General features: G+C 42.4%; 2 protein-coding genes, 1 long non-coding RNA gene and 1 pseudogene across 4 annotated transcripts in view; 2 read left to right on the plus strand and 2 right to left on the minus strand.

Annotated features, from left to right (window-relative positions):
• Window positions 1-8978: 8978 nt before the first annotated feature.
• Window positions 8979-40171, minus strand: LOC147334006 (uncharacterized). 2 transcript variants are annotated; one of them, XM_086286517.1, is made up of 3 exons: window positions 39918-40171; window positions 11733-11842; window positions 8979-11035 (listed from the first exon to the last, which is right to left on the minus strand). In XM_086286517.1, exons 2-3 carry the CDS (start codon window positions 11748-11750, stop codon window positions 9617-9619), a joined length of 1437 nt encoding a protein of 478 aa, XP_086142643.1. In that variant the 5' UTR covers window positions 11751-11842; window positions 39918-40171; the 3' UTR covers window positions 8979-9616. The 2 variants fall into 2 exon arrangements, 1 of the variants encoding a protein (XP_086142643.1); XR_015128404.1 differs by lacking the exons at window positions 8979-11035; window positions 11733-11842 and adding an exon at window positions 29008-29695.
• LOC147334007 (uncharacterized) lies at window positions 27735-28343 on the plus strand (annotated as a pseudogene).
• An 8475-nt stretch (window positions 40172-48646) lies between the features above and the next one.
• Window positions 48647-50055, plus strand: LOC147334008 (uncharacterized). Its single transcript, XR_015128473.1, has 3 exons — window positions 48647-48904; window positions 48980-49065; window positions 49649-50055. It is a non-coding gene; the product is annotated as an uncharacterized LOC147334008 (long non-coding RNA).
• A 14687-nt stretch (window positions 50056-64742) lies between these two features.
• Window positions 64743-72089, minus strand: part of LOC147334009 (uncharacterized) — a 16077-nt gene continuing 8730 nt past the window's right edge. The window contains exons 2-4 of the mRNA XM_086286655.1: window positions 68234-68343; window positions 66906-67535; window positions 64743-66821 (exon numbers count right to left, since the gene is read on the minus strand). Of these exons, the coding sequence (XP_086142781.1) occupies window positions 66639-66821; window positions 66906-67535; window positions 68234-68251 (831 nt within the window). The 5' untranslated portion in view covers window positions 68252-68343 and the 3' untranslated portion in view covers window positions 64743-66638. The remainder of the gene's footprint in view (window positions 66822-66905; window positions 67536-68233; window positions 68344-72089) is intronic.

A 72089-nucleotide genomic window follows, 5' to 3' on the forward strand; every position in this document is an offset into this window, starting at 1 on the left:
CAATACGTTCAACTGGCTGTAAGGTGCCCAGGGCCATCTTGCTTGTCAAGGTCATATCATGTTTGGTGTCATTACTTAGAGCAATGGTGATGTATGGGTTAGCTGGATTCTGTATTTCAACTAACCCCGTCAAGACATAGAACCGCTTTAGGGCCTGGTTGCCCTCATCATCCTCAAACAGCACTAAACAATCAAGCGGATTCATGGTTGATGGAACGGGGCACTTTAACCAGGTGACCTGTTCAGGAGGGATAATCACATCCCTTTCAACTGTTCTCAAGTACCCTTGTGTAATGTTTGGCTCTACTGTCTGAATGAAGCTTCTGACCACCTCACCATTCTCAGGGGGAAGACAGATGGCATTACACAGCAAGGTAACAAGAGTAGGTATCAACTGCTCTAGTTGCTCCTCAACGATCTGTTCCAAGACATTGAAACCGATCAATGGTTTGTCCACAGGCAAGGTACTGACGAGGACCGGAATACTGACGGAGAGGCTGGGGTCTTCACTCCCCGGTAAGTTGATCATGATGGGTACCCAGCCATCAAATGATATGGTTTCCCCGTTGACTGCGCAAACTTTCAACTCATCAATTTCCTTGATGATTTCAGATAGAGGTTGCATGACTAAGTCAGGCAAGTATCAGTCTTTCCAATGTTTACTTATGATGCAAACTTGAGCACATGTGTCAAGTACTGCTTTCACTGCTAAGCCATTCAAATTGCAATGTATGAGAGCTTTCTTACTGATTAGCTTAGCAACTGCCCCACATTTAGTGTGGGGTGCCATAACACCAGACGTAGCGAGTGCCTCACCCTGCTGCTGGTTAACTACTTCTGATGTGACTGGCAAGGGGAGACTTGGTTTGCTACTGTTAAGGTTAGGTTGGGTCCCATATGAAGAGGACCCACTGCTTCAACCCTGTCACCCGGTAGAGAAACTGCTGTGGTGTCTCACTTTCATCTTTTCTGGCACACATTAATTCTTGAAAGAGTTCTGTACTATTTTTCTCTCTCAGGTGGGCATGGAGAAACCCCTTCAGTTCAAGTACAGTCAAATCGTCTTTATTGATTAACATATCTTTAAAAGTTCCAGGCCTTAATATCCTGAGCACTCCACGAACTATCTCTGCATCAGGGAAGCCTTCTCTGCGTCGACCTCTTGCTGACCCAGGCCCGCTGGACCCACCGTCTTAGCAACCATGGATCAGTCTCGGCTCCAACTTTCAGCTCGCATCAGCCAAATATCCTTGGGCAAGATACTAACTCCATGTTTGCCTACTGGTGGTGGTCAGAGGGCCCGGTGGCGCCTGTGTCCGGCAGCCTCGCCTCTGTCAGTGCGCCCCAGGGCAGCTGTGGCTACAATGTAGCTTGCCATCGCCAGTGTGTGAATGTGTGTGTGAATGGGTGAATGACTGAATGTAGTGTAAAGCGCTTTGGGGTTCTATGGACTAGAAAAGCGCTATACAAATGCAGGCCATTTACCACTTTTGTACTCTTCCGGAATAGCCCAAGTATGGGGGTTAACTAATCAAAATGAAAACATAACCCTCCACACACACAAACATGCAATAACATTAAAGCACATCACAAACATATTCATATTTCCAACACGTACTATAAACAAACCAATAACATAAGCTTCACCCATTACTATATAAATTAAAACCCTCTTTATCCATACTCCCTAACCTGGCACACTGGTCTGCTCCAAGAGCCCTTAAACAGGTGATTAAGCTGCTTTCACTCTTATGCTCCACATCCTGCAAGAAGCAACCAGGACAGGTGAGTACCTTATTTAGGTTACTCACAAATGATTAACTGTAAACAGCTTTAACCTTGGCTCTTCTCTTACACAGGTAGGATGGCCAGTCCCACTGTCTCTTCACCTTTACAAGCTGTCATTTTAGTTGTATGTCACATAAACCCAATAAAAGACTCCATAAGAACTAAAGTGTTTTTTCTTTATTACACTATTTTAAATTCCCAATCCAACAATTAATCACTAACAATACCAACCAGATAATAGAACCCCTGGTCTCCATTAAAAGCAGCAAAACAGTAAATATATGACTAGGGATGGATACCGGTATCCGGTGGCATGATGGCACCGGTTCTGACATAAACGGTAGTAACCAGACAGAAAAGCAGCGCACATTTCGGTGCTTTATTTCGGTGCTTTTTTTTCCTGACCTGTGATACACTTTAGATTCTAACCAATCATTTTATGTTTCCGAGGATAGTAGGCGGGTCCAGGTACGTACGTTCTTTTAGATCAGAGCTACAGATTAAAAATGCCCAAGGCGAAGTGGTCAAAAGTCTGGCTGTACTTCACAGCAAAAGATGCAAACTCAGCAGCCTGCTACAAGTGCTTTAATCAGATACTGCAATACTGTCAAAGGAGGTAACACCTCAAATCTGATGAAACGCCTGGTGACGCATAGCGTTTTTTTTAAAGCCGAGAAATGCGCCGTATTTGATAGCTTGCTGAGACCTCACACCGTGTACATCTACTGCAGGTTTGGTGCCTGTTATCGGACCCGGAATTAGCAACATCCCCCAAAAACACGAAGAGTAGAGTCCTGGCCCCTAGCCCTGCCAGTGTAGCAGAAATGATGATGGACGAAGATGGCAGCAGCAGCCGTTCTTCTCTGCGTGAGTAGCTTAATGTTGTTCGTGTGTAATTCACGTTGAGTACGCTATCCATGTTATTACATTAATGCATGTAAGGTGAACTAGCAAACATCATCATCATCATGAGTATAATTCCCTCGAAGCACAGGCAGATGCAAGTGGTTTTCTGTCACTGGTTTATTTGAAGACTTCTCTCCAAAGCTACCGTGAAAACTATACAGCATTAACAAAATAAAACTCGGCGTAAGACACAGCACTAAAGATAACACTGTACAACAAACACGATTGTGAGGAGAAAGTTGTTGGAAGGCAAAGAAACTTACAACTCAGATATCTATTTTTTACATGCGCACGGGCGGTCACTGCTCAACCGATGTGACACAGAAAAACCGCCCAGGGCATTCAGAACATCCTTTATTTATACTTAAAGCAAGTTTCCACAGCAGTAGGAGTGGCATGTATGGAACTGATAATTTTTCCTTAGAAGGAGAAAACCTTTCGCTTATCTGCTGAAAAAGGAGGTAACTTTGTATGTATAGAAATTCAGACATTCCCATAAAAGGAGGGGGAGAGAGAGAGAGAGAGCCAGCTTGTCTGTTAAAACAGGAGGTATGGTATCGTATGTCACCGCATTCCTCTACACATATGGCTTCAATCTCTCTTCCTGTGTTGGTTCCAATTCACAAGCTCTTCTTCCTTTTAATGAAGCTACAACTAAGCATAATCACAAAACTAAAAAATCTCTCATCAACGATAAATCAATAAATACCTCGTTGGCTGCATGCTGCAAAAAGGGAATTAGCTGCCATTCTTCTGAGGTTTCCTTTAACCGTTTAACTGTGTGGTACCTCACAGGGGTACCACAACAACATCATCCAGGTAGAAAACAGCATATGCAATTTGAGGAAGCAGCTACCGCTCCATGAGGTGCTAAAAAATGGCAGAGGCTTCAAATAAGCCAAATGGAAGTGTGACGAATTGGTACGAACCATACAGAGTGGAGAAGGCCATTTTTGTCTTTGGACTCTGCAGACAAGGGAATCTGCCAGTAAGCGTTGGTTAAATCCAGCATCATAAAATAAGACAAGCAGTGCTTAACCAGTCCAGGTCAACTCAGGCATTGGACAAGCATCAAACCATGAGACCTTGTTCACTTTCTGATAATCATCACCAATGTTCCCTCTAAACTGCGTGTGTGCTCAATTGCGCACTGCTGGCACTCTGTGCAGAAAAAATCCGTGTTGCACATAAAATAAAATTCTAGTAAATAATAAAATTAAAGTAAATACGTTAACAATTCTGTTTTGCAGTGTTAGTCAGTAAGTGACTGGCTGCTCCAGTATGGGATTAGAACAATGGCACCTCATCCCATAGGCCAGCCAATCACGTGATTCAAATTCGTATATGCGCAGCTAATCAACGTCGTTGACAGGCTATGACAGCGTCCTTATGTGCCGAAACCGGTGTTTTAGCGAGCAAAGTGGTGTGACTAATGTGGAGTGAAGCCACGTTAATGACAACGTGTACAACCATTGGAGATGTGAGCAGGACAGATGGAACAAGTGACGTAAAAAGAGTGGACTTTATACCAGTTTTCAAATTGTGTTGATAGGCCACATAAAAAACAGAGTTGTGATTAAAAAAAAATCCAATGTTTGGTTTTCTTCCAGAATATTGTTGTTTATATTTACTGGGGCAAGGCAAGGCAAGGCAAGGCAAGTTTATTTGTATAGCACAATTCAACAACAAGGTGATTCAAAGTGCTTTACAGAGACATTAGAAACAAGAACAAATAAAAAGCATGATTTAAAATTGATTAAAACAAGCAAATAAACTAACTAACTAATTAACAAACAAACAAACAAACAAACAAACAAACAAACAAACAAAACAGTATATAAAATCAAAACAGATAAAATCAGAACAGTAGATAAAATCAGTAGTTAAATGTAAGTTTTGAAATTTAAGCTTAAAGTGTGGATTTGGTTCTTTATTCAAATGCAGCTGAGAACAGGTGAGTCTTCAACCTGGATTTAAATAAAGTGAGTGTTTCAGCTGATCTGAGGCTTTCTGGGAGTTTGTTCCAGATATAAGGAGCATAAAAGCTGAATGCAGCTTCTCCGTGTCTGGTTCTGACTCTGGGAACTGATAAAAGACCGGATCCAGATGACCTGAGGGATCTGGATGGTTCATACTGGGTCAGGAGGTCATTGATGTATTTTGGTCCTAAACCATTCAGAGCTTTATAGGCCAGCATCAGAACTTTAAAGTCTATCCTCTGACGGACAGGCAGCCAGTGTAAGGACCTCAGAGCTGGACTGATGTGGTCCACTTTTTTGGTCTTAGTGAGGACTCGAGCAGCAGAGTTCTGAATGAGCTGTAGTTGTCTGACTGATTATTTAGGTAGACCTGTAAAGATGCTGTTACAGTAATCAAGCCTACTAAAGATGAATGCATGGACTAGTTTTTCCAGGTCCTGTTGAGACATCAGATCTTTTATCCTTGATATATTCTTGAGGTGATAGTAAGCTGACTTTGTTATTGTCTTAATGTGTTTTTCTAAGTTTAGGTCTGCATCCATCACTACACCCAAATTTCTCGCCTGGTTTGTGGTTTTTAGATGTATAGATTGAAGTTCTCTGGTGACCTGTAATCGTTTTTCTTTGGCGCCAAAGACTATTACCTCAGTTTTGTTTTTGTTTAGCTGGAGAAAATTGTGGCACAACCAGTCATTGATTTCCTCAATGCATTTACCAAGAGCCTGTACAGGGCCTCGGTCTCCTGGTGACATTGTGATATATATTTGTGTGTCATCTGCATAGCTGTGATAGTTTATTTTGTTGTTGTTTATAATCTGTGCCAGTGGGAGCATGTAGATGTTAAACAGAAGGGGTCCCAAGATGGAACCTTGGGGAACTCCACATGTGATACTTGTCTGCTCAGATGTGAAGTTACCTATTGATACAAAGTATTTCCTGTTTTCTACGTATGTTTTGAACCAGTTTAGTACAGTTCCTGAAAGACCTGGCCAGTTCTCCAGTCGTTTGAGTAATATGTTGTGGTCAACTGTATCAAATGCTGCACTGAGATCCAGTAAAACTAGGACTGACATTTTTCCACTGTCTGTATTCAGACATATGTCATTAAACACTTTGGTCAGAGCGGTTTCAGTGCTGTGGTTCTGTCTAAAACCTGACTGGAAGGCATCGTAGCAATTATTCTGTTTTAAGAAGTAACTGAGCTGTTGAGAAACTGCTTTTTCAATGATCTTACTTAAAAACGGGAGATTTGAGATCGGCCTGTAGTTGTTCATTTGTGTCTTGTCAAGATTGTCCTTTTTCAGTATAGGTTTGATTACAGCAGTTTTTAGTGATTCTGGAAACACACCTGATAATAAAGAAAAGTTGACGATCTGTAACAGGTCTGACTCTAAAGTCTTTGAGACCTTTTTGAAAAAACTTGTTGGCAGGACATCTAAACAGCAGGAGGAGGAGTTCAGTTTACCTAAGATGTCCTCCAGGTCTTTGCTGTTAATAGGTTGAAACTGTTTCATGGTGTTTAAACAGTTTTTTGGTGGACACAGTACATATCCTGGATCTGCTGTTGATGTACCAATTGCTTGTCTAATTTTTTGGATTTTTTCAGTGAAGAATTTGGCAAAGTCATTGCAGGCCATGGTCGAATGAAGTTCAGCTGCCACTGACACAGGAGGGTTTGTTAGCCTGTCAACTGTAGAAAATAAGACCCGAGCATTATGGCTGTTTTTAGGGATGATGTCAGAGAAGTAGGACCTCCTTGCATTCCTCAGTTGTAAATTATAATTGTGAAGTTTCTCTTTATAAATGTCATAATGAACCTGGAGGTTTGTTTTTCTCCATCTGCGCTCAGCTTTCCTACACTCTCTTTTTTCTTTTTTCACCAGTGTGGAGTTTCTCCATGGAAACTTTTTCCTTCCAGAGATAACCTTCACCTTAATGGGAGCAATAGTGTCCATTACATTTAACATGTTAGCATTGAAGCTATTGACGAGCTCATTGACTGACCCTCTGGGCAGGTCAGGTGTTAATGGGAAGACCTGGTTAAAAATTGCACTACTGTGTTCAGTTATACGCCGTTTTGTGATCACTGTTGTTGATATATTTGTGTGGGCTGAGATTTTACAGAACAGGGGGAAGAAATGGTAAAAACTGCATTTTATAAAGAAAACGTTATAAAGCACTCTCCGCCTGTGAGCAAAGACAAAACCAAAACACCCCACCCTTTCCCATTGGTCAAAAAATGTACCATGCCGACCAATCAAAACATGGCATTTGGTTGTTAAGAAACGGAAGTTGTTAAGAAGAGGAAAATTTAGGAGTGACGGCAGTGTTTTGAGATGTGAGAGATTTGCAACGTTTAGCGCAAATCTTGTATAGTTAGTGTGTAGTGTAGTCAATAGTTTTGTTGTGTGTGTCAGAACAATGAGGCGGCTGCTAAATGTTACAGGAGTGATACATCTCCTGTTGTCAGGCCTGCAGGTATCAGGCTTTTGATGTTCTCCTTTATCTCATAGTGGACAGAAATTATTTTTTGGAGAGGCACAAATAATTTGTGTGGCATCAGATTTGATGCAGAACACCTGATTGTTCTGTAAATAGTTTGAAATGTTTGTTTAAAAAAAATCCCTTAGCAGCATTTTTAGGTAAACAGCTGCAAAAATCTTTGTTGTTTGCAATACTCAGTAACTTTTTTGAAGAAGTAACTATATAATTAATTGCCCAGCATTGGTCTTTATATATTGTATTTTGCAGAGAGAGTTACAAAGTTTCAAAGTGGTGCTCCATGAGAGTCCTGTAGACGAGCAGCAGCACGATCCTGCATTGCAACTGCAAACCGCTGTTGCAATGCAGGAACATCTGCTTTATTGGAATGTGTGAGATGTTAACCACAATGACTCTTAAAAACACTGTCTCAAAGCTTCATGCCAACAGCATGTTTTTAAGAAAAATCAAACATATTTTCTTTCAAGATAATTTTAGAGTTTTTAATGAGCTGCAGGATCCTTCTTCAGTGTGAGTTGAGAACAGCCAAGTCGCCTCCTGTGATAAACCTCCACATGTACCACTGAAAACAGTTAAATTAGTTTGAATCGAAAATAATGGGTCAAACTACTTGTTCTGAGACCATTTCTTTATTTTTCACACCAAACTGTTTAATAAGATAAACTCTACACAGACTTCATCAAATATAGCTAACACTTTAACATTAACAGGATTTCATAATACAAACTTCAAATCAACAAGAAAACAGCTGCAGAACATGTGGAAACCAGTTCAGCTTGAGTTTCTTTTTTTCTGGACATAAAGTCACAGCAGGTGTTGTTTCAAAGCTGGTGGACAGATTTAGTTCATTTTGGAGGTTTTAAGAGCAACTGCTGTGAAAATATTTGTAGTTTTGGGAGAAAATGATTTAAGAGAAGATTTTACAACAGCAAAAGGTTAAATATGAATGAAGAATTGAAATTTAACAGAGGTAACACATTAAATGAATACATTAAAAAAAAGTTAATTTTGGAAACACTAAGAAAGTTCAAATGAAAGAAATTGAAATATATATCCATATCTGCAATTCTGATACATTATTAGTTTGGTAAAAAAGACATTCCTATAACTTTAATAATACAGTAACAAGTACAACTACTAAACACTACTGTGTCCTAAGGGAACAAAGATTAAAATGTAACAGAGATAACATTTTAGAGAATTAAAATCCCTCAAAGGAAAAAAAAAGGAACTTGATATGCATATCTAGATATGCAGCTTCCTAAATGTAACATTCAGGATTATTCACTGCAGCTCCAGAAATCAGAGCTACCTCATCAGATCCAAGTGTGGCATCAGCTGACACTCTTTACAGGAGATTCCATCTGAACTCTGTGGAGCCTGATCTCAAGGTTTTTAAGTCTGACCCTGAAACCAGAAGAGGATCTTTCTCTCTCTTCAGATTCATTGTGATCCAGTGATTTCAGTCCTGCATGATCAGGCTGATGTTGGTAACAGTGAAACAGTTTATTTACAGTGTGGGATCGTTTGTGTTCGGAGTATGAACTGAGATTCCTGAAGCTCTTGTCACACTGGTCACAGCTGAAGTTCACTTCCATGTGTGTACGTTCATGTTTGTTACGATGACCTGATTGTGAGAAGCTGTTGTCACAGTGTCTGCACTTGTATGGTGTCCCTCCTGCAGTGGTGAAGGATGACCCACACTGGTCACAGATGTGCTTTTTGACCACACTGTGGAAGAGGTCATGTATTTTTAATGTACTTGGTGTGTGGAAGCCTCTCCCACATTCTTTGCAGTAGTTCATTTTGTCTCCAGTGTGGCTACGTTGATGTGGTTTTAGGTCCCGTTCGTGATTGGAGGTTTTTCCACAAAGGTTAAAGAGAAACGCTTTCCCACCACCACAGTGACGACAGGGTTGAGAAATGGATCAGTGTGCTTCGCTCCACTCCTAAACAAAGACATTGTATGTCAGGGAATTCCTTCAACGTTTTTATGCTGAACGTCGCCTGAAATAAAAAGCATCTCTGCCAACGTCCAATTACATTTTACTGTTTACACTATAAAACTCAGGTTACTTCTTCATTTTTCCAAACAGTTCATTCAGTATAACTCCATAAGTTTACTGATCAGACTTTTTCCAAACAATCAGGTTAAAATTACAAGATAAAAAAATCAATACATCCTCACAGTAACTGCACTTCTAGAGTTACTTTCTGGAGTGGATCTGTTGGTGTTTTTTCAGCTGATTTGGAGCTTTAAAAGTCTTCTCACACAGGTCACATTTATAAGGTCTCTCCTCAATGTGTTGTTGTAACTGTGCATCTGTTGCAAACAGTTTCCCACACTGATCACAGCAGGAAACATCAATTCCAGTGTGAATCCGTAGGTGAATATTTCGATACCGTTTGTCACTGAAACTTTTTCCAAAAAAAACGCAGCTCTACGCCTTAATTCCAGAGTGGGAAACTAGATGCCTGTGTAAGTCGCTATTTAGAGCAAAAGCCTTACCACACAACTCACAGTTGTGTGCTTTAAGTCCACTGTGGATGAGTTGGTGTTTTTTTAAGGTTCCAGCCTGGGTAAAAGACTTTCCACACAAGTCACAGCTGTAAGGTTTAACTCCACTGTGGATGACTTGGTGTTTTTTTAAGGTTCCAGACTGGGTAAAAGACTTTCCACACAACTCACAGCTGTAAGGTTTAACTCCACTGTGGATGAGTTGGTGTTTTTTCAAGTGTCCAGCCTGGGTAAAAGACTTTCCACACAAGTCACAGCTGTAAGGTTTAACTCCACTGTGGATGAGTTGGTGTTTTTTCAAGTGTCCAGCCTGGGTAAAAGACTTTCCACACAAGTCACAGCTGTAAGGTTTAAATCCACTGTGGATGAGTTGGTGTTTTTTCAAGTGTCCAGCCAGGGTAAAAGACTTTCCACACAAGTCACAGCTGTAAGGTTTAAATCCACTGTGGATGAGTTGGTGTCTTTTTAAGGTTCCAGCCTGGGTAAAAGACTTTCCACACAAGTCACAGCTGTAAGGTTTAACTCCACTGTGGATGAGTTGGTGTTTTTTCAAGTGTCCAGCCTGGGTAAAAGACTTTCCACACAAGTCACAGCTGTAAGGTTTAACTCCACTGTGGATGAGTTGGTGTTTTTTCAAGTCTCCAGCCTGGGTAAAAGACTTTCCACACAAGTCACAGCTGTAAGGTTTAACTCCACTGTGGATGACTTGGTGTTTTTTCAAGTCTCCAGCCTCGGTAAAAGACTTTCCACACAAGTCACAGCTGTAAGGTTTAACTCCACTGTGGATGAGTTGGTGTTTTTTCAAGCTTCCAGCCTCGGTAAAAGACTTTCCACACAAGTCACAGCTGTAAGGTTTAACTCCACTGTGGATGAGTTGGTGTGTTTTTAGGTTTCCAGCCAGGGTAAAAGACTTTCCACACAAGTCACAGCTGTAAGGTTTAAATCCACTGTGGATGAGTTGGTGTGTTTTTAGGCTTCCAGCCAGGGTAAAAGACTTTCCACACAAGTCACAGCTGTAAGGTTTAACTCCACTGTGGATGAGTTGGTGTGTTTTTAGGCTTCCACCCAGGGTAAAAGACTTTCCACACAAGTCACAGCTGTAAGGTTTAACTCCACTGTGGATGACTTGGTGTGTTTTTAGGTGTCCAGCCTGGGTAAAAGACTTTCCACACAAGTCACAGCTGTAAGGTTTAACTCCACTGTGGATGACTTGGTGTCTTTTTAAGTATCCAGCCCAGGTAAAAGACTTTCCACACTCATCACAGCTGTAGGTTTTCTCTCCTTTTCTTCTGTGAGGTTTGTCGGCCTCCTGAGAGCGCTGACTTTTCGCTCCATGTTGGTCCTGCAGTGACAGAGATACAAACAGAGGCAATGAGTGAAATGCAGTCGTGGAACAAACTGAAACTCCCTCCATTGGTTGAATCAAACATGTCAACAAACACATTGTTGGTGTGTTTCCACCACCTTCTGGTGGCAGTATCACATTACAATGATGTGCTACAATGAGAGTTGTAATGAAAATTACATTATTGAAGAAATATTGATCAGCAGAGAAAATCTTTTACGCATAAGAAATTTCAAGTTCAACTGATGATATTGTTGTTTCAATGTGTGCTTATAAAATATGATCTTTGTATTTTCTTGTAACTTCTGTTACAAGAAATTAGAACTCTGAACAATATTTAAACTCCATTCTGAGTTACATACCATAAAATAATACTTTATGATTAACATAAATGTTTGATTGCTCTAATTACCTGTATTTACCTTGTGACATATTACAGGGCAAATTACATTCTGGGTACAGTTACATCACATAACATCAACTGTGAACACCTTATGTTACCGTGGCGTTTAAGTCCATGGGAATTATGAGTATCTACTCCCAAATTCCCATCCGGGCTACATTATTATCGGTTCATGGTATCGCTTAACTTTTACGAGTATGAGTACACACACATTTTACAGTATCGGCCCGATACCCGATACCAGTATCGGTATCGGTGCATCCCTAATTGTAACTGTGATATTTTTCTCACCTTTTGTGTTGAAGTCATTGATTGTTTCCTCTGTAGTGGCTGAGCTGAGTCCAAATGGATGAAATTGTTCCTCCGTTGCACCACCAGACTCTTCTCCTCCTGTTAATCACCTGGGGGACACACACACAGCAGGATTTGTAAAAAGAGTTTTGATAAACACAATGCTGGACAGCAATGCTGTCATGTACACAAATACAGTGGGGCAAAAAAGTATTTAGTCAGCCACCGATTGTGCAAGTTCCCCCACTTAAAATGATGGCAGAGGTCAGTAATTTTCACCAGAGGTACACTTCAACTGTGAGAGACAGAATGTGAAAAATAAATCCATGAATTCACATGGTAGGATTTGTAAAGAATTTATTTGTAAATCAGGGTGGAAAATAAGTATTTGGTCACCTCAAACATGGAAAATCTCTGGCTCTCACAGACCTGTAACGTCTTCTGTAAGACGCTTTTCTGTCCCCCACTCGTTACCTGTATGAATGGCACCTGTTTGAACTCATCATCTGTATAAAAGACACCTGTCCACAGCCTCAAACAGTCAGACTCCAAACTCCGCCATGGCCAAGACCAAAGAGCTTTCGAAGGACACCAGGAAAAGTATTGTAGACCTGCACCAGACTGGGAAGAGTGAATCTACAATAGGCAAGCAGCTTGGTGTGAAAAAATCAACTGTGGGAGCAATCATCAGAAAATGGAAGACATACAAGACCACTGATAATCTCCCACGATCTGGGGCTCGACGCAAGATCTCATCCCGTGGGGTCAAAATGATCATGAGAACGGTGAGCAAAGATTCCAGAACCACATGGGGGGACCTGGTGAATGACCTGCAGAGAGCTGGGACCAAAGTAACAAAGGTCACCATCAGTAACACACTACAACGGCAGGGAATCAAATCCCGCAGTGCCAGACGTGTTCCGCTGCTGAAGCCAGTGCATGTCCAGGCCTGTCTGAAGTTTGCCAGAGAGCACATGGATGATACAGCAGAGGATTGGGAGAATGTCATGTGGTCAGATGAAACCAAAGTAGAACTTTTTGGTATAAACTCAACTCGTCGTGTTTGGAGGACGAAGAATACTGAGTTGCATCCCAAGAACACCATACCTACTGTGAAGCATGGGGGTGGAAACATCATGCTATGGGGCTGTTTTTCTGCCAAGGGGACAGGACGACTGATCCGTGTTAAGGACAGAATGAATGGGGCCATGTATAGTGAGATTTTGAGCCAAAACCTCCTTCCATCAGTGAGAACTTTGAAGATGAAACAAGGCTGGGTCTTCCAACATGACAATGATCCAAAACACACCGCCCGGGCAACAAAGGAGTGGCTCCGTCAGAAGCATTTGAAAGTCCTGGAGTGGCCTAGCCAGTCTCCAGACCTCAACCCCATAGAAAATCTGTGGCGGGAGTTGAAAGTCCGTGTTGCTCGGCGACAGCCCCAAAACATCACTGCTCTCGAGAAGATCTGCATGGAGGAATGGGCCAAAATACCAGCTACTGTGTGTGCAAACCTGGTAAAGACCTATAGTAAACGTTTGACCTCTGTTATTGCCAACAAAGGTTATGTTACAAAGTATTGAGTTGTAGTTTTGTTATTGACCAAATACTTATCCACCCTGATTTACGAATAAATTCTTTACAAATCCTACCATGTGAATTCATGGATTTTTTTTTTCACATTCTTTCTCTCACAGTTGAAGTTAGAGCTGGGCGATATGAGATTTTTTCATATCACGATATGTTTTTTTCATTTTAGGCAATATGGATATATATCACGATATAAGCCAAATAACTATATTTGTAAGATTTAATTGGAGTCCCAGGCTTCTACCTTTCTACCTTTAAAACCCGGAGAGCAGCCAAATGGCTTTTAGCTAGGCTTTAGCTTCAGCCAAGTGGAAGCTAAATTGGCTAGTCATCCATATGTATATTAGGTTGTTGCCAGTTGCCGTGTTTTATAACATGTTTGACATGGCAGCACTGAATGCACATGTGCTGTATCAAGCATGCACCGGGATGAAGGAAAGACGGGTGGACTTCCTGGTGGAGCTTGCAAGAGAGTTGGCTCACTCTCATGTAGCTGCGAAGAAGGCAAGAAAAGAACAGTTGCTTTGGACACAACCCTCCACACCTAGCCCTGGAAAAAGAGTCATATGTCAGGTCAAACACAAATGCAAGAACAATCATGCCACTGTGCGATGTGTTCACTGCAACAGATACACATGTGGTAAATGCAGACTACAGATACCATGGCAGTGCCAAGATTGTGAGTGATTGCTGAAAATGTTGAAATGTACTCACTCACTTTTTATTATTATTTGTAAATATGTGTACAAATGGTTGGTTTTTTGTACTGTTTTTATCAATAAATCTCAGCAACAAAGGACGATGAAACACAAAAGGAAGTTCACAGCTTTTAGCAGCTCCCCCACCCCCTCATTCACACACCCCCACTCCCCTCCCTCCAGAATTCCCAGGTAACAACCTAATATACATATGGATGACTAGCCAATTTAGCTTCCACTTGGCTGAAGCTAAAGCCTAGCTAAAAGCCATTTGGCTGCTCTCCGGGTTTTAAAGGTAGAAAAGCCAAATGGCTGCTCTCCGGGGGTTTAAGTGTTTTAAATGTGCCTTTGCTCACAAGTAAAATGTGAAATAATCAGCAGCTTGTTTTGATTTAAATATTTATTTCCCATAATAAGTTCAACAGGGTAGATGTACTTAAGGAACATGAGACTTTCTCAGATAAATAAAGGCAAATATTGCAAACTACACAAAAGGCAGCCGCTAAAGCGTTTAAGTTTCAAAATAGAACAAACGAAACAGACTACTAAACTGTCAATTCCACTTAGAAACAAAATATTAATTCTAAAAATAAATCTTAGTTTGTTTTACAGAAGAACAGACAAAATTGACTAACTTTTGTCAATATCAAATAAACTGAGAGCTAAAAGGAAATTCTCAATCTCTCCTTGTTGTATAGCTTAGCTTTTCAAACAGTTTTAACAGTTACTTTAGTCTGACAAAAGCCGAATGACGAATTAGCGCTTCCAGTCAGAGACTGAGGCTACGTCAACACGTACACGGGTGTTTTTGAAAACTGAGATTTTCAAAAAAAACGAGGGAGAGGAGGTAAGTGACGGAAGTGACGAGTAAGGTAAGCGACCCATGTTGTAGGTGACGTCAGACGCCGGAGAGTTGGCGGAATTTAAAAAAAAGCAAAAGCAAATGGTAGCTTAGACTTTAACAAAGGTTTTTCAAGCTTCAATATTACCAAATATACTAATCGATTGTCATATAACTAACAACATCTGTTCTGTCATCTCTAACACCCTGGAGGACAACGGGGAGAGTTTAGACGCTCTCCAAGATTACATCGACCGCTGTTTTCAAGATTTAGTAATGAGGAAGGCCCAGAGTACATTCTCCCCGACCAAAATTGAGACGCCGTCATCGAAGAGATGTCGCCCGGCAGAATCCCCCGGTACAACATCGCCTGCCGGCAAAGACATCGCAGACATCCTGGAGTCAATCGACAAGCGATTGTCCAGTTTCGATGCGAGGCTGGCCCTGGTGGAGATTTTACACCGGGAATTTAAATCTCTGAGAGAATCCCTGGAATTCAGCCAGCAGCAGGTGGAAACGCTTGCCGCTGAAAATGCCACGCTACGGGAGTCAGTCAAATCTCTCACCGATAACGTGACCCAGCTAAACATTGAAAATAAAAAAATAAAAGAGTCCGTTATCGATCTACAAGCCCGTAGCATGAGAGATAATCTTGTGTTTTCTGGTATTCCAGAATCTACCGGAGAGGACGCGGAGGCAACGGTGAAAAGCTTCATCAAAATCCACCTGAAGCTGCCGGAGGACACCGTAAAGAACATCGACTTCGATAGAGTACATTGCTTGGGGGGCGTTCGGTCGCGGACTGGGAGACCACGGGCCTATCGTGGCCAAATTCGGGCAATTCAAGCAAAAGGAACAGGTGAAGAGTCGCGGCAGAGAGCTGAAAGGAACGGACTTCAGCGTGAACGACCAGTTCCCCAAAGAGATCCTGGAACGACGCAAGGTCCTGTTCCCAGTTCGACGTAGCTTTATCCAGAAAGGCTCCCGTGCTGTCATCGCTGTGGACCGGCTCTACGTGGACGGACAGCTGTACCGCGACCCCGGCACCACACCGTGGTTATACTGACTGCACTCCAGATAAGAAACCGCTACACTCTTTTCTTATTCACTCACACTTTTTCCTTTAACATTTGTTTAACCTAGTAATATCAATATGATATCATAGCAGATATAACACTGTCACCCTCCGTCATTACTTTAATTGGAATGTTTCCGTTTCGTTTCTTTTTTTTTGTTGTTGCTCACAGTTCATGTGGTTTCTTTCTTTTTCTTGTCTTTCACTGCTGTGATCACCTACTTCCCCACTCACCTACAAACAAACACCCTCTATTTCTCCATATTTTCACACCACGATCACGCAAACACATCCGCTCAACGGCAGCACATTCACAACAGCCTCACAGCACGCACAGACTTGCAGGACACATAAGCAAGCCACGCTTGTTCATATTAGTGAATATTCACACATAGTCAGACTTATGGAGCCTCTCACCACACTTTTTTTCCCTCTCCCTCTCTTTCTATTTGCAAACAAGGGATGTTTCCACACTCTCTCCACCTATCTAAACGAAACACCCAGCGTACATCATTAGACATACACACACAATTATGGGCATTCTGAGGCATTCCCGGACGAGCCCCCAATTATGTTATGGCCCGTCTAGGCGCGGCCAGACCACAACATAAAGGGTGATCCATCCCCGTCCAACCCCAAGCAGCACGTCACACACTTAATTTTTAGTGACAGTGATTTATTTACAATAAGTGCAGTTAAACAAAGGAAGGGAGCATATCATAACTTCAGGGTGAACCCAAGGCCAAAACAACAAACAAAAGTAGCCTATCTCAGGAATAAACGAAACTTACCTACTCAAAGGAACTAAACAAAACGACAATCACTTTCCTCCCTACCTAACAAAAACAGGAGAAAACTGATCAACCAAAAAGGCGGTCCACCCTTACATGCTCTTACATTACATAAGACTTTGACACAGTGACCGGTCTGCCGGCTGGGTTGGGCCGAGGATGAATGACTGGGCAGTCCCTGGCGGTCTCTTCTTATCCGCTGCCTCCCAGTCCTCAGCCAATCAGTGTGAGCCATCCACCCTGGATGCACCAATCCTGGAGGAGCACCTGGACACTCAAATCCACACACAATTACGGTCACAGTCGTAACACATGGAATGTAAATGGAGCTGGCACCAGAGGAAAGAGGTTAAAGATATTTAACCAGCTTAAAAAACTACAGGCAGATGTTGTTTTATTACAAGAAACTCACAGACCTGTCACAGGTTTAAACGAACTTAAAACACCTGAGTTTCCTAACGTGTTTGCAGCCTGTTATAATTCTAGACAACGGGGAGTAGCAATTTTAATACATAAAAATGTTAATTTTACAGTACTCGATACAGTTATAGATCCAGAGGGTAGATTTCTAATTATTAAACTATCAATATTGAACAAAAAACTATGTATTGTAAGTATATATGGTCCAAATGTTGATGAACCCTCATTCTTCCACGGATTTTTTAGTGCACTCTATGAACACCTCGATTGCGCACTCATTCTTGGCGGTGACCTCAACCTTGGACTAAATGAAGAAATGGATAGGCTCAACACAACAGGAACTCAGCGCAATTGGCAATCCACAAATATAATCAAACAGTATATGAGCGACTTTGGCCTTCGCGATGCATGGCGCTCCCTTCACCCCAACAGTAAGGAATATACTTTTTTCTCGCATGTTCATCACTCTTACTCTCGTCTGGATTATTTTTTGGTCAGCAGCTCACTGCTGAGTGACATTTCAGACACTGAGATTCATCCTATAGCTATCAGTGATCATGCTCCTGTATCTTTAAAACTAATGCACAAGAATAATACTACGCCAAGTAAAAACTGGAGATTTAATACATCACTGCTTAAAGATGAAGACTTTATTAAATATTTTAAAAAGGAATGGACTTCATACTTAGACTTTAATGACACCCCCGGAATATCTGCGTCTGTTCTATGGGAAGCAGGAAAAGCTGTGATGAGAGGTAAAATAATTTCTAAACTGGAGATTTAATACATCACTGCTTAAAGATGAAGACTTTATTAAATATTTTAAAAAGGAATGGACTTCATACTTAGACTTTAATGACACCCCCGGAATATCTGCGTCTGTTCTATGGGAAGCAGGAAAAGCTGTGATGAGAGGTAAAATAATTTCTTTCTCATCACACAAAAAGAAAGAAGAAAACAAAAACATTCAGGAATTAGAAAAAACCATCAAATCACTAGAAGAAGCCTACGCGTGCAACCAAGATCAGGAAACATTGAACAAAATATGGAAGACAAAACTAGAATTAAATGAAACTATTAATAAAAAAACACAATTCCTTATACAAAGACTTCGCTTGCAGAATTTTGAACACAGTAACAAATCAGGTCGATTTCTAGCTAACCAGTTAAAAATAAATAAAGAAAAAACAACTATATGTGCTGCTAAAGATTTATCGGGGAACACAATATATGACCCTGGAAGAATAAACAACATTTTTAGGGATTTCTATGAAACTTTATACTTACCACAAATAAACCCATCTAAAAATGAAATTGATCGGTTTCTTGACAATGTAAATCTCCCAAAATTACTAGACAGTCAAGCAATGGAACTGGATTCGCCACTGACACCAAGTGAATTCCAGGAAGCCCTGATAAGTATGCCCAATAATAAGGCTCCAGGTCCAGACGGCTTCCCTGCAGAATTCTACAAAGAATTCTGGACAATTCTGGCACCAGTATTCCACGGAATGTTGCAGGAAATCGAGGAAAATGGCAGACTACCACCAAATATGAACTCTGCCAACATTAGTCTCCTGCTAAAACCAGGCAAAGACCCTTTATTTCCCTCAAGCTATCGTCCAATTTCTCTTTTAAATGTAGACCTTAAAATAATCTGCAAAGCTCTCTCAAAGAGATTAGAGAAAATAACCCCCCTCTTAATTCACCCTGACCAAACTGGTTTCATAAAAGGTCGGCACTCCTCAACAAACACTCGTAGATTACTTAATTTAATAGACTACTCATACAATAAAAACATTGAAACCATAATATTATCTCTAGATGCAGAAAAAGCATTTGACAGAGTTAACTGGAAATTTTTATTCGCAACTTTACACAAATTTGGTTTCGGAAACTCTTTTATAAACTGGATAAGAATATTATACAATTCCCCAACAGCTCGTATCAGAACAAATGACCAGACATCCTCCAGCTTCTGTCTCCTGAGGGGCACCAGGCAGGGATGCCCACTCTCCCCTTCACTTTTTGCAATTTTTATCGAACCTCTAGGAGCAGCATTTAGACAGGCTACAACAATTAAGGGCATAAAATGTAAGAACATAGAACATAAAATCAGTCTCTATGCGGATGATGTGTTGCTTTTTCTGCAAAACACACAAACCAACCTCTCTGAGGTCATTACTCTAATAAACTGGTTTTCAAGAGTTTCAGATTATTCAATTAACTGGCCAAAATCTACAGTTCTCCCCATTAACTGCTCCTTCCATAATTCTTCCTCTGCCCCACTGCAATCAGGAAATATTAAATATTTAGGTATTAATGTTTCTCCTAAGCTTTCAGACTTAACTAAATTAAATCACATCCCACTTCTAAAGAAAGTAGAAGGCGATCTGACTAGATGGAAATCTTTACCCATATCACTCATAGGAAGGGTCGCCACTATAAAAATGATGATCTTGCCAAAAATAAATTACTTATTTTTGATGATCCCTAACAAACCATCACAAGATTGGTTCAGATCTCTGGATTCATATATTTCCAAATTCCTTTGGAAAGATAAACCCCCGCGTATCAGCTTAAAAACGCTACAAAGAACCAAGGATAGAGGAGGATTAGATCTGCCTAATTTTCACCAATACTTCTTAGCCAACAGGCTTCAGTTCATCTCAGAATGGTCAAAACATACCTTCCTAGATGAGCCCTGGCTAGATGTTGAACAGGCACTATGCAAGGATCTAGAGATTTCAGACCTACCATTTATTAGCTCAAACATCAAAAGACATGAATGCTTTAAAAGTATCAACATCAGCTCCTCTCTGACAGCATGGTGGGAGTTTCTAAAAATATCGGAGTCTTCACTAATCCCATGCAAACGTACTCCTATCTGGTATAACCCTGACATATTACAAAACAATAATATGATTAACTTCCCAGAATGGAGTTGTAAAGGAATTAAATACTTAGAACATATATTGGAGGGAACAGAATTGATCCCATTTGACAGACTAGTTGCACAATATGGGATCAACAAGAAAATTTTTTTAGAATATCAACAAATTAAATCCATTATAAAAAAGAAATTTAACCTCAGTGAAGTTGAATTACAAACACCACCAAGTGTGGCACATTTCCTTACTCTTAAATCCCCCAAATTATTATCTAAAATATATAGAACACTTTCTAAATTAGATGAATCAATATCCCTTCCTATTGCAAAGTGGGAAGCAGATTTATTAGTCAGTTTAGACCAAAACTTCTGGTCTCAGGTATGCTTAAAAACTTTTAAATTGATTAAAAATCCCAGTCTGCAATTAATACAATACAAAATACTACATAGAGTACACTATACAGGTCATCGGATGTTCAAGATGGGCTTTACATCTTCCAACAACTGCTCACACTGTCAAAACAATACACCAGACAATTACATTCACGCTCTTTGGTTCTGTCCACCAGTGCAGAAGTTTTGGCACGAGATATGTGAAGACTTATCAAAGTGTCTGAAATGTAACATTCCAACTTCCCCCTTAGTGTGTTTGTTGGGCAGCTTAGATAATGTCACTTCAGAAAACAATATAGCCCATATGGTTTTCACTGCCCTATGCATAGCCAAGAAAACTGTCCTCATGAACTGGAAAAATAAAAACAATCTTAATTCTAACCAATATAGAAATTATCTATTAGATTACATTAGTTTTGATACAGCCTCGGCCACCACATCAGATCAATTGCTCTGGCTCCTTTGATCGGCTCCATCACCTAGTGGGGGTGGGGGGGTCATAGTTTGGTCCCGCCTTCAATGTTGTGATTGGTGTGGGGGCAGGGACAGACTTAGGGCGTCGGGGGGTTCCCCAGAGGCATCTTCCTTGGGGGGCTCAACCCGGGGTAGCGGTCATGTCCGGTTGGGGGCTCTTTTCTGACCATTTCCTCGTGGCTGCGTGCAGCGGGGCTAGGGGAGGGTCTGTGATGATGGACGTGGGTTACTGACCTGGTAGCCTGTCTGCCCCTGGGTGGGTCCGGGATGGGCGTGAGGGTCTGGGGGCGCTCCATCTCTGGGCCGGGGCCCTGGCTGGGCCTCGGGGCCTTGGGTCCTGGTTTGTGTGTTGCCGGGGTTGTGGGCGGATGGGTGCATGGGAGCCCATCCCTGGCGCAGGGTGCCGCCGGTGTGTCGAGTCGCCTGTGGGGCTCTTCAACCGGTGGGGGAGATTGTTACACCTTGCAGGAGCTTTCCTCCCCTCAGGAACTCTCTGCAGGAGGGGGAGATACAGGAGAGGTGGAGGAAGATCTCAGCCTGGGCGTCTATTGTCTCATGTAGTCTGGATGATGAGTGGATGGTGGGGTGGGTGCAGTTTTCTCTGTGGTGGGGTTGGGTGGACTGTCCCGGGCTCTGTGGGGCCGGGGGGCGCTGCTGCACTGGGCCCCGGTCTGGATGGGCCTGGGCCCCCTTTTCCCTGGCGGGTCGCGGAGTGTGGGAGTGCCTACTGGGGTCAGCGGGGGAGCTGGCCCCAGGGAGGGGTCACTGCCCCTCCCTTCCTTCCCTCCCCATCTCCAGCTGCCTCCCTCCTCCCGCTCCACCACAACCACCCACACATGCAGGGCCCTGGAGTAGGGGTATGTCACCAGGATGCAGAGGAGGCTACCCCCCCCCCCCCCCCTGTCCCCTTCTGGCTGCCTCTGCCTCAATTTTATCCCACAACTTAGACATTCACATTACTCACACCCTCATTACACATACATATAGGATCTTGGGGGTGGGCACAATACACGGAGTCCAAGTTACCATCAGGGTGTACACCTCACCCCTGGCATCGTTGCCCACCTCTCAATTTTAAATACATGTAGACATTGAGGGCTAACAGGAGGGACTATGCACTTACCTGCTGCTCTCTGGCAGGTAGCTCTATGCCCTCCTGGGTTTTAATTGCACCTTAGAACACACATGCGTCAACACTACTATGAGCGGGTGGAGGGAGGTTTGGAGTCTTCTCTCACCCCCGTTCTCTGCGGCCTGCTGGAGCGGGGGGGGCTAGGAGGAGTTGGCCGTCCGGCTGCGGTCTGGGGTGTGGGGCCTCCTTGCTGCTGCGGAGTCGGGGCGGTCTGCCCCTTTCACATCGCAGGGAAAAGGGTAACACCACCTGGGTCTGGGTGCAGTTCCCCCCTCCAGGGGCAGGGGTACCTAGACCCGGTTTGTAGAGTACGCTTGGGGAGTGTGATCGCGTATACAGTGTCTCTTTATATTTGTCTCCACGTCGGTTGAGTGTGAAGTGCACATGAGAGCATGAGGGTGGGAATGGATGTTTGTGTCTGTGTGTGCCTGTATGTTTGTATTTATATGTCAGGTTGGGTATCAGACGCCACCTCTCTGGGGACATCTCGGGCCTTCCAAGGTTTGGAGGCCTATCTCCACCCACCACCACTTCCCCTGCCGGTGGCGGACTCCCTCAGGTGTCGGTGCGTTGGTGGTTCTTTGTATCTGGGGGTGGGCGTCCGGGTACACACCGGCTCACTCCTTGGGGCTCGCTCGGGCCATTTCGGAGGTGGGGTGCCCCCGGCCTCTCGGCCTGGGGCTCGGTCACTCAGGCACAGCTGGCTGCCGGCGGAGCCCACGGGCGCATCACTGCAACTCCCCCTGGCTTCTGCTCCGCGGCTGCTGAATGAGCCCTCATCTGGGACTCTCCTTAGCTCTTACTGGGACAGTGGCGCAGCGGCCCCTCTGTGGGTCTTCCTTGGTCTCTTGTGTTCTGGGGGCCTCTGGATGTCTGGAGTTTTGATCGCCTCCATACCCGCTTGATCCCATAAAGGACAGGGCTGTGGCTCCCCACACTCCCTAGCAGATCATTACATGGAGAAACCTTTGGAATGCAAGCATGCTGATCCACACAGGTATGCACACAGGTGTACACATGGGTATTCACAGACGCGGACTAAAGCTTTCTTGGCTGCTGCCTCAAAGCACACTGTGCGCTGTCTATCTTGCATGCTGAACAATATCGTCTATTATTTAGTAACTATTGATATCTATGACTAGCTAGTTTATTGTGATGGTGCCTTTTTTTTCTATTATTATGTTGCTCTTTGTTGTTTGCTGTCTCCTCTGTTTGTTTGTTTTTCTCCATACAGGTGACCCAGGAGTTTTTTTTGTTGTTTGTTTTTTTTTCTCTCTTCCCCCCCTTCTCACCATCTCTTCTCCCCTTTGGTTTTCTTTCTTTCTCTCCCCCTCTTTCTTTCATTCTTTCCCCCTGTCCTATAAAAAAATAAATAAAAAATAAAAAAAAGATGACAAAGGATGAACTGAAGCTCCGCCATCACGTGATGTCACATGCTGCTGTTTCTGATGTCACTTAAGAAAAAAAAAAAAAAAAAAAAAAAGAAAACTGAGATTTTCCGTTTTCGTTTTAAAAAATAATCCCGTCCACACATAAAGGCAGAAATGAAGGAAAACGCTGCTATGAACATGCCAAAGCAGCAGGTGGAGCTAGATTCCTAACCGTGCAGAAATGTTGGCCAATCAGAAGTCTAGAAGCCTCGGTGGGAAAAAGTAAACAAAGCTGGGGCATAGAAGCAGAACCGAGTCGTATGTGTGGAGGGACGGTAACTGTGTGTATATGTAAGCATTTAAACACTGCAGAGAGTACAATTAACAGTATTGTAGAAATTCATTTCACCAGAACAATAACGTGGCGCACAGTGTGACGTCAAAAAATGCGCACACCTTTGACGCTGCGTTTTCTCCGTTTTTCTAGTCCACACGTAAATGCAAAAATGGAGTTTTCAAAAATCTTTGTTTTCAGTGACCAAAAACGCCGTTTACGTGTGGACGAAAGGTGCAAACGCATAGAAAAATCTGCGTTTTCAAAAATACCCGGGTACGTGTGGACGTAGCCTGAGCATGCACCAGTTTATTGTATTTCCAGACTTGCTTTCGGCACAATTTACAGTGCACGCTACTCTGTTTTTGTCAGACTTGAAATAGCCGAAATACCTTCACACTACAGAACTTCTATGGCTCTTCCATTCGACAATCTCTCCGGCATTGGAACCATCATCTGTTTTCTCTTCGGTCACGCTCGGTTGATTTTTCTAGTCGGCACACTCATTTTCTCCATTACCCGAGCGAGCGGTACGGTGGCTGGCTGCTTCCCAAACAAATACACATGTTGGCTTGGCACTTGTGCTGTACGTAACAAGTCACGGGACGTGACGCTGCGGCTGTGATTGGCTGTGATCTATATCTATAAATAATATATATATCAAAACTCTTTTTACAAATCCTGCTGGAATACGTCAGGTTACAGCTGCAGTCAAAGCGAGATGGAAATAATTGAACAAGCAAGCGAGCGCTCAGCTTCTCTCAGCATGCTGAGCTAATGATTAGTTGGTGTTTTTCTGCAAACAGTCTCTCACTCTGTAAACTGTGAACACACTTCCCTGATTTCACAGATTTTTATGGTAGCGACCTTTTGGAGACTTTTACTTCCAGGTGAAGAATCGGACGTCTGTATTTGCGCTGGAAGAAAATAAAATACAGGTGCATCTGGAGATCATCCTATAGGGCTTTGGAGCGTGATGTCATGTGGGTGGGCGTGGAAAGGATTTTGGCCCGATCCGCCATTTTGGAGTCTAGCGCAAGTGAAAAGGGAGCGAAGTCACACACAACAGCCATGGTTCGTATTTGCTGTGTGGTCGGCTGCAATGTTCGATCACACAACCGGCAAGAGAATAAGCTTGAAAATGGTTTATCTTTTCATTCTTTCCCAACCTGGAAGCAACACGAGGCAGCTCGTGTATCGATGTTACCAAATGAAGGTGTCTAGCCTGGAGAGCAGCTGTGAGACGAGCTGACGTGCAGTTCTATTCCATCTCCAAATATCTGTTGGTGCTCCAGACATTTTCATTCCGGTAAGTTCTAAATATGTTCATATAATCTTTATAGCCTATTAGTTTTATTTTCTATGCCAGGGGTGCTCACACTTTTTCCGCATGTGAGCTACTTATAAAATGACCAAGTCAACATGATCTACCCACTACAAAAATCCAAAACATATACTTATTTATAAATATATTGAGGATTCTTTATATCTACAATGTATATACATGCATAACCGCAATATCCAATATTTCACAACACAATTAACAATGTAAATTTTTTGTCATTACCTGAGTTTACTCTGATGACTTGCACTGAATTGAATCAGCCAGGGATGCATAGTCCGGACAGTAGCTGCTGACGGCCAGCCTCAAACACACTTCCAAATGTTCATCAGTCATGGTGGAACGGTACTTGGACTTAATGATGTTCATGTGGGAAAATGATGACTCACATAAATAAGTGGAGCCGAATAATGCAGTCAAAGAGGCAGCACATTTCCTCATGTTGGGGTACTTTACTTCTGTGAGTAAGTTCCAGAACTGTCCATGATCTCTGGACTTCAGCTCAATGTCGGCTTGTAGTGTCAAAATCTCATCTTCCACTCCAGAAGAGTTCAGGTGAAATAGTTTTGCAATTTTTGATGCGAGTGAATCGACATCAGCATCTTCCCGAAAAGGATAGCACATGAAGGTAGCGACTGGCTTGAAAGAAAAGTCTTGAAAGCGTTTGTCAAACTCTGACAGACAATTGTCAATCTGCTCTGTGTAGCGTGCACTGTCAAGTTGCAAACAGGCCATCCCCTGCATCTCCAGCTCTGACGCCAGGTTTTGAAAGTTTATCAAATCATGGCGCTGCAGCTTTAAAGAGAGATGTTGCATCTTTCGTTTGAAAGCATTAACTGAGCTGATCATGTTGATCACTGTTTTGTCTTTTCCTTGCAGCTGTAGATTAAGGTCATTCAACATGTTTGTCAGATCGGTTAAAAATGCCAAGTCTAACAGCCACTGACCGTCATTAAGTTGCATGTATTCTGCTTGTCCAGCTACACGGAAAAACTCCTTAATCTCCGGACAGAGCTCTCGAAATCTTTGCAGGAATTTCCCTCGACTAAGCCACCTCACGTCAGTGTGTAGCAACAACTCAGAGTGGTCGCAGTCAGCCTTCTCCAGATGTGCACGAAATAACCGTCTTTGAAGAGATCTGGCGCGAATAGAACAGGCGATCTTCGTTGCAACTGTGTCACTCACGTCCGTAGATTCGTCCAACTGCAGTGAGAAACACTGGCAATCTCCGATGTCCTTCCAAAGTTGCTGGGTTAAATCCTCCGCCATGGCTTCACAGCGCCGTGTAACTGTACTTCTTCACAGCTGGAGAGCTTTGATCGAAGATGTTATTTCTGCCTTATTTTTAAAGTCTCGGAACAATGAGTCAGCTGCTTCAACGAATGCCTCTTTTACCATCTCTCCATCTTGAAAAGACTTCTTGTTTTTAACGATGATGTGACTCACCCGGAACGATGCTTCGGTGGCGGCTTTCGCTTTTGAAGTTTGTTGTGTGAAAAATGACTGCTGTCCGGACAACTGGGATTTTAGTTCCTTCACCTTTTTCTTTCTTAGCTCGCTTTTCGGCGGGAATGTAGTGTCGTATTTTCCGTGAACAGTTCGAAAATGCCGCTCCACATTTCCCTTCTTTGGCATTGCGATGGCAGCCTGGCAGATGAGGCAAACGCACTTCGAAAATGACATCGTGAAAAAAAAGTCTTCCTCCCATTCCGTATGAAAGTGATACGTTTTTGTCTTCTTACTTGGTCCAGCTCCCTCACTCATTTTTAACCCTTTCTTAGGTTTAGAAAAAACCGAGAGCTAAAAATTGGAGTTAACTCGCTGACTAGCTTGTCAGTTTTACTACACTTCGCGCACATGCGCAGCGACCTAAGCGTCAGAAAAAAATCCGATGTCATCTGACTGGCTTCCCTGTATCAATCAAGTGACAGGATGGATGATAGGCTGGCATCTATTTTTTTAATGCCATGCGATCTACCAATACTACCTTTGCGATCGACTGGTCGATCGCGATCGACGTATTGAGCACCCCTGTTCTATGCGCTCTGAGCTCATAGCAAATTACAACAAACATTCTACTGAGTGATTTTGCAGAACTACCTTCTATTTATAGAGTTGCTAATTATTTGGCATTATTGCAGCAAACCAGCCTATTAAATGGATGAATCACATCGTGACTGGGTTCCAGTGCTACACAAGGGACCTGCTTCAAACATACCACCATGCCAATCAGATTACTTCTTCCATGTGAGGGTGAAGAGGTGACCCTTCTGAATAAGATGGTGAAGGTTTGCTGCGTTTTGGTGAACAGTGTGATAATAAAACCAGGGAAAAATGAAACCTGCTCCTGTTAAATACTCTTAAGTCTTGTGCTGTTAAAATTGCTGTATTTTTTCAAAAGATACAGTAAATAAAGTAATGTTAGTAGTGAGTGATATCATGTAAACACGTGATTTTGTGTAAACATTTTGTCATTTGTAAACTATAAAATCATTTTTCTTCTTTGGCTCTCAGCGAAGGCGGTCGCACTTTTCTCCTCTCCTCCTCACCCTTATCTTCCCTGCTTAGCCTCTATGTCCTTGTCTGTTTCGTGTGCATTACTTTCCCTGGAATAGACTCACACGGTCGTTCTCTAAAACCTAAAAGAGAATTATGGATTTGATTAACTGGTCTCTGAATGCTATTGACACCCTTTTCTCAACGAGAAGTCTGGGCTCGGGAGAGCCCGAGTGCCCTGGAGGGACTTTCCCTGCCGGATATACGATGGACGGGTGGCAGAACTGGAGAGTCATGTGTCTGGCGGGACTGTCGATCGAGGACGCTGAAGATATCTATCTATTCGGAACCATGATAACAGGGTTCGTGCTGATCGGAGTTGGCTTGGCCCTGGTTTATCGGAGAAATAACAGAGCGGAACCGGCTGTTCAAACCCCCCTAAGGCTGCCCGCTGGAATTGAAGAGATGAGATGAGGCGCAACCTCTCACAACGAACATAATATGGTCAACACCTTGGAGATGCTTACAGCTGCTGTGAAGGCTCAAAGCAACAACATTGAGCGTATGGGGGGATACATCAGAGAGAGGCCTGCTCAAAATGAGACCCTTGAGCGACAGTTGGACGACATCACGGAACGGATCACTGCAGCTTTGAGGTCTCAGAATCAAAAGAATGGCAACACCATGGAACAGAAGTTTGATACCATCATGGGGAGGATCGTGGTTCTCCAACGGGAGATCGAGAGGCCAGTGTCGGAGTGTTAGGGCAGCCAAAAATTCTCCTGGGCTGCTCGCATGGAAATTTACAAAATCAACATTGAGATTGCGGACCCCCATAACGGCGCCACCTGCAGGCCCAAGGCTGGAGCCGAACAATCACTCCCTGATAACGACTGTGTTACGGCTATTCTTCCCATCCCATGCAAGGACACCTGGATTGGCTGGAAGACTATTTACTTAGCCTGATAGGCCGAAGGACACTGTCTCAGCTAAACTATGGACACGCACACACACACACTTACACTGATAAGCACTCACTCATCCCCCCTCCCTTTCCAACGCCTTCGATGCTTGTGCCCTACCGGGGAAGATAGCAGTCAACTGGACCAGCACAGATGCTGCAGGACCGGATGCGCTGTCTACACCGGCTCTCTCTTACCCTTTACCCGCCCCTGTTGCTTGTCTCGTGTTTCTATGGTGTATTGATAGTCATGTGCTTTTGTGCTGAGGTGTTTTTTCTGTTCTCAAACTGTTCTCCCACTAGGAGCTCAGTCTGAGTGGAGTTTTTTTTCTCCTCCTCTTACCTCATGTAGTGTATTTTCGTTGTTTTTTCCTATCAGCCTACCTTTCTGACATGTCTGCCCAATGTGATGTTTGTGTAAAGTTGGTCAGAAGGTTCCTTTGTGAGTGCGCATGCGCCATTAGCGTGCTGCCTGCTGTAACCCCTAATTTCCCTCAGGATGAATAAAGTATTCTGATTCTGATAAATGCCATGGATTCTACACTGTAACTGATGTGATGTTCTATAAGGTGGTTTCAATAAAATAAAAAAAAGAGGCAAAAATTAGTTTGTTTCTTTATTCAACTTTTGAACAGTGGGACTCAGTCAGTATATATTCAGTAAATGCAAATTATTTACACGGCAGTGCACTACAGGCATAAATCTAGACCCCTAGATAAAACATTATGGGTCATTCCCACAACCCACAGCTTTACTGTGTTCCAGCAAAGTATCCAATAGCAGTGACAACTCCTCCACAGTAGCAGGTGGGATTTTTCTGTTTTGAGGACGGCTCCTTTTACCTGTCACTACAGATGTTCTGTTTATGTTTTGATCAAGAGCCTTTTTTTGGGCAGCTGAAGAGGAGAAGTCTATCTTATGGCCAACCTCTGGTCATATTACCCAGCAAAACCCAGTATGCAGGTTAATCTGTAACAGTCATTGTGCTGTAGATCAACACTGTTGCTTCTACATTAAACAGAAGAGCAGCGACATCGCTGCAGGTCTCTGCGACTCCGGCCATACAGGTGCAGTGGGCGACTTCAACCTTCCCTGTGATGCTCACAGTGACCCATGGCTGCGATGCTGGTTCATTCAGTCTTTGAGAGTGCAGGACCTGAAACACACACAGACAAAGTTCATTTAAAGACAAGAACTAATGAGCCAAGGCCGACGTAAATGTGTTTAATCTACTTTATCATAAATGTAACAAAGTGTTTAGAAAGTTAGCACAAACATGTGATTTTTCATTTCTTTATGTGTCCATCTATAGAACGCTGCATGTTATAGTGTAAATCTGCCTGTTCTCTGTCAGAAACCTGCCAGCAGAAAATGAACCTAAAGTATGTAATGCAAGGATGTCATCACTTTAGAGATGGAGAAAGCATAAAGTGACAATTATGAATCACTTAATATGATAAGGAGATTCTGCAGGTCATTGATCAAAGTATAAAACTAAAATAAAATGTATTTTTAGTGACACAGGATACAAACATGGAAGCAAGATGTGTAATTAGGATTATTTATAATAAATATGAATAGTGCAATTTCTTTAACCATAAAGAATAACAATCCTTCAGGACAATGTCACATCAATGCACTGAACTCACTATGTTATCCATCTAACAGCCTCCACATGTTCTCACTGTAATTTCCCCTCATGAATGAATTTATGCTGCACTAATGTGAATGTTTGCAGGGAAATCAAACGCGTTTCACTCGCAGTACTCGAGCTGACTTACCTTTGTTTGAATGACGACTTGTACGCGCTGATTCCACAGACAAGGTCCGAAAATATGTCAGGCTACGTCAGTAGCGGTTGGTCTTCAGGGTTTCTACTCCACGGCCGTATTTCATACGGGTCCACATTTCCAATGCACACTATTTTCTGCAAGTACCGCCACTTCGCCTCTGGACGCAATCGGTCTCTATACAGTCCATTCTCTTTTGAGCTGCTTTTAAGCATCTTTCTTGTAGTCGTCGTTCCAACACAGTGTGTTTGTTTTGATTCGTAGACCCCGAAAACGACGCTGCGCTCCCACAATGCTTTGTGGCGTGACGTCAACTCCAAAGCCCTATGAAGTCCTATTCTACAGGCTGATTGCCCTTGTCACTACCCGATCCGTACCGGAAACCCGATCGGTACCCCGCATGCGCAAATCTTACGTCACTTCCTCTCTTTGCCAACATTGCGACATTCAATATGTTTGAATGATATGGTTAGCGCCCAGTTAGCTCCTAGCATTTCTCAGCAGCTCTGCCTCCTTTTCGACTACCAGGACATTTAAACAATGAATAATCCGTATCCGCAACAAATTTTTGCTTTTCTCCTCAACAGAAAGCGTTCCCCGATTGAACAACAGCGCCGTAAAATAAGAAGAATGGTGCCTAATGACAGAGTTAATAATACAGACTTTATAATATGTCACGCGAAGATTCAGCAGCCAGATGAAGTGTTTACTGGCAATTGACAGTGATAGCGGACATTATCATCACTTTTCCAACAATCCTCTCCACACCGACAAGCATAAACACACTCGATTATCACTAAATCAAATTTAACACACGTTTGTAATGACGCTAATTCAGTTTACAATAGGGTTCATTCGCTCAGTCAGCAGGTGGCGGTGTCCTCGTACACTGGGGAGTACACTGCCATTAAACGAACAGAAGAAGAAGAAAACCCCTGCACATGTGCGGTACGGATCGGGTAGACCCGATCTGTCACTATCTTTTAATTTTTTTATTTTTGTCTACATTATATTAAATGTTTCATTATCGGAAACATGTTAAGAGATACTTGTTATTTTTAACATCTTAACAGATACTCTGACCTGTAACTATCGTAAAATGCTTCAACCGGAAGTAGACACCTTTCGCACATGCGGGGTACCGATCGGGTTTCCGGTACGGATCGGGTAGTGACAAGAGCACCTGGCTGCAGCCACTGTGGAGCTCCACAGTAACCGGATACACGTGACCTCCACACTAACCGGAAACACGTGACCTCCACACTAGCCGTAAACACGCATGGATACCGTGGAAGTCATGCAAGTTGATCGCAAAGGTTGGTTAAGTCTTTATGAAACACTTTTTTTGCGTTACAAAAACATTCCTCCTTATTTTAATGTTTTTTCATCGTGCTCCATGGCAGAGAAACACACAGATATGCTTTTTCCTGGGCCTGGTTTAAGTAAGAGAGCTGGATTAACGGCTTCTGTGGGCGAGAAGAAGCAAAAAACACATTTTGCATTAGAGTATGATTTATTGTTGGCGTCAGAGATGCAAAATAACGAATACTTCAATACTGTACTTAAGTAGAATTTTCTGGTATCTTTACTTTACTGCTGTACTTTTTTGTGCCTACTGTATACTTCTTTATACTTCTACTTCTCACATTTTAGCACGCGTATCTGTACTTTGTAATGCGTACATTTGTAAATCAGCCCCCCGCACGCGTGCTTTGGACGCAAGATTACTTCAATATTTTGTACATAAATTATATTTTAGACCCTGTACTTCTTACTTCGACTTGACTAAAAAGTCGAGTCAGTGCTTTTTAAACAGAGGTATCTAAACTGTTAGCGTCAACACTGTAAATTTCATCACAAACAGATTTATATATTTATCAATACTTCTATTCGTCATTCTTTTCTGTACAGCTTTTTTATTGCCCAGATTTTAGTTAGCCCCTGTTCAATTGACTGTTATATGTCAATAGAAACATGTCTCACAAATTAAAGTGTCTTGTAAAATATTTGTGGGTTTTTTTCAAGAATTTTCTTCCCAAATCTATTACATGCCAACTGTAAATTGTTATTTCTGCTAAAACCTTAACTTAAATGTGTATATGGTGTTTATCTGTTTCTCTCTCTGTTTTAGATGCACATATCAATCCGGAATTCGGGCTTAAAGCCAGAATTGCAGGAATGCAACACGTGTTGCAGAGGACTCTTTCACTGCCCTCTGTGCCCCACTTTCAGCCCTACTGTCAGGGCAAAGATTGAGGAGCATCTAAGTGTGCATATAAAAAAATGCTTTGCCTTTCAAAGGTATGTTTGTATTAAATATACTTTATAGTTATAAATATGCACTTTTTTTAAGCACTTCTGCAGTATCTTTGTTGACATAAAAGTTGCTGTTGATATTGTACAGTTCAGTGCATTCATCTGCAACCAAAATAGTGTTTTTATAAAATATATTTTTATTTACTTTTCACCACTTTTCTTGACATAACTTTTGTGATCCATACCATTTTGCTTTCATTATTGAGGTTGGCTTGGATGTTTTTGTTAACATGTACAATCTGATTGTTAGACAAATTGATTGCATTCTATACAACTACATTTAAATTACATCTGTTTGTTTGTTTGTTTTTTCTCTTACAGATAAAATGATATGCCGGTGCAGGCTGGCTTGCAGGACAACAGGACACTTTCACCGCCCTGTCTGTAAGATTACAATCATACGGCGTGGGGATATGGCAAGGCATATATTGTCTTGTCAGCATTCTTCAGTGCCAAGTCAGCCACCATTATCAGGACTGCTCCCCGCTGAACTCTCCGAGGAGACCCATATTCCTCCGGCAGTACTCTTCGAGGAGCCCCGTCTCCCCCCCCCCCCCAAGGTTTTGTCTTCGGTATCTGAACCATTTTCTGAGTCTTTGTTAGAACATTCATATGCTCCACCCTCTGTGTTCAATAAAACTGCAGCTGATGGAAAGTCCATGAAAATGACATGCCCTCACTGTGGCCTTACTCTTCGTAGCTCTGGCAAGCTATTTGCACACTGGAGAGAGGAAGCCAAAGCTGTGCTTGAAGGACAACACGTGCCAATTTTCAGACTGAAAAAGCGCAAGTTCCAGGAAGTCAGTCAGGTCAGTATTCACTTTAAACAGTAGTGTAATTACATGGTTAGTGACATTTGAATAACTGTTGTAGCGACTTCCACAGTCGCTACAGGCCGGGGCTGGAGCCTGCCTATTTGCCTGACGCGCTGTCAACTTTACGCAATAATGCGAGAGATGGAATTGTTTGCTTGTTTATTAAAGTACTTTGAGAGTTTACAGAGTAATATCATCAGCTCCTGATTCAGACTCTTACAACGTCACAGGCTCTAATAAACGAAGCGAAACATGTAGTGCAGCGGTCAACAAAAATTACGGCTACCGAGCCCTCCTCTCTGTCAAAATCAAAACCCATGAATGACAGACTGACAACGCCCATTTATGTCACCGCTAGCACCCACGTGACTCCCATAACAACCAAACAAATAAAAACCCAGTGATCATCAAAATTCAATACATTCAATTATGGCTCCTACAACTGTTAAAAAACTGTTCTGCAACAGAGAAATAACTGTTTTCATCCCCATTTGCCTGACACAGGAGCCAGCAGTTGTTGAAGATCTGTGTCCTGCTGTGCAGTGGGTTGTCCAAAATAAGGCACTTTTCCGTGGACATGTAACAATGCCAAAATATCTGTCCTTAAATCAAGGGGACCAGCAGAGGGTCTTAAGAGACATGTCAGAGGAAGAAGACACTGGAGCAAGGGACTTGTTCCTCGTTGTTTTTCAGTTTGCAGAGGACATGGAGCTCTTTTTGAAAGCATGTGCTGATGAGCAGGGGCTAAGGGTCAGTGCTATGACATGTAATGGACAAATGAAGGCACTGGCTGTGTTTGTTTGTTTGTTTAATATGTTGTTGCTTTTTTGTTTTGTTTTTTACGTAGTACAAAATTCAAATTAAACTTATTTCAAAATGTTGTTCACTTTATTCTGTGTCCATACTTATAATAAAGGATTACAGTGTAACAGCATTAAATGTAACAGCATTTTTTTTGAAGTTGTAATTTCAAAATAAAAAGCTTATTGTTGATATTAACAGTAAAGAATTGTAATCAATAATATTTTTATACATTTTAAACATTAACACTGGGCTCTATCCTGGCCAATTGTGGACACTTCACTTATTCTTTTTTTTGACTACTGGGCCCTATTTCAGGAAGCCGGTTTAGAAAACTCAGAGTGAAAAAAGATACGCAGGGTTGAGTAACCCCGAACTGTCCAACTCGGAATATTCGGTTTCAGAAAGGCTGATAACAAGTAGTTCAATCAACGCGGAGTTGCTTTAACCCCAAGTGAAGCGCGCGGATGAGGATACATAAAGCCCTGATAAGCGGAGCACAGATTAAGCGAGTCACCATGGAGACGGAGGGAAAGAAGGCGCGGTCAATGTATTTCACAGCGCTTGAGGCCGAAATTCTGATGGCAGCATATGCCGATAACATGCAAATTCCGCGGAAAAAAGTAACACAGCCACAGCTGCAAAAGAAAGGGAGCATGCATGGCAAAACATAGCCGACAGAGTCAATGCGTGAGTGTTAATATAAACATTGATCTAGGGATTTCCACCCATTTAACACGTTATTTTATCATATGTTATTTTATTTGTTATTTTATACATTTTATTTTGTGACGTGATGTGAGCGCAGGTGCAACCCAACAGGCCCCAAACGTGCCTGGCAGCAAGTAAAAATGAAATATAAAAATATAGTCCAAACAGGTAAGGTGTAATTGTATTATGAGCCATAGTGCTTGGTCTGTTTGTCCCACGTAAATCAATTGCAGTTAGAGGCTACATTAATTTTCTTTCTGTAAGCACTTTTTGAAATTATCTGAGCACATTACAAGTACACATTTGCTTACTCTGTATGCTCAAATGTGGCCCGTTATAGCCAACAGAAAAAAAGCGGAGGCCCGAAAAACAGGTGGGGGTCCTCCACCACCACCACTCACAGAGGCTGAGCAGTTGGCCCTCAGCCAAAACAGTGGGCGCCCTGTGGCCGAAGGCATCTCTGCGGGGACATCCTCTGAGTCAATAACCCCGCAAGACACAAGTGCCTACATAAGAGGTAAATTCAAAATAATACATGATGTGCATACATCCTTTCTTCACAGTCACCTTTGCAGTGCTGCTCATTCATTTGATAAACTCTTTACCATAATGAATTATTTTGTAGTGAAGTTATTTTCCTACTGATTTTGCCTTCCCTCAGTCTTGGTTGTCTTTGAGAGCATAATGACAATGAAGTGTAAGGTGATTGGTATGTTTGTTAATTGCCATTTGGTCCCTTGTAAGTTATAAGTGACCTGTATAAACCTCATATTCTATCAGTTGATGGTGGTGGTGTACTGCATCTGGTGCAGCCTCCTGTTGAGCCAGACCAACATGCAGTTGTGAGTAATACTCCACAGATTATATGAGTTTACAGTAGAACAGCAATGTTGTTAATTTCCTTACTACAGGAAAATAATGAAGAAACATTGACAGCTGTTACAGAGGAGGAAGCAACAGAGACACTTTATGAGGTTTACATCTTTTAATACTTTGTGTACAGGAAACACAGGCGACCAATAAAGCCAGTTGAACAAAAAATCTGTTTTTCCGTCTTTCAACATGTTGAGGTGATGGGTCAAAAGAAATGATTGTGACATATGGTGTCTCTGACTGCGCTTCCATCTTGTATGTCCGTGGGAGGGTCAGGATGTTCATGGTTTGGATCACTGCTGATGTTTGGTTCAGAAGGACAGTGTTCTCCTCTAATTGTGGCAATGTTGTGAAGAATCACACATGCAACAATAATGTCACATGCCCTTTCTGGGGTGACCCTGAGTCTTTGCAGGCACTGGAACCGGGCCTTAAGCATTCCGATAGTCATTTCAATTCTGGCTCTTGTCCTGCAATTAGCCAGATTATATCGCTGCTGTGGGCCCGGTTCAGGGTCAGGGTAAGGGGTAAGCAAATAGGGTAAACATGGATACCCCCTATCACCAAGCAAGTAGCCAGTGAACTCTCCTAAGACAGAAGGATACACTTCAGTTCAAATGTCCCTGAAGCAATTGGTCTTTATATATTTTAAAGTATTCTCAACTCACCATGTCCAAATTTTGTGCTCAGTGTACATTCACGGAATATTTGTGAGTCATGAACAGAGCCTGGCCACTTGGCTTCCACATTTGTGATAATGTTGGCAGCATCACATATGATCTTCACAGTGCAGAGAACACAAATTAGCATCCATCACCATGATGAAATAATTTGTTAGTTTGAAATGCTACAGGGAACTATGTACCTGTACATTAATGCTGTGGAAAGACTTCCTGTTCACATAGTCTCCTTCATTTACTAAAGGAGCAATGATTGGAATGTGAGTGCCATCTGTACAGCCAATCACGCCTGGGAACCGTGAAAATAAATGTAAAATTTAAGTAGTAGTTCAAATATCACCACATCATAAATTAAGTTTTGGTCATCCTGATACCTGCAATTTTGTGGAATCCCTCTTTGATGAATCTTGTGGGTCTATGACCGGGTAACACCACAGATGAGTGCAGGAGACGTTTCAGTGCAACTGTAACATTCCTGACTGCCCGACAGACGGTAGCCTTGGAAACGTGCTCAGCGTCACCAATATTATACAGAAAGCTCCCGTTTGCAAAAAACCGAAGTGCAATACAAATAATATGTACAGAACTGAGAGGATGTCCGCGATGTGTCACATGCGTAATATATGGCCTGAGGATGTTATTCAAATAACTTATAGATTGTGCTGAGAAACGGTAACGTTCGCACAGAAAATCATCAGGAAATGATAAAATGTCCAAACGCGCTCTAATCACTCTCTCCCGGCGGAGAGCTCTGCGGAGGATTTGGGCTTCATGATCTACTGGCTCTTCAAGGAAGGGACACGCCATGTCCGACACTTCCTACTGTCAGGTTTCCGACAAAGGGGCGGAGACAGTCAGGGTTAGTTGAAGTAAACCTGCTAGGGGGCAGGTTAGCTTCACGGCGTGTGTCGTCATAGTGACTCACTCAGGCTTCAGCTGAACTCGCTTTGTGAAACCGAAAACCCAGAGTTTTCGTTAACTCAGGGTATACTTACTCAGTTTTTCCACTAAACCGGCTTCCTGAAACAGGGCCCTGCACTGCAGTGGACCAAAACAATGACACGGGTTTGATCTTAAGGATCTAATAGTTGTGTGTGTTGTGCATGACATTGCCACACAAATATGTATTTGCAAGATAGAGTAGAATAAATTATGACGCATGAAATATTACATAGGCTGCAGTGAATTTCTGTTGATGCAGCCTATTGAGCTTTAAGTTTCCCAGTCAAACTTAGCTTTGACGCACCTGCTAACAACACTTTTACTCTTTTACATTTCATAACAAGACACCATAGCCAAAATATTAACAAAATATATATTATTAAAAAATTCAAAGCTGCAGCACATACAGCAACAAACATCGTTAGTAAATGTGTCCTGGAGTTTATGCAGGTGCAGAAAGTGCTGCTGCTGTAAGTAAGCCTAACAGCTTACAGATCACTTATTTTTCTGGAAAGATGGTAGGAAAGGCATCACTGCTCATTTCTACAGTCTCCCAGATCTTGGAATACAATCCCTTTGTACCATGAAACCACTTCGCAGTACTATGAGTCCACTAAAACCTATAAAGAGAGTGATCCTGGAAGAAATGGGGCACACACTAGTGACCTCAACAATTGCAAGACAGCCTTTTCCCCGATGCTCAGATGGGGAATAAAAGGAAGTTTCATGAAAACATTAGGACTTTATCACCGTTTTATCTGAAAAGTTAATGGTAATATATAACCTAATTGGCTATAAAGAGTAAAAAATTTAGATACAATTTTGATTTTGATGAAAAGGACTGGTGCTATTTTAAAGAGTCACGTCGGTAAAAGTAGATAAATGTTTTAAGAAACATTTTATAGCATTTTGTGAACATACACAAAAAGTGGCCATTTTTGGCAACAAACAAGCTGAGAGAGTTTTATATTTTTGGCTCTCCTTGAACAAAAATAATAGTGCATAATAATCAATGTTGATGTTAATCAATTAGATGTCCCAGACTCTACTATTAATAATACAGCAGTCCCTCGTTTATCGCTGGTGTTACGTTCTAAAAATAACCCGCGGTAGGTGAAATCCATGAAGTAGCCAACTTTATTTTTTACAATTATTACAGATGTTAAGACTGTAAAACCCCTCACTACATGCTTTATACACTTTTCTCAGACAGGCATGAACATTGTCACACTTTTCTCTTTTGTTTAAACACTCTTAGAGTTCAAACCTTCGTAGAAACATAAGTCCAGTATTATGGAATGAAACCTAAAGGTGCATTTGAGGGTGCAAAACGTTTCGTCGGCATTGTTGTGTTTGTTTGGGAGAAAACTTCCAAACATACAGTACAGCACTTCAGAGTTACACTGCTAGCATCAAAGATTTATGTAAATTCGACAAGCTAAACGCATTCTGTACTGTACAGCAGGAGTCCCCAACCTTTTTGCGCCACAGACCACTTTAATGTCAGACAATATTTTCAGGGAACGACCTTTAAGGTGTCGCGGATAAATACAACAAAAGAATAAAAAAAAGAAACTGTGGTATTTTGTAAATGTAATAATAAACGTGACTTGAGCTGTGCGCCAATAACAATGACAGTGACATCCTCCTCTCTGCTTCTTAACGCTATCTGGTCGCTATGGTAACGCGTAAATAGTTCTTTCAAAATAAGACACACAACTACAACCATACATTTCACACCGGAGGATCAACTCTCGCGGAACGGTACCAAAAGACTCACGGACCGGGACCGGTCCGTGGGCCTATTAGGGACCGCTCCTGTACAGGAGACACTGGACTAGATTGATTGACAATGATCTACAGCAATCAGAACGCACAACGCGATGTACTGTAAAAAAATAAATAAATCAGCGAAACAGCAAGTGTCACTTTTGGCCACGAACAATTTAGGGGATGGTGAATTTTTTTGAACAAACCCAGAGTGTTAAAACCCCCCACTTAAAAACATTTTTATTTCTCAGCAGCATCAATAGTGACAAAAACGCAATTTAGTTTTCGATGTCAAAGTCGATTTAACCGAAGTTACGTGTTTCCGGTTATTGTGGAGGTCACGTGTTTCCGGTTACTGTGGAGGTCACGTGTTTCCGGTTACTGTGGAGCTCCACAGTGGCTGCAGCCAGACCCTTCTCGGTAGTGACAGCCCTCCCCCACGCTTGTACCCGTGGCTTCCTGTCCTGAGGGTTGGCTCTTCTCCTGCCCTGCACCCTTTGTTCATATTCAAAGACTATTTTTCTGTATGTATTCTTACCCCATAGCAACCGCCAGATTATAATGTTGCAGACAATCACAAACTCTACAGTCTGTCTAACTCCAGTGTATACCAAGCAATCTATTATTCTTAACAGCAACAACATAAACTGAACCCACATTAAAGTTGGCTCGGTGATTACCTTTATATGAGCCCACAAACCGAGAGAAACTCCGTGATGAAGCTGAAAGTCTTAAGAAACAGATCAGGGAGCAGAGACCCACGTGGTTCACGCTGATCTCGGCTACGATCCAGGACACAAGGGTGTGCAGATCGATGCAGAAATTAATCCCAACGTTGGCAGTGGTATATGTTCCTGTAAGTTTACTACTTTACTCCCGTTTCATGAAAAAGCAGCTCTCTCTGCTCGACTCCTCTCCTGCACACACACTTTGCTCCGCCTCCTTTTCCGGCTCTGCTGTGATTTGTTGCTGTGCGGTCACGTGACTAAGCAGACCAACGTAACCATGTGGGGTGTTATTTCAAATGTAGCGCCTATCTCCTTTTCCTAAACTCTTTTTCTTGCCCTCGTTGGAAACGTCATCGTGGGAAGGAGATTTGCTAAGGACTCAGGGAAAGAGAGGACCGGTGCTGAGAATTGGAACAGCCTTAGGCTGTATCCCAATTCAGGTTCTGCAGCCCTAAAGTACGCAGCCTTAACGGTCCACAAGGGCCTCGTACTCAAAGACCGCTAAGGCCGGAAGTGCGAGGCTTGTGAAATGCCGGTCGATCTCCGTCGCGCTGCCCAGGTTGCCTAGCAACCATGATACTAACCGCTGGAAACGTTTCATACAGCTTTGTTTGAGAGAAATGAAGGAGAACATATTTTGTTCATTTGTTCGTTTGTTTCTACACGAGCTTTGTGTGATTTAATAAGTATCTGAGGCTGAGACCACATGACTGTAAAACATGATTGTTGGGCTTCATTTCTGTACTGAACAGTCATTTTAAGATTAGCTAGTAAATAACAATTATGTTGTTCATGAGACTAAAGTCAGTGTAAATATAATATGGCCAATATTATAGTTATTATATTAATCATTATTAGTTATTACAGCAGTGAACTTGAACAATTCACGTAAACAATTCACTTTTATTGTCACATCACATGTGCAGGTACACTGGTACAGTATGGAAGAAATATAGTATCATCAGAATTCAAGTATTTTTAGACATTGAATTTATGACACTGATTTTTTATCCTCCAAATTTCCCTGCAAAAATATTCACCTGCAAAAATTCACCTGCAAAAATTCACCTGAAAAAAATTCACCTGCAAAAAATTCATCTGCAAAAATTCACCTGAAAAAAATTCACCTGCAAAAATTCGCCTGCAAAAATTCAACTGCAAAAGTGATGAACTTTAATGACCCAAGCCAGAGCAATCAGCACCAGATCGAGTCGAGTGGCTCTCAGCCAATTAAATTACGCTGTTTGATCACATGACACCGTTAGCCAGCAGTGTGTCTCCTAAAAGAGAGCTGTTTAAAGGTGAGTGATTAAGTTTTTCTCCTAAATAGAGATCATTACAGAACGCCTAGTCCTATTTAAAATCCCATTTATTTTTATTATTTTTTTTATCATCTACTCGAACTAAGGAAAACGTTTGACTAACTCAAAGACAATTTCCACGCCTCCCCTGCCTGTCTGCAGAGGCAGTTTTGAATTTAGGAGCAGCAAGATGGAAGCGGCAAACCCTGGCGATTCTCCGGTAAGTATATTGTTATTTATCTTCAAGTTTGTCTTTTGAAACGTTAATGTTATTTAAATCCGTTGCTCACGTATAAAGTACACAGACGGGGTCTTTGCTCAACTCGTCTGAGGCGTGTCTCACTAAGCGCTACATGCTAGCATCCTGCTAACCGAGCTACCATTTACATGCTGTGCTTTAGAAAATAGGATACTCGTTAAAAAAATACTCCGCAGATATTGATAGATAGACGAACACTGCAAATATAATGTTGGAAACGAGAACGGCCTTTGGTGAAGGGGTAAAATACACCATGAATAAAGCCATATAGTGAATTGGCTGCCATGGTTGCAGAACAGCCTGATTTAATGACAAGAATGGGGAAGAGTGAGGTGAAGTGAACCAAAGCCACAAAACACAGTCAGAAGAGGCGGCAAAAGGGCAGTGATCTGTCCGTCAGTATGAAGTTGGTGTGTGCTTTGGTGAACAAAAACTCCAGACCGGTAGCAGGAAGATGGGAGACTCGTGTTTCACTGGAATAGTGGTGAATTAAAACATCCTTTGTTGGGGACATTTCGGTGTAAATGCATCCATACAGGTGAGACAGAGGCAGACCAGACAGTGAAGAAAACAAGGCAAACATTAGAAATATTAAAACGGAAATATAGGATTAATATAACATACAATTTGGGAAAATGTAAGGAACGCAATGTAAATGATATTGTAAAGTCATTAAAACAGCATACTCTGATTAAAAGAAACATGTAATTGGGTAGGATAATAATGTTAAAAAAACATGTACAAGATGGGTATGTATACTTGTAGCCAGAATTTAACAACTATAAAGTTGTAGCATGTCAGTACCTTACCCCATCCATTATATCCACACTTTCAGAAAAGGATATGGTCAATATCTTTACAAATACTATCTAAACTTAAACTGGATATTCCCTCTGCTTCTTCTGCTTCTCGTATACACCCTCAGGGTTTGTGATCAGCCAGCGGCTGATATGATCATTAATCCTGTAAAATATTCTTTCGGTTTATGAATCTGTTTGCATGGATTTCTTAATCCGTTTCCACTGTTAGCAGAAGTTGTGCATGCAGTTTTGGTGTGCTGCTCTCCAAGACTACAAGCTGCGTTAAAGTTGGAAGTAACTGGCCGATGTTCCACTGTTAAAAGACCATCTGTTCATCAAGAAATGACCAGGTGAAAAAGTCATAAACTAAACACTCTGCATGAGCATGGAATTTAGGATGCAACTTTATATCTTACCTGCTCTACACTCAGGGCTTGAATTACAACAGCAGTCAATCACATAAAAAATTATACTTTTGGTAGTTCTGTGTCTCTGTCTCTCTCCTCCAAACCCAGATGGCTGCTGGTACTGAACCGGGTTCTGGTTCTGCTGGAGTTTTTCCTCTGCACTGTCACTTCATGCTGCTCAGTGTGAGGGATTGTTGCGGTTGAGTCCATATGTCCTGCGAACAACTGCTGGGCAATGACACCATGCAATCTTCTGGGATTCCTTGGATAGAAAACCTGTGAACTGCACTTGTCCTTGGTCTTCACAGCTCACCTTTTTACTGTTTATTGAATCAAAATGCTCCAGTGACATGGATTCTACACTGTAACTGATGTGATGTTCTATGAAGTGGTTTTAATAAAAAAAAAAAGGCAAAAATTAGTTTGTTTCTTTATTTAATTTTTGAACAGCGATACTCATTCAGTAAATGCAAATTATTTACACGGCAGTACACTATAGGCATAAATCTAGACCCCTAGATAAAACATGATGGCATTATAGCAGTGACAACTCCTCCACAGTAGCAGGTGGGATTTTTCTGTTTTGAGGACGGCTCCTTTTACCTGTCACTACAGATGGTCTGTTTATGTTTTGATTGAGAGCCTTTTTTTGGGCAGCTGAAGAGGAGAAGTCCATCTTATGGCCAACCTCTGGCTGTATCTTGGTCATATTACCCAGCAAAACCCAGTATGCAGGTTCATCTGTAACAGTCCTTGTGCCACGGATCAACACTGTTGCTTCTACATTAAACAGAAGAGCAGTGACGTGGGTGCAGGTCTCCGTGACTCCGGCCTTACAGCTGCAGCGGGCGGCTTCAACCTTCCCTGTGATGCTCACAGTGACCCATGGCTGCAATGCAGGTTCATTCAGTCTTTGAGAGTGCAGGACCTGAAACACACACAAAGTTCTTGTCTTTAAATGAACTATGAGCCAAGGCTGACATAAATGTTTTATCTACTTAATCATAAATGTAACAGTGTTTAGAAAGTTAGCACATACATGTAATTTTTCATTTCTTTATGTGTCCATTGCTGCAGGTTATAGTGTAAATCTGCCTGTTCTGTCAGAAACCTGCCTGCAGAAAATGAACCTAAAGTATGTAATGCAAGGATGTAATCACTTTCAAAATGGAGAAAGCATAAAGTGACAATTATGAATCACCTTATATGATAAGGAGATTCTGCAGGTCATTAATCAATGTATAAAACTAAAATAAAATGTATTTTTAGTGACACAAGATACAAATATGGAAGCAAGATGTATAATCGCTCAGTTTGGGGAAATTGTGGGTAGCCTGCAAGGGCCTCAACTTCTCCATACCCACAATGTGCAACAAATGGGCACAGCTGATCTTCAACAGTGGAACATCGGCCAGTTACTTCCAACTTTAACACAGCTTGTAGTCTTGGAGAGCAGCACACCAAAACTGCATGCACAACTTCTGCTAACAGTGGAAACGGATTAAGAAATCCATGCAAACAGATTCATAAACCGAAAGAATATTATTTTACAGGATTAATGATCATATCAGCCGCTGGCTGATCACAAACCCTGAGGGTGTATACGAGAAGCAGAAGAAGCAGAGGGAATATCCCATTTAAGTTTAGATAGTATTTGTAAAGATATTGACCATATCCTTTTCTGAAAGTGTGGATATAATGGATGGGGTAAGGTACTGACATGCTACAACTTTATAGTTGTTAAATTCTGGCTACAAGTATACATACCCATCTTGTACATGTTTTTTTAACATTATTATCCTACCCAATTACATGTTTCTTTTAATCAGAGTATGCTGTTTTAATGACTTTACAATATCATTTACATTGCGTTCCTTACATTTTCCCAAATTGTATGTTATATTAATCCTATATTTCCGTTTTAATATTTCTAATGTTTGCCTTGTTTTCTTCACTGTCTGGTCTGCCTCTGTCTCACCTGTATGGATGCATTTACACCGAAATGTCCCCAACAAAGGATGTTTTAATTCACCACTATTCCAGTGAAACACGAGTCTCCCATCTTCCTGCTACCGGTCTGGAGTTTTTGTTCACCAAAGCACACACCAACTTCATACTGACGGACAGATCACTGCCCTTTTGCCGCCTCTTCTGACTGTGTTTTGTGGCTTTGGTTCACTTCACCTCACTCTTCCCCATTCTTGTCATTAAATCAGGCTGTTCTGCAACCATGACAGCCAATTCACTATATGGCTTTATTCATGGTGTATTTTACCCCTTCACCAAAGGCCGTTCTCGTTTCCAACATTATATTTGCAGTGTTCGTCTATCTATCAATATCTGCGGAGTATTTTTTTAACGAGTATCCTATTTTCTAAAGCACAGCATGTAAATGGTAGCTCGGTTAGCAGGATGCTAGCATGTAGCGCTTAGTGAGACACGCCTCAGACGAGTTGAGCAAAGACCCCGTCTGTGTACTTTATACGTGAGCAACGGATTTAAATAACATTAACGTTTCAAAAGACAAACTTGAAGATAAATAACAATATACTTACCGGAGAATCGCCAGGGTTTGCCGCTTCCATCTTGCTGCTCCTAAATTCAAAACTGCCTCTGCAGACAGGCAGGGGAGGCGTGGAAATTGTCTTTGAGTTAGTCAAACGTTTTCCTTAGTTCGAGTAGATGATAAAAAAATAAAAAAATAAATAAATAGGATTTTAAGTAGGACTAGGCATTCTGTAATGATCTCTATTTAGGAGAAAAACTTAATCACTCACCTTTAAACAGCTCTCTTTTAGGAGACACACTGCTGGCTAACGGTGTCATGTGATCAAACAGCGTAATTTAATTGGCTGAGAGCCACTTGACTCGATCTGGTGCTGATTGCTCTGGCTTGGGTCATTAAAGTTCATCACTTTTGCAGTTGAATTTTTGCAGGCGAATTTTTGCAGGTGAATTTTTTTCAGGTGAATTTTTGCAGGTGAATTTTTTGCAGGTGAATTTTTGCAGGTGAATATTTTTGCAGGGAAATTTGGAGGATACAAATTCAGTGTCATAAATTCAATGTCTAAAAATACTTGAATTCTGATGATACTATATTTCTTCCATAGTACAGCACATGTGAGTGAACTCTGTGTCAAACACTGAGCTTCAGTAAAGATTCAAGTTTCAGTTATTTATATTTCCCATCACCATAAATCTTCACTCAAAGACAAGAATCTTTTACAGTGTATAAATATGTATAGATGTATTATATGTACGAGACAAATAATGTTCATTTGTTGGCATTACTAAATTTGGCTCAATGCTTACATATATGTGCAAAATGAAAATGTACGAGCTGTGATAACTGTTTCTGATAGAATGAAGAGTAGACTGATATATTAAATATTCCTTTATTGGATGAGGAAATCAGACCATGTCATAACTGCTTTAAGTCATACAGAATAGATATCAGAGCCTTAAACATGCTGACTTCTGCTAAATGGGTCAAACTGGGCAGAAAGTCTACAAACACATAACATCCTTATAGAATATGATGTAACATTATAGAAAACCCACAAAACGCTACGTCCAGATGAACAGATTCAACTTTCGGAGATTTACTTTGCTGGATGATTGAGAATGCATCAAGACGAAATATTGTTTGGTCTGGGTCTAAACAGAGTGCATTGAGTGCATAGCTGGATTGGCCATCGGGCATACCGGGCATTTGCTGGCCGCTGGCGATATTTTGTTTTTATGGGCCGATGGATTTTTTTTTTTTTTAGGAAGGGTATAGATAATGAAAGGTGTTGGATTGGTCAATTGGTCATGATCGACTCTTGGCTGGACCAATTACAGCCGAGGAGGCCGGATGCACCCTCCCCCTTGTTTAGCAATCACGTGATTTTCGCGCATTGCATGCCAGGAACTCGTGGCAAAACAATCCAAGTACCGCATCAAATGCAAGCGTTTGCAGCGCCGCAAAATGTTCATTCTCCGGTTCCAATACCTTCTTGTTTTTTCTTTGCCGCACAAAAAAGGAATGTACAAAACAAAAGGAGAACAATGCCGGTCCGTACAAAGACAGACTCGACGAAAAGACAAAGAAAAGATACGAGGAAAAAATCAAAGGAGTGAAAGTGTCAGACCCTTACGAGCACACAGAGGGACAAAAGACATTAGCGTGCTGCCCAACTTTCACCACGCTCAGATTTATAATTACACGGTTCTTGGAGTGAGTGCATACACTCATGAAGTTTAGTAACTTCAGGTCACTGCAACAAGCCCAGGTACAGTTTACCGACGGATGGGTGCAGGACCTTGAAATGCACCGTGTAGAACGAAAGACCATCGTACGAACAAAGGTAAGTTTACCAGTCTCACAAATCGTCGTCATAAATACACATTCGTTAACCGTTTATTAATATAACCTTTGAGCTCAACGGTAATTAATTAGTAGTGGAAATAATTTCTGGTAGCATTACAGAAATGTAGCAGTGACAATAATATTGTATGTTGTAATCGCACTGGACAATTAGTGATACAAAACAACTGTTTTCTCCTGTGAATAAAAGTATATGTTTTTGTCAATGTACCATGGTAATAACAGAAACGAAACGCAATATTGTGTCAGGAAAATTCACTATTTATGCACAATAAACAAAGGAGCATAGCGCCACAATTTCTGTTCAGCGCCAGACTTGCTTGTAACCTATATCACCAATTATGTTAAGAAAAATGATGCATTAACTACAACAAAACTCTGACCTTTGTGGGAATGCTTGGAGCAGACTAACATGTGAGCTGGAGTGTTCTGGGACGTTATATTTGGTATATCCAGACCATCCGTCGGCTCTTACTTCGGAAACATGGCTTAAAAATGTCTCTTCAACGATGTAATCCGATAAAAAAAACGATCTCTCTACCCGTCGGCTTGCCGTGGCTGTCATGCGACCGACTATTGAAGTTAATAATACAACAGCTTCTTGCCATTTTTTGTGTTTCTTTTTATTGCTGTGTAACTGAGTTCAATTGAAAGCCTGCGTGCGCTAGTACCTCTTGCCACAAGTTCCCAGAATCCTTTGCGGTTTAACACTGAATGACGTCAAATTTTCAATCTTTATCCTGGTGGGCCGGTCTCTAGTCAAAATGCCCGGGCCAATTTTTTGTCCCAGTCCAGCCTTGATTGTGTGTGACGTCTTCTTTTGCGCAGGCAACATGAGCCTGCACACATTAATTTTGTGATAAGTGATATTATTGAAAATTCTCTGTGTGTAAGTACAGTTTAGTGCTGTCTGATCATCACTCTGATTGACTGCTGTAGAAGTGAACAGTGTTACTTTGACCTTTAACCTCGCTGCGCTGTGTTGTTTCCTCTCTTTCAGATCACGAAATCATCACAGCTGAGTCTGGACAGGACGTCACTCTGACATGTCAAGCTCAAGTTCACATCGTCATAGTTGTAGAGTGGAGCAGAACTGAAGAACAGAACTGGAAGATGAAGAACTTGTCCTTTTATATCAGCATGGATGACTTGTTCCAGATTACCAGCATCCATCTTTTGAGAACCAGGTGGATCTGAAGGACAGACAGATAGCTGATGGAGACGTGTCTTTGATTCTGAAGAATGTGAGACAAGATGATGCTGGAACATACGAGTGTCATGTCATCAAGAGAGCTGGAAAACCTTTGAAGCTCATCAGCGTCATCAGTCTGAAAGTTGGTTCTCTAAGTGAGTGAGGAGTGTTCAGTGTGTTTGAGATCTTCGGCTCTTTTAGCTGCGCTGCCTTATTGCTCCTAAATAGCTCTGTTTTCACAATCACTGAGATCCTTCTATTTTAGCCTAGCTGTGAATGATCTGTATTGGTAGTGTCCCGATTCGAAATATTGAGGCAAGTGTAGCCAGATGGGCTACTCGCCTTCCGTTGTTTTTCTTCTCTCATTCTCTCTCTCTCTCGCTCGCTCTACCACCCTCGCTCTCTTTCCACTGCACTCGCTCCTTGTATCAGGTGATCGGGTTAATTGGGAACCCACCTGCACATTGATTGCAGGGTGGCGCTAGCCTGTATAAAGCTAAGCCGATGTCTTGTTGGATTAATTCCTCCCGAGCTTCTGGTACGATACAGCAGTAAATGCTGGCGTACTGCGACGGACTGATCAGCAAGAGCCGATTATACGACAGCTACAGGTATGCTCTCGCTTAACCTTGGATTCCCTCCGAATACTGGAATTGGTGTTAATATCCTTTTCCGGCCTGTTGTAGCGCAGCAGTCTGTTTAATTCTGCCATTGCGGAGAGAGGTGTTCGTGGTATCTCCACCAATGAGAGTATAGTGCCTCCGGTCCTGGGGTAAGCTGTTAGAACTACTTTTATTAGCATTCATAGCTATAAGAGTTTAAGGTTACATTTATCTGTTTCAGGGTTCACTGCTGTACTCACCTCTCCATGGTAAATTGTCCAACCTAAATTGGAAGAGTGGACTGCCTTCTCAGTTGCTGTTGTGAACTCCTCCTTGGTGGAGTCTGCTGTCTTGTCTCGTTTTGTCTTATCTTGTTTTTATTAAGTAGGCTTACCTTTTTTTTGGGTTCGCCTGGTGTTCTATTTTACCCTGGACTGTTGCTCGTACCCACACTTCTATGATCGGGCTGAAGTGATTCTCTGCCCGAGTGTCGTGCTGGGACTCTAAATCGCCTGGGTGGCCGGTCTCAGCCGGTGGGGAGCCAGACCGGCCTACGCCTGAGAATAATTATTACCAGCACGAGTGGTAGTTTGACCCGTGGGGAATAAGCCTTTCCTCTGTGTGTGTGGGCGTGTGTGTGATTTCTTTTATTAAAGTTATTAAAGTGTGTTTTAGTCTTTTTATGATTTGTAGCGAGCCTGACGCTCAGTGTCCTTTTATTCTTTTAACATACTTTTCTGTGTTTTATTTCAGTGAAGGAGGACGAGCCAGTGGCCCTGGGACCTCAGGTGGTGGGTCGTTTTCACACTTTCTTTTGTACAGCACTGGGTGGTCTGCAGTGATTCTTTTGGTGTGATTTTCTTTTGGTTCCACGGCTGCTGGTAAGTCCAAGTTCCACGATTGTTTATTTTTACTGTAGGACACTGTCAATAATGACGCTACATCTTGACTTTTAATATTTTATTTATAAAATATTATTTATAATATTTTATTTATTTCTATAAATAAAACTGTTTTAATATTGGAAGCCAACCTGCCTCAGTGTGCATCCTTGAATCTGTGCGGTCTTCTTTTATTCCTTTTATTTATTTTTCTTAAATATATTTCCTGGGGGTGTAATTCCCCTAGGTGGCGTTGTCAAGTTTATTTATTTTGTTCATAACCCCGCCGACCACTTGGTCACACAAGGAACAAACCAACACTGGCCCAGAAGAGTTCAGTCAAATGATGATTTATTGAATACACGTGTGGGAAGATGTACACTGCAACTCATCAGCATAGATCTTCTCCAAACAACTCAATTCAGAATAGTTTTATTCATCTCAGGGTTCAGCCCCTTCTGCATCTGCAATGTACATAATTATGCTTACCGTATTTTCACAACCATAAGGCGCACTTAAAAGTCTTAGATTTTCTTCAAAAAGTACGGCGCGCCCTATAGCGCAGTGCGCCCTGTGTGTTGTAAGGAGGACGTAGTAGAGAACACCATGAGAACGCTAAAGGGTGAAGTGTGTGCGTTGACTTTATTGCACATACCTGTATAAAAGAACAGGTATGTGCGTTATGCAGGACATCGTTGTTTTAACAACCCTGAAAATGGCAAAGAGACACGCTTACGAAGCACAGTTTAAACTGAAGGCCATCAGCTACGCGGAGGAACATGGAAATCGAGCAGCGGCGAGAGAATTTAAGAATAATGAATCGATGGTTCGCAAGTGGAGGAAGCTGGAAAACAAGCTCCGACAGGTCAAGAAGACGCAGCTGACATAAGGCGATCATCGAGCAAAGAACGAGCGGGAGAAGCGTTTCGACGGTCACCATTTGGCTAAAAGCAGTTTCACTTTCACTTTTTATGAAACGGTGCCATTTTTCCATCCGGACCAGGACTACGGTAGCGCAGCAACTTCCACCGGATTATAAGGAAAAGCTGGCCATCTTCCGCTCCTACTGCAGCAAACACATCGGCGACAAACACATCCAGCGATGGATGACCGATGGAGACCACAGTTTCACCAAGAGTGGAAGGCAGCGCCGGGCGAGTTACGCCACAATTTGCCAATGGATTGTAGATGCTTGTGCTAACGTGGCTGCTGGCACTGTTGTTCGAGCTTTCGCAAAAGCCGGCATCATTTCCGAGGAGCCGCACGGCACGGAAAGTGACTCTGACAGTGAAGAAAGTGAACCTGGCATGTTTGATGGAGATTTAGCGCAGCTGTTCAATTCAGACACAGAGGATGAGGACTTCGATGGGTTTGATTGATGATAAAAATGTGAGTACCAAACTTTGTTTTGCTCCTGCTTTATTTTTAAATACGCACACTTGTATGCTTGTGTGTTGTTGATGATGACGATTACTGGTAATAAAAATGTGAGTGAGGTACCGAACTCAGGTTTGCTCCCGCTTTATTTTTTAAATACGCATACGGTACTTGTATGCGCCCTATGATCCAGTGCGCCTTATGTGTGTGTTAAATACAGTAATGGCACACATAACTGAGACTGCGCCTTTTAGCACAGTGCGTCTTATGGTCGTGAAAATACGGTAAGTTACAGTAAATCATCATGTGGCGGAGGTGTGGTCCGGCGCGCGGCTGCAGGGGAGGAGTGGTGCAGTGGGCTCAACGGGGCGGTGCTGGTAAGAACAGCTGATGGCGGTTTGGACTGATGGTGGTTTTCCTTCCCTTTATATAGTGAGGCGGAGAGGAGCGGAGGGAAAGGAAGCTGGGGAAACCGACCGCTGTCAAACGGTGTTCTGCTGTAATTCTGTGGACACTCACAATAAACGTGCATCTGATGATAACGACCTGTGTGTGGGTGTATCTGTGCCTAGCGTGTGTCACACATCACTTAAAAATAGCTAAAATAGACAGAGATGTTACTCTTTCCAGTACTTTCTTCCATACATGGTAATTAAATTCATTCTCCGAATAGCCCCTGGGGACTTTACACTTTCTTCACTCTTCTTCTGTCACTTTTTACTAGGCAAGCTCAACTGCAGGTAGAAGCTAAATGAATTCAAGGCCTTTGCTTACAAAGGTCTACATTTAAATCATATTTGTCTGTAAGCGTGAATGCTGTTTTAACCTTCCATTGCTCCAAATCACCTTACACAATAGATTGTGAAGACATCGCGCTTCACAAAGCTTGAAACCTTCAATAGACTGAGAATCAACTCTTATGAGCACAACTACTGATGTGACGTTCTGTATCGAGGCTTTGAAGCTTGTGTCGAGTAATGGAGGGGGCGTTTCCGTGATGCGCGTATCGAGGCTTGCTTCATTTATGGGAGGAGCTGAAAATGATGACGTCCAAAGCCTCGCTGCCCGGCTGTACCACGTGACTGGTTCATGAAGTGGTTCGAACTTTGCCGTGAGATATGACAGCGATATAAACCCCTCAGACTTCATTCAAAATGTAGGTGTTTGATGGAGAGTTGCAGTTAGTGAGAGTTTGGAGACCGTTTGGAGGTTTATGAGAGTGAGGAGAGACAGTCTGGAGAGAATGGAGCCAGCTAAGAAGAGGAGGATGTCCTCCCCTGTGTGGGAACATTTTGATCTTATTCCTCCCAACAAGGTATGTAAATTTCTACAGAAGATGTATTTTCATAATACTGATGGTGCAATACAATTTATGTTAAGCTGTCTGTACTTTTGTACAAGGTGAAGTGTTTGCTATGTGCCAGGGAGCTGGGATATAACAACAACACCTCATCCATGCTTAGGCACTACAGAGCTTTGCATGACAATAAGGGGAACACCGATTGTGGAGCAAGACCAGGTGAGCCATCAAATGCCATGATAATATAGCATGCTGTAATGTTACTAAATGATATAACAATATTATACAGCTGTTATAATTTACGTGTTTGATATTTATATTTGTGCTTTATCTTTATTGTCTTTCCTCAGGAGAACAATCTCAAATAGATGAAGACCTGGTTAGCATGGTGATTGAGGACTCCCAGCCATTTAGCATTGTGGAGGACAAAGGATTCAAAAGATTTGTTAAATCATTAAATCCTAGCTACGTTCTCCCCACTAAAGGTTATAAAAGCAGTGAAAATTTAGTTTTTACAGAATAAAATGTGAACAGGCAGGACTGAGGCTCAAAGCCTCAGTGTGTAGCTGTCCATACCTCAACGTTACAAAAGCACAACTACTGTCCACACCCCAACCACACCTCACCTCACAGTAAATGATCATTTCCATTTTAAGCATTTCCAAATAATCATTTTCCATACTGCCAGTATAAATATACACAGTATACTGCCATCACTACAATATACATGTTTTACACACTCCTTTTGTTGTTGACATTTACAGGCTGTGTGCAAAAGGCCACACTCTTCAAATTCATGCCAACTAATATTTTTACGTCCAGTAGATGTCCTACTAGAGCAAATGAAGCTTCATCTGCCCATCACTAGGCACAACATGCAAATGTGTGTATACAATGATTATGGCTGCACATGCAATAAAAATGTTAATCTGATGCCAGTAGCTGTGATAAACAGTTTAATGCAATTTAATGACAAAGTTATATTATTAATGTACTAAAATAATTCCTTTATTCCCACTGTTAGCAGTGTTTGATTTAGTGTTTTCATAAAAGTCTATTTCTTGTGTGTATATTAGTGCTCAGAAGAACAGACATGTGGTTTAAAGCCTAGACAAAAAAAAATCCCCCTCATCAACACTTTTTTGTTTGTCAGGGGACATTTGTTTTGTAATAATTGCTGTTCTATCCCCACAACCACAATTGCTAACCTATCCCCACATTGTGGGGATAGGTTAATTCGATAATTCAAATTACCACTAGGTGTGAATGTGCCAGTGAGCGTGAATGGTTGTCTGTCCCTGTGTGTTAGCCCTGCGACAGGCTGGCGACCTGTCCAGGTTGTACCCCGCCTTTCGCCCTATGACAGCTGGGATAGGCTCCAGCGCCCCCCGCGACCCTGAAAAGGATAAGCGGAAGCGAATGGATGGATGGATGGATAATTGCTGTTCTTTTGATATGATTTGCAGCAGGCCATAGTTTATTTAACACAGTGGATGGTGCAGCAGAGATACCTGACTCAAAACAGGACACTCTTTCAGGGCCAGTGAATGTCACCTCTCCTCCAGCTACAGGTAGATATGAGCAGCACTTAGATGAATTTTTTGATTTTGCTCTGACAAATATTAACATTTTAGAAATTCAATTTCCTGATCCATTTGTGATCTTTTCTATCACTTTTCCCAATGTACCTGCAATTAATTCCAGATCCTTGTCTCTGTGTCGCTCCGTGTACCTGGCCTGTACCACCACAGTCGCTGTCTTCACAGTTTCCGCCCTCCGTCTTTCTTTCACACAATGTTGTGATCATAGTCCTAGACCCTATCTTTGCATGTGATTAGTTACATTAAAATGAAGGCCTACAGAAGATGACATCAAGTCATTGTGAGCTGAGATTCTAGGTTTATCCAATTGTCACAAGAAGTCACCAGCAGGGACAGTACTTGTTGAGAGTCCGAATCAGAAGAAGATGTTTCGGACTCTGGAGGTGTGGAAAGTGACTGACCTTAGGTACCGACCAGAGGGCACGGGTCACACAGGTGGTGGGTGGGGTGCAAGGGGTCACCCATGATGACAGTGGTTTTCCTGAGAATGGAGGACATGGCAATGGCCTCCATGGGTGGCAGAGGGCAGCCAATGTTTTTCTTTTGTGGGGTTAATTACCCTCTGTGCAGCCTTTCTGTTCTCAGTTGTGGCCCCTGCGTACCTAATACCCAGGCAGTAGGAGAGTACGCTCTCCACTGAAGCACAGTAAAAGACTCGCAGCAGCTTCCGGTCTGGGTTATTCTTTCTCAGGACAAGGAGGAAATGCAGTTGCTGCTGGGCCTTCTTTACCAGCATGTTGGTGTTGTGGGCCCAGGTGAGATTGACAGAGATGTGGCTGCTGGACTCATGGACTGTTTGGGGCCAGTTGATGAGGAAATATTTAAATCAGGATCAGGTTTAAGGTGGTCCAGTTTGGTGGTAAAAATGTCTGGGATTATGGTGTTGAACGCTGAGATGTAGTCCACGAAGACCATCCTCACGTATCTTTTCCTGTGACGGCTATAGGTCTGTAGCCATGACCAGGGTGCTTGGAGGGGCTTTTTTTTTCCTGAGGGAGATGTAGGCAGGGAAGGAGCAGAGAGATTCTGTCAGATTGTCCTAGGTCATGGAGGGGTGTCAGTCTGTAGGCCTGCTTGATATCTTCACATGGTTCAGTGTCCTTACCCCTCTGGTAGGACATGTAACATATTGGTGGAATTTGGGGAGTACAATTTTCACACATGCCTTATTAAAGTCCCCAACAATGATATGGACACCCTGGTTGCTTTCTGCTCTGGTCGCACCTTTCCTTACAGGAGTATTTGGTGTGATCCTGATGGTATAATGTCCAGCTTGGTAAATCCACCTAGGCATTGGGGATGTTTGGATGGAGCCAAGATTCAGTTACAATTCAGTTTCAGTAGATAACACTCCCAGACAAAACAGTTACAGTAAATTTCTGATCAACTATAAAAATATTTTTGATGATGTTATTGTGTATTATGTTGTTTCTATGTGCTGTATTTTTAATAATAAGTTAAGCACTTTGTAATAGATTCTTGTCTAAAAAAAGTGCTATATTAATAAGTTTTAGTTACTTATTTACTTCACTCATCACCTACTTGACAGCTGACACCCTACATATCTTTCTTACCTTCAGGTCAGCCAGGAGGAACCAAATGGATGGATCTGTTGGAGGGATATGTCTGACTGATTGTCGTAGTAGTTTGTTTTGTTATTATTGTTGTTAATACAAGTATTACAGTTGTTGGTTGTGCTATTTCACTTCCTGTTTGTAGAAAGCAGCAACTTCCCAAGTCTGATGATACCTTTAACCCCTATTCCAGCTGCGAATTCACACATATAAGTGAATATAACAGCTTCTCTTGGCTCTCTGTGAAGGTGGTCGCACTTTTTCTCCTCTCCTCCTTCCCCTTATCTTCCCTGCTTAGCCTCTTGTGTCCTTGTCTTGTCTCGTGTGAATTACTTTTCCGTCGAACAGTCTCTCACTGTCGTTCTCTAAAACCTAAAAGAGAATTATGGATTTGATCAACTGGTGTCTGAATGCTATTGACACCCTTTTCTCAACGAGAAGTCTGGGCTCGGGAGAGCCCGAGTGCCCTGGAGGGACTTTCCCTGCCGAATACACGATGGATGGGTGGCAGACCTGGAGGATCTTGTGCCTGGCGGGACTGTCGAACGAGGACGCTGAAGATATCTACCTATTCGGAACCATGATAACAGCTTGCTTGGCCCTGACTTATCGGAGAAATAAGAGAGCGGAACCAGCTGTTCAAACCCCCCCAAGGCTGACCGCTGGAATTGAAGCGATGGGACAAGGCGCGACCTCTCACACCGAACGCAGCATGGTCAACACCTTGGAGATGCTTACAGCTGCTGTGAAGACTCAAACTAACACCATTGAGCATATGATGGGATACATCAGAGAGGGGCCTGCTCACAATGACACCCTTGAGTGAAAGTTGGATCACATCGCAGAACGGATCGCTGCAGTCGTGGGGTCTCAGAATCAAAAGAATGACAACACCACGGAACAGAAGTTTGATACCATCATGGGGAGGCTCGCGGCTCTCCAACGGGAGATCGAGAGACCAGTGTCAGAGTGCTAAATTCGGAGCTGCTCGCATAAAGGAGAAATCAACAATATTCAACATATGGACACCACGGCGCCAGCTGCTCAGGCCCAAGGCTGGAGCCCACCAAAACAGCTCCCTGATAACGACTGTGTGATGACTATTCTTCCCATCCCATGCAAGGCCACCTGGGTTGGCTGGCAGACTGTTTACTTAGCCTGATAGAGCGAAGGACACTGTCTCAGCTGGACTCTGGACACGCACACACATACACTTACACTGATAAGCACGCACTCATCCCCCTCCCTTTCCAAACGCCTTCGATGCTTGTTTCCTGTGGGGGAAGACGGCGGGTCTGCGTGCCACGCTGAAATGGTAGCGCTGTGTAGGACGACTGCTGTGTTCCTTCGGATTACCCCCCACCCCTCTATCCAACCCCTGTGGCTTGTCACGTGCTCTAATGTTGTGATGTGGACATTAATGTGCTCTCTGTGCAGAGGAGTTTTTTTATTCCTGTTCTCATGCTGTCCTCCCATAGGTGCCCAGCGTGAGAAGAGGTCTCTTTTTTTCCTCTTGTACTTTTCCCATTGTTGTGTAATTTTTTCAGTGTTTTCTCTGTAACGCTGCCGATCTCCGACTGTATTCCCATGTGATGTCTTTGTTGTGTGTGTAAGTCGGGGGGGGGGGGGTCCTATTCCTCTGCGGGGCAACCTGCATATGGCCAATAAAGCATTCATTCAATTCAATAAGTGCACAGGGAACCAGGTTTGCTCGAGCCCAGGTCCCTGACAGTACCCTGCATGCTGGACGCTGTGCCGTACATCGACATGCAGGACCCTCCGTTGTGCTGACTTCCTGCTCGGGCAGAGCAGGTCCCTCCGGCGTCATTGCAGCTGCAGACAATTGAACAGATGGTAATGGTGGTGTAGACAACGGGACCGGCGTACCAGGCTGTGAATTTACCGGCTGTCTGGGCCGGTGAGCAGCCTTGATTGGAGGGAGGAGGTGGAATTAATTAAGAAATGTGTAATACCCAAGGGGAAACCACAAAGCCACTTTCCCACAACGTGATGAACCTCTTCCCCGGGCATTTCCAGATAAATAAAATAGCTGCGGCTAAATAAATATTTACATGTAAACCAAATGAATGGCCTTTTTTATGTCTGTTTTTGTGATGTACCAAGATCTGAAAGTTTTATTTATTTATTTAAACAGTATTTATTTATTAAACAGTACATTTGCATAATGACTGAAACCAGCCCACTGAAGTAACAATGATCTGGGAGGTCAGTTCCTTGATCATTAATATACAAATTCTCATGACCATTTAGAACAACCACTGACCAAAGCACACTGATCAATGGCCATGAGTACCATTCACAGAGAGTTGAAAGACATTCCCCAACTCTCTGTGAATCGATGACACAAGGATCCAGGCCCACACAGACGGTGCGTAAATCATGGGAGGCCACATCACGGACAGGAACAGAGACACAGATGGACCGTTTAGACAGGAATAGAATAGGAATCTGTGGGAGGAAGTAGTATCCCCATCTACAAGACCACGCAAAGGAGGTATATGCTCTCTGCACTGGTATGTCATCCTTTAGGAGACACAGATGGGCCGTTTAGACAGGAATACGATAGGAATCCATGGGAGGAAGTTGTATCCACATCTACAAGACCGCACAAAGGAGGTATATGCTCTCTGCACTGGTATGTCATCCTTTAGGTTTATCACCATTTTCAGATCAGGATTACAACCAATATTGGTCCCATCCCACTCAAAGACCCTGCACTCATCAAACAACATTCTCTGGACAATCTCTTTTTGTTCCTCTTCCAAATGATCAAGATTCACTGGCGGATACCACGACATTGGGAGAGGTCCGGCTGACTCCACCATTATCTTGCGAACTGTTATTGCAGGTGGGCACTCGTTTGAGGCCTCAACCTCCACAATACGTTCAACTGGCTGTAAGGTGCCCAGGGCCATCTTGCTTGTCAAGGTCATATCATGTTTGGTGTCATTACTTAGAGCAGGGGTGCCCAATCCCGGTCCTCGAGAGCTACCGTCCTGCAGCTTTTAGATGCATCCTTGTTCCCACACACCTGAATCAAATGGTTTGATCTCTTCAGCATGCCATCATGTTTGGCAAAGGCCTGATAACAAGCCATTCATTTGATTCAGGTGTGTGGGAACAAGGATGCATCTAAAAGCTGCAGGGCGGTAGCTCTCGAGGACCGGGATTGGGCACCCTGACTTAGAGCAATGGTGATGTATGGGTTAGCTGGATTCTGTATTTCAACTAACCCCGTCAAGACATAGAACCGCTTTAGGGCCTGGTTGCCCAAATCATCCTCAAACAGCACTAAACAATCAAGTGGATTCATGGTTGATGGAACGGGGCACTTTAACCAGGTGACCTGTTCAGGAGGGATAATCACATCCCTTTCAACTGTTCTCAAGTACCCTTGTGTAATGTTTGGCTCTACTGTCTGAATGAAGCTTCAGACCACCTCACCATTCTCAGGGGGAAGACAGATGGCATTACACAGCAAGGTAACAAGAGTAGGTATCAACTGCTCTAGTTGCTCCTCAATGATCTGTTCCAAGACATTGAAACCGATCAATGGTTTGTCCACAGGCAAGGTACTGACGAGGACCGGAATACTGACGGAGAGGCTGGGGTCTTCACTCCCCGGTAAGTTGATCATGATGGGTACCCAGCCATCAAATGATATGGTTTCCCCGTTGACTGCGCAAACTTTCAACTCATCAATTTCCTTGATGATTTCAGATAGAGGTTGCATGACTAAGTCAGGCAAGTATCAGTCTTTCCAATGTTTACTTATGATGCAAACTTGAGCTCATGTGTCAAGTACTGCTTTCACTACTAAGCCATTCAAATTGCAATGTATGAGAGCTTTCTTACTGATTAGCTTAGCAACTGCCCCACGTTTAGTGTGGGGTGCCATAACACCAGATGTAGCGAGTGCCTCACCCTGCTGCTGGTTAACTACTTCTGATGTGACTGGCGAGGGGAGACTTGGTTTGCTACTGTTAAGGTTAGGTTGGGTCCCATATGAAGAGGACCCACTGCTTCAACCCTGTCACCCGGTAGAGAAACTGCTGTGGTGTCTCACTTTCATCTTTTCTGGCACACATTAATTCTTGAAAGAGTTCTGTACTATTTTTCTCTCTCAGGTGGGCATGGAGAAACCCCTTCAGTTCAAGTACAGTCAAATCGTCTTTATTGATTAACATATCTTTAAAAGTTCCAGGCCTTAATATCCTGAGCACTCCACGAACTATCTCTGCATCAGGGAAGCCTTCTCTGCGTCGACCTCTTGCTGACCCAGGCCCGCTGGACCCACCGTCTTAGCAACCATGGATCAGTCTCGGCTCCAACTTTCAGCTCGCATCAGCTCCCGTCCTGGTCCCAGATGTCATTTTTGGATCAGTCTCAACTGCAAGGTGTCGACAATCCTGGACGAGCCCCCAAGATTTGTTACGGGTCCCAAGGATGAAGACCATGATGACAAATATGTTACCTGTAAAAGCAGGTGAAGAGCAGAGTAAGGAAGACAGCATGTGTCTCTGTATTCCTCCAGATTGTGTCTGAGTCTGATTTATTTCACACAAACAAATGCTATATAAACACTACCATGAGCTTTCAATATATAATTCAGCAGGTTCCTCATTCACATCAATTACATTTACTTATTTCACATCCTCAGTGAAATATACTCTCTTTACTGGTTCATTTTCTCTAATTAACATCTTCTTTCATAACAGTTACTTTCCTTACTCATATCAATAAACACATCACATTGTCTTCTACAGTGTCTTACTGGCTAAACAGTTCAATAACAGTGTCAGTTTTGGCCAGCGGTCATAGGTTCTGTCCAATAATATGACGCAAGACTGGAGTAAAAGACATCCATGGATTGGCACTTTATTAATGAAGGAACATAATAGGAGCACAAGAACACTAACTATAACTAAACAAAATGGCTTCCTTTTGGGGTGGCTGTAGCTCAGGTGGCAGAGCAGGTCAGCCAGTAATCAGAAGGTTGGTGGTTCGATCCCAGGCTGCATGCCAAATATCCTTGGGCAAGATACTAACCCCATGTTTGCCTACTGGTGGTGGTCAGAGGGCCCGGTGGTGCCTGTGTCTGGCAGCCTCGCCTCTGTCAGTGCGCCCCAGGGCAGCTGTGGCTACAATGTAGCTTGCCATCGCCAGTGTGTGAATGTGTGTGTGAATGGGTGAATGACTGAATGTAGTGTAAAGCGCTTTGGGGTCCTATGGACTAGAAAAGCGCTATACAAATGCAGGCCATTTACCACTTTTATACTCTTCCGGAATAGCCCAAGTATGGGGGTTAACTAATCAAAATGAAAACATAACCCTCCACACACACAAACATGCAATTACATTAAAGCACATCACAAACATATACATATTTCCAACACGTACTATAAACAAACCAATAACATGAGCTTCACCCATTACTATATAAATTAAAACCCTCTTTATCCATACTCCCTAACCTGGCACACTGGTCTACTCCAAGAGCCCTTAAACAGGTGATTAAGCTGCTTTCACTCTTATGCTCCACATCCTGCAAGAAGCAACCAGGACAGGTGAGTACCTTATTTAGGTTACTCACAAATGATTAACTGTAAACAGCTTTAACCTTGGCTCTTCTCTGACACAGGTAGGATGGCCAGTCCCACTGTCTCTTCACCTTTACAAGCTGTCATTTTAGTTGTATGTCACATAAACCCAATAAAAGACTCCATAAGAACTAAAGTGTTTTTTCTTTATTACACTATTTTAAATTCCCAATCCAACAATTAATCACTAACAATACCAACCAGATAATGGAACCCCTGGTCTCCATTAAAAACAGCAAAACCGTCACCGGTTCTGACAGTAACCAGACAGAAAAGCAGCGCACATTTCGGTGCTTTATTTCAGTGCTTTTTTTTCCTGAGCTGTGATTCACTTTAGATTCTAGCCAATCATTTTATGTTTCCGAGGATAGTAGGCGGGTCCAGGTACGTACCTTCTTTTAGATCAGAGCTACAGATTAAAAATGCCCAAGGCGAAGCGGTCAAAAGTCTGGCTGTACTTCACAGCAAAAGATGCAAACTCAGCAGCCTGCTACAAGTGCTTTAATCAGATACTGCAATACTGTCAAAGGAGGTAACACCTCAAATCTGATGAAACGCCTGGTGACGCATAGCGTTTTTTTAAAAGCCGAGAAATGTGCCGTATTTGATAGCTTGCTGAGACCTCACACCGTGTACATCTACTGCAGGTGTGGTGCCTGTTATCGGACCCGGAATTAGCAACATCCCCCCAAAACACGAAGAGTAGAGTCCTGGCCCCTAGCCCTGCCAGTGTAGCAGAAATGATGACGGACGAAGATGGCAGCAGCAGCCGTTCTTCTCTGCGTGAGTAGCTTAATGTTGTTCATGTGTAATTCACGTTGAGTACGCTATCCATGTTATTACATTAATGCATGTAAGGTGAACTAGCAAACATCATCATAGCTACATGAGTATAATTCCCTGGAAGCACAGGCAGACGCAAGTGGTTTTCTGTCACTGGTTTATTTGAAGACTTCTCTCCAAAGCTACCGTGAAAACTATACAGCATTAACAAAATAAAACTCGGCGTAAGACACAGCACTAAAGATAACACTGTACAACAAACACGATTGTGAGGAGAAAGTTGTTGGAAGGCAAAGAAACTTACAACTCAGATATCTATTTTTTACATGCGCATGGGCGGTCACTGCTCAACCGATGTGACACAGAAAAACCGCCCAGGGCATTCAGAACATCCTTTATTTACATGTATACTTAAATCAAGTTTCCACAGCAGTAGGAGTGGCATGTATGGAACTGATAATTTTTCCTTAGAAGGAGAAAACCTTTCGCTTATCTGCTGAAAAAGGAGGTACCTTTGTATGTATAGAAATTCAGACATTCCCATAAAAGGAGAGAGAGAGAGAGAGAGAGAGAGAGAGAGAGAGCCAGCTTGTCTGTTAAAACAGGAGGTATGGTATCGTATGTCACCGCATTCCTCTACACATATGGCTTCAATCTCTCTTCCTGTGTTGGTTCCAATTCACAAGCTCTTCTTCCTTTAAATGAAGCTACAACTAAGCATAATCACAAAACTAAAAAATCTCTCATCAACGATAAATCAATAAATACCTCGTTGGCTGCATGCTGCAAAAAGGGAATTAGCTGCCGTTCTTCTGAGGTTTCCTTTAACCGTTTAACTGTGTGGTACCTCACAGGGGTACCACAACAACATCATCCAGGTAGAAAACAGCATATGCAATTTGAGGAAGCAGGTACCGCTCCATGAGGTGCTGAAAAATGGCCGAGGCTTCAAATAAGCCAAACGGAAGTGTGACGAATTGGTACGAACCATACAGAGTGGAGAAGGCCGTTTTTGTCTTTGGACTCTGCAGATAAGGGAATCTGCCAGTAAGCGTTGGTTAAATCCAGCATCATAAAATAAGACAAGCAGTGCTTAACCAGTCCAGGTCAACTCAGGCATTGGACAAGCATCAAACCATGAGACCTTGTTCACTTTCTGATAATCATCACCAATGTTCCCTCTAAACTGCGCGTGTGCTCAATTGCGCACTGCTGGCACGGTCTCTGTGCAGAAAAAATCCGTGTTGCACATAAAGTAAAATTCTAACCGGAATTGAAATTAAAGTGAATACGTTAACAATTCTGTTTTGCAGTGTTAGTCAGTAAGTGACTGGCTGCTCCAGTATGGGATTAGAACAATGGCACCTCATCCCATAGTCCAGCCAATCACGTGATTCAAATTCGTATATGCGCAGCTAATCAACGTCGTTGACAGGCTATGACAGCGTCCTTATGTGCCGAAACCGGTGTTTTAGCTAGCAAAGTGGCGTGGCTAATGTGGAGTGAAGCCACGTTAATGACAACGTGTACAACCATTGGAGATGTGAGCAGGACAGATGGAACAAGTGACGTAAAAAGAGTGGACTTTATACCAGGTTTCAAATTGTGTTGATAGGCCACATAAAAAACAGAGTTGTGATTAAAAAAAAATCCAGTGTTTGGTTTTCTTCCAGAATATTGTTGTTTACATTTACTGGGGGAAGAAATGGTAAAAACGTCATTTTATAAAGAAAACGTTATAAAGCACTCTCCGCCTGTGAGCAAAGACAAAACCAAAACACCCCACCCTTTCCCATTGGTCAAAAAATGTACCATGCCGACCAATCAAAACATGGCATTTGGTTGTTAAGAAACGGAAGTTGTTAAGAAGAGGAAAATTTAGGAGTGACGGCAGTGTTTTGAGATGTGAGAGATTTGCAACGTTTAGCGCAAATCTTGTATAGTTAGTGTGTAGTGTAGTCAATAGTTTTGTTGTGTGTGTCAGAACAATGAGGCGGCTGCTAAATGTTACAGGAGTGATACATCTCCTGTTGTCAGGCCTGCAGGTATCAGGCTTTTGATGTTCTCCTTTATCTCATAGTGGACAGAAATTATTTTTTGGAGAGGCACAAATAATTTGTGTGGCATCAGATTTGATGCAGAACACCTGATTGTTCTGTAAATAGTTTGAAATGTTTAAAAAAAATCCCTTAGCAGCATTTTTAGGTAAACAGCTGCAAAAATCTTTGTTGTTTGCAATACTCAGTAACTTTTTTGAAGAAGTAACTATATAATTAATTGCCCAGCATTGGTCTTTATATATTGTATTTTGCAGAGAGAGTTACAAAGTTTCAAAGTGGTGCTCCATGAGAGTCCTGTAGACGAGCAGCAGCACAATCCTGCATTGCAACTGCAAACCGCTGTTGCAATGCAGGAACATCTGCTTTATTGGAATGTGTGAGATGTTAACCACAATGACTCTTAAAAACACTGTCTCAAAGCTTCATGCCAACAGCATGTTTTTAAGAAAAATCAAACATATGTTCTTTCAAGATCATTTTAGAGTTTTTAATGAGCTGCAGGATCCTTCTTCAGTGTGAGTGGAGAACAGCCAAGTCGCCTCCTGTGATAAACCTCCACATGTACCACTGAAAACAGTTAAATTAGTTTGAATCAGAAATAATGGGTCAAACTACTTGTTCTGAGACCATTTCTTTATTTTTCACACCAAACTGTTTAATAAGATAATAAGATAAACTCTACACAGACTTCATCAAATATAACTAACACTTTAACATTATCAGGATTTCATAATACAAACTTCAAATCAACAAGAAAACAGCTGCAGAACATGTGGATCAAAATTCATTAAAAAACAACATGTGGACTTCAATGACTAAATACACTAAAGTGAAAGGAGGAGCAAAAAAATAGAGGTTTAACAGAATTTGAATTACGTAAAAGTAGTCACCTGTGATCTTTAAAATGGTTCTGATGTGTGCTGCTGTTTTTAACTTTCAACATTTCTTTGCTGCCACTGTGAATAAGATTGTGCTCTTTGCCTAATTGAATAAAGGTTACACTGACTCACTGCTCCATCTTCTGGTACTAACTGGCATTACATGGAAGTACAGCCCAAAACCAGTTCAGCTTGAGTTTCGTTTTTTCTGGACATAAAGTCACAGCAGGTGTTGTTTCAAAGCTGGTGGACAGATTTAGTTCATTTTGGAGGTTTTAAGAGCAACTGCTGTGAAAATATTTGTAGTTTTGGGAGAAAAGGATTTAAGAGAAGATTTTACAACAGCAAAAGGTTAAATATGAATGAAGGATTGAAATTTAACAGAGGTAACACATTAAATGAATACATTACCCCACATTAAGTTAATTTTGGAAACACTAAGAAAGTTCAAATAAAAGAAATTGAAATATATATCCATATCTGCAATTCTGATACATTATTGGTTTGGTAAAAAAGACATTCCTAAAACTTTAATAATACAGTAACAAGTACAACTACTAAACACTACTGTGTCCTAAGGGAACAAAGATTAAAATGTAACAGAGATAATTTTAGAGAATTAAAATCCCCCAAAGGAAAAAAAAACTTGATATGCATATCTATGCATATCTATACATGCAGCTTCCTAAATGTAACATTCAGAATTATTCACTGCAGCTCCAGAAATCAGAGCTACCTCATCAGATCCAAGTGTAGCATCAGCTGACACTCTTTACAGGAGATTCCATCTGAACTCTGTGGAGCCTGATCTCAAGGTTTTTAAGTCTGACCCTGAAACCAGAAGAGGATCTTTCTCTCTCTTCAGATTCATTGTGATCCAGTGATTTCAGTCCTGCATGATCAGGCTGATGTTTGCACAGAGCAGATAATGAAGTGAAGGTTTTTGCACATTGGTAACAGTGAAACAGTTTATTTACAGCGTGGGATCGTTTGTGTTCGGAGTATGAACTGAGATTCCTGAAACTCTTGTCACACTGGTCACAGCTGAAGTTCACTTCCATGTGTGTACGTTCATGTTTGTTACGATGACCTGATTGTGAGAAGCTTTTGTCACAGTGTCTGCACTTGTATGGTGTCCCTCCTGCAGTGGTGAAGGATGACCCACACTGGTCACAGATGTGCTTTTTGACCACACTGTGGAAGAGTTCATGTTTTTTAATGTACTTGGTGTGTGGAAGCCTCTCCCACATTCTTTGCAGTAGTTCATTTTGTCTCCAGTGTGGCTACGTTGATGTGGTTTTAGGTCCCGTTCGTGATTGGAGGTTTTTCCACAAAGGTTAAAGAGAAACGCTTGCCCACCACCACAGTGACGACAGGGTTGAGAAATGGATCAGTGTGCTTTGCTCCACTCCTAAACAAAGACATTGTAAGTCAGGGAATTCCTTCAACGTTTTTATCCTGAACGTCGCCTGAAATAAAAAGCATCTCTGCCAACGTCCAATTACATTTTACTGTTTACACTATAAAACTCAGGTTACTTCTTCATTTTTCCAAACAGTTCATTCAGTATAACTCCATAAGTTTACTGATCAGACTTTTTCCAAACAATCAGGTTAAAATTACAAGATAAAAAATCAATACATCCTCACAGTAACTGCACTTCTAGAGTTACTTTCTGGAGTGGATCTGTTGGTGTTTTTTCAGCTGATTTGGAGCTTTAAAAGTCTTCTCACACAGGTAACATTTATAAGGTCTCTCCTCAGTGTGTTGTTGTAACTGTGCATCTGTTGTAAACAGTTTCCCACACTGATCACAGCAGGAAACATCAATTCCAGTCTGAATCCGTAGGTGAATATTTCGGTACCGTTTGTCACTGAAACTTTTTCCACAAAAGTCGCAGCTCTACGCCTTAATTCCAGAGTGGGTAACTAGATGCCTGTGTAAGTCGCTATTTAGAGCAAAAGCCTTACCACACAACTCACAGTTGTGTGCTTTAAGTCCACTGTGGATGAGTTGGTGTTTTTTTAAGGTTCCAGCCTGGGTAAAAGACTTTCCACACAAGTCACAGCTGTAAAGTTTAACTCCACTGTGGATGAGTTGGTGTTTTTTCAAGTGTCCAGCCTGGGTAAAAGACTTTCCACACAAGTCACAGCTGTAAGGTTTAACTCCACTGTGGATGAGTTGGTGTTTTTTCAAGTGTCCAGCCTCGGTAAAAGACTTTCCACACAAGTCACAACTGTAAGGTTTAAATCCACTGTGGATGAGTTGGTGTTTTTTCAAGTGTCCAGCCTGGGTAAAAGACTTTCCACACAAGTCACAGCTGTAAGGTTTAACTCCACTGTGGATGAGTTGGTGTTTTTTCAAGTGTCCAGCCTGGGTAAAAGACTTTCCACACAAGTCACAGCTGTAAGGTTTAACTCCACTGTGGATGAGTTGGTGTTTTTTCAAGTTCCCAGCCAGGGTAAAAGACTTTCCACACTCATCACAGCTGTAGGTTTTCTCTCCCTTTCTTCTGTGAGGTTTCTCGGCCTCCTGAGAGCGCTGACTTCTCGCTCCATGTTGGTCCTGCAGTGACAGAGATACAAACAGAGGCAGTGAGTGAAATGCAGTCGTGGAACAAACTGAAACTCCCTTCATTGGTGGAATCAAACATGTCAACAAACACATTGTTGGTGTGTTTCCACCACCTTCTGGTGGCAGTATCACATTACAATGATGTGCTACAATGAGAGTTGTAATGAAAATGACATTATTGAAGAAATATTGATCAGCAGAGAAAATCTTTTACGCATAAGAAATTTCAAGTTCAACTGATGATATTGTTGTTTCAATGTGTGCTTATAAAATATGATCTTTGTATTTTCTTGTAACTTCTGTTACAAGAAATTAGAACTCTGAACAATATTTAAACTCCATTCAGAGTTACATACCATAAAATAATACTTTATGATTAACATAACAGTTTGATTGCTCTAATTACCTGTATTTACCTTGTGACATATTACAGGGCAAAGTACATTCTGGGTACAGTTACATCACAAAACATCAACTGTGAACACCTTATGTTACCGTGGCGTTTAAGTCCATGGGAATTATGAGTATCTACTCCCAAATTCCCATCCGGGCTACATTATTATCGGTTCATGGTATCGCTTAACTTTTACGAATATGAGTACACACACATTTTACAGTATCGGCCCCAATACCCGATACCAGCAACGGTATCGGTGCATCCCTAATTGTAACTGTGATATTTTTCTCACCTTTTGTGTTGAAGTCATTGATTGTTTCCTCTGTAGTGGCTGAGCTGAGTCCAAATGGATGAAATTGTCCCTCCGTTGCACCACCAGACTCTTCTCCTCCTGTTAATCACCTGGGGGACACACACGCAGCAGGATTTGTAAAAAGAGTTTTGATAAACACAATGCTGGACAGCAATGCTGTCATGTACATATACATATATACATGTCTATATACATATATATGTCTATATATATATATACATATATAAATAATAACACCCAGCACGCCCCTGCGGGCGGTTTATCCTTCAAGCTTGGGTCCTCTACCAGAGGCCTGGGAGCATATATATATATATATATATATATATATATATATATATATATATATATATATATATATATATATATATATATATATATATATATATATATATATGTGCAGATCCATAGAGGCTGGGGTCTATCACACCAGGCAAGACCCCAGGTGCAGGCTGTGTAAAGATGCCCCAGAGACAATCCAGCACATAACAGCAGGGTGCAAGATGCTAGCAGGCAAGGCATACATGGAACGCCATAACCAGGTGGCCGGCATAGTGTACAGGAACATCTGTGCCGAGTATAACCTGGAAGTCCCGAGGTCAAAATGGGAGATGCCCCCAAGGGTGGTGGAGAATGACCGAGCTAAGATCCTGTGGGACTTCCAGATACAGACGGACAAAATGGTGGTGGCTAACCAACCGGACATAGTGGTGGTAGACAAACAGAAGAAGACGGCCGTAGTGATCAACGTAGCGGTTCCGAATGACAGCAATATCAGGAAGAAGGAACATCATATGTCACTGCATTCTTCTGCACATATGGCTTCACTCTCTTTTGCTGTGGTGGTTCCAGTTCACGAGCTCCTCTTCCTTTAGTGTTGGGGAGTAACGGAATACATGTACCGCCGTTACGTACTTAAAATACAAAATATGAGTAACTGTATTCCGTTACAGTTACCGTTTATAAAGGTGGTATTCAGAATACAGTTACTTTGTTGAAATAAATGGATTACACTGCGGTACTTTCCTGTTTCATTTTGTCGCGGGTCAGGACTGTTTGGGTTTTGTTTGACAGCTACGTTCTGTTGTTCCAGGCGGCAGCATTACGGTTGCCATGGTTACAGGGCGACGCTCTCTTGCTCTCTGCGACTGTGTGTTTCCTGGGTGAGAGAGCGCCTTTTCGTTGTTGTTGTTGTTGTGCTAAGCTAACAGGCAGAATGCTACAAGCATAGCTCTAAAGAATGTAGCATCATGGGCAGTGTAGTCCGTGTTGCAGGGAGAATGGACTGCCATACACATTATGGGTCTGTGAGCGCGAGGAGGGAGAAAAGGGGGAGTGGAAAAGTACGAGCTGTCATCGAGGAAAAATGGGAGCTGGAAGCATGTAAATATAATAATAACCACTTCAGCCAAGAAGAGTGCCTGACGAGCCCAGTTGTAAGTAAGCTATTAAGACTCGACTGTACACCGTGTTCGTGTTTTCCTCCGAAAACAATAAGTTCTGTTGGAGCAGTCTTTCAACGCCTCTCTCTGTCTCTCGCAAGAAAAGTTGACCCACACAACAAAGTAAAGCTATTTTTCGGCTACGAGCCGACAGGGACCCCGCCGTATTAGTCAGAGGTCCCTTTACTACAGTTCGGAGTCGCGGACCTTCAGTAATAGTAATGAATCACCCAGCAATAGTACATTCACGTTGTTGTAAAAAGCATGATAATATATTAAGTAATCCAAAGTATTCAGAATACGTTAATGTCATTGAGTAACGTAACGGAATACGTTACAGAATACATTTTGGGGCATGTATTCTGTAATGGAATAGGGCTTTGGAGCGTGATGTCACGGGGGTGGGCGTGGAAAGGATTTTGGCCCGATCCGCCATTTTGGGGGTCTAGCGCAAGTGAAAAGGGAGCGAAGGCACAGACAACAGCCATGGTTCGTATTTGCTGTGTGGTCGGCTGCAATGTTCGATCGCACGACCAGCAAGAAAATAAGCTTGAAAATGGTTTATCTTTTCATTCTTTCCCAACCTGGAAGCAACACGAGGCAGCTCATGTATCGATGTTACCAAACAAAGGCGTCTAGCCTGGAGAGCAGCTGTGAGACGAGCTGACGTGCAGTTCTATTCCATCTCCAAATATCTGTTGGTGCTCCAGACATTTTCATTCCGGTAAGTTCTAAATATGTTCATATCACTCTTTATAGCCTATTAGTTTTATTTTCTATGCGCTCTGAGCTCATAGCAAATGACAACAAACATTCTACTGAGTGATTTTGCAGAACTACCTTCTATTTATAGAGTTGCTAATTATTTGGCATTATTGCAGCAAACCAGCCTATTAAATGGATGAATCACATCGTGACTGGGTTCCAGTGCTACACAAGGGACCTGCTTCAAACATACCACCATGCCAATCAGATTACTTCTTCCTTGTGAGGGTGAAGAGGTGACCCTTCTGGATAAGATGGTGAAGGTTTGCTGCGTTTTGGTGAACAGTGTGATAATAAAACCAGGGAAAAATGAAACCTGCTCCTGTTAAATACTCTTAAGTCTTGTGCTGTTAAAATTGCTGTATTTTTTCAAAAGATACAGTAAATAAAGTAATGTTAGTAGTGAGTGATATCATGTAAACACTCGTGATTTTGTGTAAACATTTTGTCATTTGTAAACTATAAAATCATTTTTCTTCTTTGGCTCTCAGCGAAGGCGGTCGCACTTTTCTCCTCTCCTCCTCACCCTTATCTTCCCTGCTTAGCCTCTATGTCCTTGTCTGTTTCGTGTGCATTACTTTCCCTGGAATAGACTCACACGGTCATTCTCTAAAACCTAAAAGAGAATTATGGATTTGATTAACTGGTCTCTGAATGCTATTGACACCCTTTTCTCAACGAGAAGTCTGGGCTCGGGAGAGCCCGAGTGCCCTGGAGGGACTTTCCCTGCCGGATACACGATGGACGGGTGGCAGAACTGGAGAGTCATGTGTCTGGCGGGACTGTCGATCGAGGACGCTGAAGATATCTATCTATTCGGAACCATGATAACAGGGTTCGTGCTGATCGGAGTTGGCTTGGCCCTGGTTTATCGGAGAAATAAGAGAGCGGAACCGGCTGTTCAAACCCCCCTAAGGCTGCCCGCTGGAATTGAAGAGATGAGATGAGGCGCGACCTCTCACAACGAACGTAATATGGTCAACACCTTGGAGATGCTTACAGCTGCTGTGAAGGCTCAAGCGTATGGGGGGAAACATCAGAGAGAGGCCTGCTCAAAATGAGACCCTTGAGCGACAGTTGGACGACATCACGGAACAGATCACTGCAGCTTTGAGGTCTCAGAATCAAAAGAATGGCAACACCATGGAACAGAAGTTTGATATCATCATGGGGAGGATCGTGGCTCTCCAACGGGAGATCGAGAGGCCAGTGTCGGAGTGTTAGGGCAGCCAAAAATTCTCCTGGGCTGCTCGCATGGAAATTTACAAAATCAACATTGAGATTGCAGACCCCCATAACGGCACCAGCTGCAGGCCAGAGGCTGGAGCCGAACAATCACTCCCTGATAACGACTGTGTTACGGCTATTCTTCCCATCCCATGCAAGGACACCTGGATTGGCTGGAAGACTATTTACTTAGCCTGATAGGCCGAAGGACACTGTCTCAGCTAAACTATGGACACGCACACACACACACTTACACTGATAAGCACTCACTCATCCCCCCTCCCTTTCCAACGCCTTCGATGCTTGTGCCCTACCGGGGAAGATAGCAGTCAACTGGACCAGCACAGATGCTGCAGGACCGGATGCGCTGTCTACACCGGCTCTCTCTTACCCTTTACCCGCCC

The sequence above is a fragment of the Aulonocara sp. 'chitande type north' Nkhata Bay genome, linkage group LG3 (genome assembly GCF_057382095.1).
Source record: "Aulonocara sp. 'chitande type north' Nkhata Bay isolate Kocher_YH1m ecotype deep benthic linkage group LG3, A_spYH_male_GT1.1, whole genome shotgun sequence".
Lineage (NCBI taxonomy): Eukaryota > Metazoa > Chordata > Actinopteri > Cichliformes > Cichlidae > Aulonocara > Aulonocara sp. 'chitande type north' Nkhata Bay.